General features: G+C 40.7%; 1 protein-coding gene across 3 annotated transcripts; it reads right to left on the bottom strand.

Annotated features, from left to right (window-relative positions):
* Positions 1 to 15,672: 15,672 nt before the first annotated feature.
* Positions 15,673 to 68,661, bottom strand: ssh1a (slingshot protein phosphatase 1a). 3 transcript variants are annotated; one of them, XM_061906549.1, is made up of 15 exons: positions 68,521 to 68,661; positions 64,677 to 64,714; positions 43,841 to 43,941; positions 30,293 to 30,357; positions 29,768 to 29,889; positions 29,511 to 29,579; positions 28,316 to 28,381; positions 27,612 to 27,806; positions 27,391 to 27,484; positions 26,556 to 26,684; positions 26,430 to 26,476; positions 26,167 to 26,313; positions 25,416 to 25,616; positions 24,633 to 25,332; positions 15,673 to 22,031 (listed from the first exon to the last, which is right to left on the bottom strand). In XM_061906549.1, exons 1-15 carry the CDS (start codon positions 68,599 to 68,601, stop codon positions 21,015 to 21,017), a joined length of 3,072 nt encoding a protein of 1,023 aa, XP_061762533.1. In that variant the 5' UTR covers positions 68,602 to 68,661; the 3' UTR covers positions 15,673 to 21,014. The 3 variants fall into 3 exon arrangements, with proteins under 3 accessions (XP_061762533.1, XP_061762534.1, XP_061762535.1); XM_061906550.1 differs by lacking the exons at positions 64,677 to 64,714; positions 68,521 to 68,661 and adding an exon at positions 49,018 to 49,466; XM_061906551.1 differs by lacking the exons at positions 29,768 to 29,889; positions 64,677 to 64,714; positions 68,521 to 68,661 and having other exon boundaries at positions 43,841 to 43,888.
* Positions 68,662 to 72,089: the final 3,428 nt, after the last annotated feature.

Below are 72,089 nucleotides of genomic sequence, written 5' to 3'. Positions count from 1 at the left end.
GAAATAATACTGGGGAATGCTGATTTTTTTTTTACAGTGCAATCAGGACAAGACGCTGCATGGAAAATTGACTTTTTTTCCTCGCATGAATAGTTTTGCCTTTATAGCAGATGTCCTTTCTGAGCCGGGAATCAAACCATGAAATGCAGAAGCATGCAGCGTCACACCAGCATATGACCACTGCAGCATCATCTGACCAACACATGGCCCAGGGAGCAACGCGATTAAAAGTCATTCGTGCGAAGACGTAAATGGACCCTTAAAAATGTTTCTTCCACCGTGGGCCTCGTGGGGTTAAAGTCGGCGCATCACCTTGAGGCGCTCCACGCCGCCCATCACAAGCGGCCCGTTATCCCGCCCTAAACCTAAACCCCTGAGGCGCCTCACTTGATCATCATGTTCTCTTTCCTTACAAAAATCCCAAGTTTTCAGCAGCTGCAAAGCGGATAATTTCACTAAATCCAACATGACCCCTGTTCCACGCCAGGCCGTAGGAGGCCAAGGGCGTGATAAGAACATGTCCCATCAAGTACAGGTCCAGGCGGACTCTTACCAGTTGGATGTAGCCGAGTTGATCCGTGCGTCTCTTCCTCCGACAGTGTGCTCTTTGTTGCTTGTTTGGAGACGGTCCGTCCTTACTGAAACTCACAAGCGATGGCCGCCTTATATCACGTCCATGTGATGTCACAGCTCATTTGGATAAACAACAAAACTTGTACGCTTCTTTTCCAGAAAGTCCCCGTCCGAGTGTTTTTGTTCGCGGGTATTCTGGCTGCTCGTTTCTTTTTATGATCGTGCCTCTGTGTTCTTGGCCGCATTTACTTAAGTCCAAATAAACGTCATCATATTGGATAATGATCTTTAGCTTTGTGCATCCTTTAAAGTGTGGTGGCTTTCATCCACTTTTTATGACACAATTCCATTATGCACACTACATTGTTGGCTATTTCTAAGTAAATAACGCAACAGTGTCAATACCATCTTGTGGTATACCCAGTGGTGTGCAAAGCCTTCTCTGGTGGCCTAACATAAATCATGATCATAAATTGATAAAACTTTTTAAATTTTTTTTATTTACTTTTCATAAATATAGAAAAGTATTCATCATATTCTCTTCATGTCATATAAGGCTCCAGTGTTGTTTCTTTTAGGTTAGAACTTTTTATCCAATCAAAAACTCAGCAAGCTAGTTGCCAGCGCTGTATGAATTTTGCCGGAGGCCTTCTGAACCAACATTAGTGGCGGCTGTGCAGTTTAGCGAACGGAGGACATTCAGTTAACAAACTGTTGCGATAAAGTATCCAAGTATCCAATCACAAGTTATGATTTACGAAAAGCAGAAAGCGGCACTGGACCCATACCCGGCCAGCGGAGAAATCAGCAGTACTATGGTACGGTATAGTTTGGTACGGTGAAACATGCTAACTAATAGAATTGTTTATGTTTGCTTGCTAGCTAACTTTTTGAGCTTATCTTGTAGCCGTTTACCCTAAAGCATGGGTGTCAAACTCTGGCCCGCGGGCCAAATTTGGCCTGCCGTGTAATTTCATTTGGCCCTTGAGGCAATATCAAATCAACATTAGAGTTGGCCCGCCGGTACTATACAGCGGTGGTGCCACTATAACACCGCATTCACCGCTAATACTCATACATGCCAACCCTCCCGATTTTCCCGGGAGACTCCCGAAGTTCAGTGCCCCTCCCGAAAATCTCCCGGGACAACCATTCTCCGGAATTCCTCCCGGTTTCCACTCGGACAACAATATTGGGGGCGTCACGTCCACGTTTTCTCCATACAAACAGCGTGCCGACCCAGTCACATAATGTAAGCGGCTCGTAAGCACACGTAAGTGAATGCAAGGAATACTTGGTCAACGGCCATACGGGTCACACTGAGGGTGGCGGTATAAACAACTTTAACACTGTTACAAATGTGCATCACACTGTGAACCCACACCAAACAAGAATGACAAACACATTTCGGGAGAACATCTGCACCGTAACACAACATAAACACAACAAAACAAATACACAGAACCCTTTGCAGCACTAACTCTTCCAGGACGCTACAATATACACCCCTGTTACCACCAACCCCGCCCACCTTATTGTTATTTAATTTTCAAATGTATTAGCCTGTGGAAAAAGTTAATGTTGATATTTACTTTAGAAGGCTGCACATATAAAAGAGGCATTATATTTTTATTAAAATGTTATTTAATATGCCATTGATGTTCTATTGTTTGTTTTTCGAAAGTTTATTTTGCACTATTAAGTTATATAAGCGTTGCTTGTTCCACATTCAGTGTTAAAGCAAATCAGTGTAGCAAACTGAGCAATAATTAACATTTTATTCATGCACTTTCTCTTGCTACTTCAAGGCTTGAATGTTTGATTCATTCATTATTGTTAATTTATTTTCAAATGTATTATTAGCCTGTGGAAAAAAGTTTATGTTCATATTTAACTCAGAAGAGTGCAAAATAGAAAAGAGGCATTCAATGGTTATTAAAATTTTACTTGATATGCCATTGATATTTTTTCATTATTATTTGAAACTCGATGATTTTGCACGTCAATATAAAGTTATATAAGCCTTGCTTGTTCAATATTCAATGCAAAACTTGTTTGGGTCCCTATTAAAAGGTTAACTTGTTCAACCTTGAACCGCGACTTTGTTTGAGTTTGACACCCCTGCCCTAGAGTCATATAACACTTGTTAACTGCTACCATGCTATTGTTAGCATGCTAGCATACTAACAATAACATGCTAACTTTTTACCTAACTTTAGGTTTCTTTGTCTAATTACACTGTCATACACCTGACAGTCAAATAACTTGGTATGTGACACATGCTAACTGGTAGCATACTAATGTCAAGTAAGCATGCTACCAGTTGAAAAACTTATTCGGGTGTTACTATTTTGTGTTCAATTGTACGGAATATGTACTGTACTGTGCAATCTACTAATAAAAGTTTCCATCAATCAACCAAAGTTTACTCCACTGTAATATAACTTGGCACGTGACACTTGTTATCATGCTAGCAAGCTAATATTAGCCCACTAACTTTTTGCTGATTATTTTTACTTTTTTCTCTCTACTTCCGCTGCCATACTCCTTACAGCCATATTACTTGATATGTGAGGCATGCTAACTGTTGGTATGCCATTGGGAGCAAACATGCTAAGTGTTAGCATTATAATGTGTGAATGCTATTTTTTTAGGCTAGCTCTGTAGCTCATTTTGTACAGTAACACATAAAAGTCACGGATTCAGACACTCTGCAACATCTTAAAAGTACGGCGGCTTCCGACGACACCCGGCCAGAGGTCCAGGGCACAGATAGCAGGCCCACCAAAATTTCCGCAGGAATTTTGTAGTTATATAATTATTAGTGCAATTCCCAGGGGTTAATACTTCCCCTGTGTTTAAAAACTAGTGACGCCTCTGTTTCTAACTTCAATGGAGGGTGTTTGAACACACTGTGAGACTTGCTGGGCATAGTGATGCCGGATTCGTTCTTCCAAGGATGCGATCTGGCAAGAACACAGCGTACGGTAAGAAATAAAGATTTATTAAACTAATAAACAGACAATAAACAGAAACACTGGCACAAGGGCACAAAAAGGCAAAACAAAAAGTTACTAGCATGAGAGCTAGGGATAAATACAGGCGAAACGCGAAAGCTAGCGAGTAAACACATATATACACACACATATATATACAGTGGGGCAAAAAAGTATTTAATCAGCCACCGACAGTGCAAGTTCTCCCACTTAAAATGATGACAGAGGTCTCTAATTTCCATCATAGGTACACTTCAACTGTGAGAGACAGAATGTGAAAAAAATCCAGGAATTCACATTGTAGGAATCGTAAAGAATTTATCTGTAAATTATGGTGGAAAATAAGTATTTGGTCAACCATTCAAAGCTCTCACTGATGGAAGGATGATGAGAAGGCTCAAAATCTCACGATACATGGCCCCTTTCATTCTTTCCTTAACACGGCTCAATCGTCCTGTCCCCTTAGCAGAAAAACACCCCCATAGCATGATGTTTCTACCCCCATGCTTCACAGTAGGTGTGGTGTTCTTGGGATGCAACTCAGTATTCTTCTTCCTCCAAACACGACGAGTTGAGTTTATACCAAAATGGATACATGGATGATACAGCAGACGATTGTCATGTGGTCAGATGAAACCAAAATAGAACTTTTTGGTATAAACTCAACTCGTCATGTTTGGAGGAAGAAGAATACTGAGTTGCATCCCAAGAACACCACACCTACTGTGAAGCAAATACTTATTTTCCACCATAATTTACAAATAAATTCTTTAAAATTCCTACAATGTGAATTCCTAGATTTTTCACATTCTGTCTCTCACAGTTGAAGTGTACCTATGATGAAAATTACAGACCTCTGTCATCATTTTAAGTGGGAGAACTTGCACAATCGGTGGCTGACTAAATACTTATTTGCCCCACTGTATACATACATATTCACACACATTCTACACACATATATATATTTATATATATCCACACACATTCTACATATATACATATATATATATATATATATATATATATATATATATACATATATATATATATATATATATATATATACATATATATATATATATATATATGTAGAATGTGTGTGGATATGTATACACACATTCTACATATATACATATACATATACATATATATATATATATATATATATATATATATATATATATATATGTAGAATGTGTGTGGATATATATATATATGTAGAATGTGTGTGGATATGTATACACACATTCTACATATATACACATACATATATATATATATATATATATATATATATATATATATATATATATATATATATATATATATATATATATATAGCATTCAAAAAAGCGGTTATTCATCCTCTTCTTAAAAGACCTAACCTCGATCCTGACCTCATGGTAAACTACCGACCGGTGTCTCACCTTCCCTTTATTTCAAAAATCCTCGAAAAAATTGTTGCGGAGCAGTTAAATGAACACTTAGCGTCTAACAATCTATGTGAAACCTTTCAATCCGGTTTCAGGGCAAATCACTCGACGGAGACAGCCCTCGCAAAAATGACTAATGATCTATTGCTAACGATGGATTCTGATGCGTCATCTATGTTGCTGCTCCTCGATCTTAGCGCTGCTTTCGATACCGTCGATCATAATATTTTATTAGAACGTATCAAAACACGAATTGGTATGTCAGACTTAGCCCTGTCTTGGTTTAACTCTTATCTTACTGATAGGATGCAGTGTGTCTCCCATAACAATGTGACCTCGGACTACGTTAAGGTAACGTGTGGAGTTCCCCAGGGTTCGGTCCTTGGCCCTGCACTCTTCAGCATCTACATGCTGCCGCTAGGTGACATCATACGCAAATACGGTGTTAGCTTTCACTGTTATGCTGATGACACCCAACTCTACATGCCCCTAAAGCTGACCAACACGCCGGATTGTAGTCAGCTGGAGGCGTGTCTTAATGAAATTAAACAATGGATGTCCGCTAACTTTTTGCAACTCAACGCCAAAAAAACGGAAATGCTGATTATCGGTCCTGCTAGACACCGAACTCTATTTAATAATACAACTCTAACATTTGACAACCAAACAATTAAACAAGGCGACACGGTAAAGAATCTGGGTATTATCTTCGACCCAACTCTCTCCTTTGAGGCACACATTAAAAGCGTTACTAAAACGGCCTTCTTTCATCTCCGTAATATCGCTAAAATTCGCTCCATTCTGTCCACTAAAGACGCTGAGATCATTATCCATGCGTTTGTTACGTCTCGCCTCGACTACTGTAACGTATTATTTTCGGGTCTCCCCATGTCTAGCATTAAAAGATTACAGTTGGTACAAAATGCGGCTGCTAGACATTTGACAAGAACAAGAAAGTTTGATCACATTACGCCTGTACTGGCTCACCTGCACTGGCTTCCTGTGCACTTAAGATGTGACTTTAAGGTTTTACTACTTACGTATAAAATACTACACGGTCTAGCTCCATCCTATCTTGCCGATTGTATTGTACCATATGTCCCGGCAAGAAATCTGCGTTCAAAGGACTCCGGCTTGTTAGTGATTCCCAAAGCCCAAAAAAAGTCTGCGGGCTATAGAGCGTTTTCCGTTCGGGCTCCAGTACTCTGGAATGCCCTCCCGGTAACAGTTCGAGATGCCACCTCAGTAGAAGCATTTAAGTCTCACCTTAAAACTCATTTGTATACTGTAGCCTTTAAATAGACTCCCTTTTTAGACCAGTTGATCTGCTGTTTCTTTTCTTTTTCTTCTATGTCCCACTCTCCCCTGTGGAGGGGGTCCAGTCCGATCCGGTGGCCATGTACTGCTTGCCTGTGTATCGGCTGGGGACATCTCTGCGCTGCTGATCCGCCTCCGCTTGGGATGGTTTCCTGCTGGCTCCGCTGTGAACGGGACTCTCGCTGCTGTGTTGGATCCGCTTTTGACTGGACTCTCGCGACTGTGTTGGATCCATTGTGTATTGAACTTTCACAGTATCATGTTAGACCCGCTCGACATCCATTGCTTTCCTCCTCTCTAAGGTTCTCATAGTCATTATTGTCACAGACGTCCCACTGGATCATTATTGTCACCGATGTCCCACTGGGTGTGAGTTTTCCTTGCCCTTATGTGGGCCTACCGAGGATGTCGTGGTGGTTTGTGCAGCCCTTTGAGACACTAGTGATTTAGGGCTATACAAGTAAACATTGATTGATTGATTGATATATATATAATATATATGTATATATGTAGAATGTGTGTATACATATCCACACACATTCTACATATATATATATATATATATATGTATATATATATATATATATATATATATGTATATATGTAGAATGTGTGTGGATATATATATATATATATATATGTATGTAGAATGTGTGTGAATATGTATGTATACAGTGGGGCATATATATATATGTGTCAAAGCGCTTTGAGTACCTTTAAGGTAGAAAGGCGCTATACAAGTACAACCCATATATATATATATATATATATATATATATATATATAGGAAGGAACAAAAGGGGCCAGCTTAAATAAGGCAGTAATCAAGAATAACAGGTGTGCGTCGAAAGCAAGGGCCAGGTGAAAACTAATGAGCAACCATGGTGACGGAACAAACACAGGAAATAAGGAAGTCAAACAACAGAATGTGATATAAAAAGGAACAAAGCTACAACATGGTATGATCCGGGCATCGGATCATAACACACACCACAATCATGGACGATGAAATACCAAAATAAATGTCATCTTCACCTTGTTGTTTCTGTGTGTGAATACTTGAAGGTGAGCTTTGATGATGTTATGACATCTGTGTCTATCCAGGTGGAGCCAACCAATTTTATATTTTTGATAGGTAATCTTTGACTTTTAAAATTTGTATTAAACTCGGACTACCTTTTATGACCTCGTTTTTTTATAACGCACATATTTATAAAAATAAGGATCTTCATCCCCCTGCCCCTGATGCTTGGGGCCCTGGTACAACAGCCCCACTAAGTAGGAGCTATGCCTGAGTTTATTCTGCCGTGTTTGCATACCAGAGTCATTCTAGCATGCTTCATGCTGCTTTTCCAAGAGTTTGGGAAAAGGTTTGTGTCTGGCACAGCAGATTGTAGTCGCTCTGGTTGGTCCAGGCGTGCGTGGGAAGTCGTTTGCAAAATAGCATCGACCCTTTTGTTTTTGTTCCTATGGTAACTTCCCAAACCGGACACACACTTGGATAGTAAAACTAAAGTGCTCGTTCGGAAGCCAGGAATTAGAGGATGATGGGAGCACACCCAGTTGCCAAGATACATGGGTCTTAAAGTCTGAGGCTGCACGAGTGCTACCGGGACTCGGGAATAGTTAAAGTTAGTGGTTCATCGAGGGAAACAGGAATATCAACATATACTGTAACATTCCAAAAGAGCATGATGTCATCCTTTGGGAAACTGCTAAGGAAGGTGATGGACTTAATAATGGTGAAATTCTATGGTTGCAGTGCTGATTTTATGTACGTTAAAATGCAACAAAGTGAAGCGAATTATATGTATGCAGCGCTTTCCTCTAGAGATTCAAAGCGCTTTACCGTCACGCCTGTGGATTACGTTTTATTTTTGTCATGTTTGGTCAAGTTATGTTTTGTTTTTTTGGACATTCAGTTCTTGCGTTTTGCACTTCCTGATTTGTTTTGTTTCCATAGTAACCCATTGATTTTCACCTTGCCCTCTAGTCACGCCCTTGTCCTCAGCCCTTACACCTGTTACTAATCATCATAGTCATTATTTAAGCCATTCTGTTGCTGTCCTCGTCCTGGCAACTTTTCCTACGATACCTACTATCCTATGTACCTTACCTTGCCGACCTTCATGCCTTGCCACGCTGTTTGTTGTTTTAACCACGCCACGTAAGTTTTTTTGTATTTATGCCTCAGTGCAAGTTTTTGGTTTGTTTTGTGCCAGTTAGTGTATATCTTCATTTGTATATAGTCATGCCATTGTGCTGCTTTTTTTGTTGTTGTATAGTCTAGTTTGTTATCCGCCCTTGTGCGCGCCTTTTACCCCCGTTTTTGTATAATAGTGTTTAAATAAATCAAAATGTACTCACACTCTCGCCTGGCTTTGCGTGGAAAAAGCAATACAAATCCAAGTCCATGTTTGACATTTACATAGTGAAGCCCATTATTTACACCTTTGAGCTACATTTAAACCAATGTGAGTGACACTGGGAGCAGGTGGGTAAAGTTTTCTTGCCCAAGGACACAACTGCAGTGACTAGGATGGCGGAAGCAGGGATCGAAACTGGAAACCCTCAAGTTGCTAGCATGGCCGCTCTACCAAACGAGCCATGCCGTCCAATAATAAAATCAATTGTAAACTAAACATGAGTAATAATAATAACAACACCTCTTTTATCGCCTATGCACACATGCACACTAAATGACGTCTAAGTGAGTGTATGGCACACTCACTAGCCGTATTGACACTATATTGATTCTGTTAGTGTTTTATAATCTACTGGACTTTAAAAAAAAGTCTACATTTGGCCTGCAAATATAATTTATAGTTTGCAAATATATACAGTATACACTTATTATACAAACCCCAAAACCAGTGAAGTTGGCACGTTGTGTAATTGGTAAATAAAAACAGAATACAATGATTTGCAAATCATTTTCAACTTATATTCAATTGAATAGACTGCAAAGACAAGATACTCAATGTTCGAACTGAGAAACTTATTTTTTTAATTTTTTTGCAAATAATCATTAACTTAGAATTAAATCGCAGCAACACGTTGCAAAAAAGTTGGCACGGGGGCATTTTTACCACTGTGTTATTTGGCCTTTCCTTTTAACAACACTCACTAAACATTTGGGAACTGAGGAAACCAATTTTTGAAACTTTTCAGGTGGAATTATTTCCCATTCATGCTTGATGTACAGCTTAAGATGTTCAACAGGTCCGGGGTCTCCGTTGTTGTATTTTAGGCTTCATATTGTGCCACAAATTAATGGGGGACAGGTCTGGACTACAGGCAGGCCAGTCTAGTACCCGCACTCTTTTGTTATGAAGCCACGCGTGGCTTGGCATATTCTTGCTAAAATAAGCAGCGGCGTCCCTGATAACGTTGCTTGGATGGCAACATATGTTGCTTCAAAACCTGTATGTACATTTCAGCATTAATGGTAACTTACACAGATGTGTAAGTTACCCATGCCTTGAGCACTAATAGACCTCCATACCATCACAGATGCTGGCTTTTGAACTTTGTGCCTAGAACAATCCGAATTGTTGTTTTCCTCAATGTTGGGGAGGACACGACGTCCAGTTACCAAAAATAATTTGAAATGTGGACTCGTCAGACCAAAGAACGCTTTTCCACTTTGCATCAGTCCAGCTTAAATGAGCTTGGGCCCAGCGAAGCCGCCAGTGTTTCTGGGTGTTGTTGATAAATGGCTTTCGCTTTGTATAGAAGAGTTTTAACTTGCACTTACAGATGTACTGACTAACTGTAGTTACTGACAGTAGTTTTCTGAAGTGTTCCTGAGCCCATGTGGTGATATCCTTTACACTTTTTGATGCAGTACAGCCTAAGGGATCGAAGGTCCGTAATATCATCGTTTACATGCAGTGATTTCTCCAGATTCTCTGAATCACTTAATGATGTTACGGACTGTAGATGGTGAAATCCCCAAATTCCTTGCAATAGCTCGTTGAGAAATGTTGTTCTTAAACTGTTCGACTACTTGCTCACGCATTTGTTCACAAAGTGGTGACCCTCGCCCCATCCTTGTTTGGGAATGACTGAGCATTTCACGGAAGCTGCTTTTATACCAAATCATGGCACCCACCTGTTCCCAATTAGCCTGTTCACCTGCGGGATATTCCAAATAAGTGTTTGATGAGCATTCCACAACTATTTCAGTCTTTTTTGCCACTTGTGCCAGCTTTTTTGAAACATGTTGCAGGCATCAAATTCCAAATGAGCTAATATTTGCAAAAAATAAATGTTTTCCAGTTCGAACATTAAGTATATTGTCTTTGCAGTCTATTCAATTGAATATCGGTTTAAAGGGATTTGCAAATAATTGTATTGTTTTTGTTGACGATTTACACAACGTGCCAACTTCACTGGTTTTGGGGTTTGTATATAGCTGCTCAAAAATGAGTATGAAATGTGTTACTTTGGCCAATGAGCCAAATAGTTAACAGGATGTGTTTAATACATTTTATTTGCCACTAGCTGGATACCGGTAGTGGTCACTCAGCCCGAAACAGACACAAAATTCCCCAGCAAAACAACTAATGGGTGAGTAAAATGTTAATTATCTAATAACAGAGTCTGACAAATATCTTTGAAATTGATTGCCTGGTCACTTGTGACTCGCTGCACCAGGAATGTGTGTTTTCACAGGTTTTAAAAAGTTTTGTAGTATTTTTCACTGGGGAGAAATGATATCACTGAAATCGTCTTTAAAAGGCCTGTGATGATACATGTAAATCATTTAGTCTTTGACATTTTACACACACACACCTAAAGGTAGTTTAGAAAGGCATCCATGCTTCAGTACACTTTGACCCATTACTAGTGTTGACTCATTTTCAATGGATAGTAAATCTATACTACTATTTCTACACACTGTACACCAGGGCTCACCAACCTTTTTTAAACCAAAAGCTACTTCTTGGGTACTGATTAATGCAAAGGGCTACCAGTTTGATACACACTTAAATAAATTGTCAGAAATAGCCAAATTGCTCAATTTACCTTTAATATATTATATATATATATATATATATATATATATATATATATATATATATATATATATATACATAAAAAATGGGTATTTCTGTCTTCATTCCGTCGTACATTTTTTTTCCTTTTAGGGAAGGTTTTTTGTAGAGAATAAATGATGAGAGAAACACTTAATTGAACGGTTTAAAAGAGGAGAAAACAGGAAAAAAAGGAAAATTACATTTTGAAACATAGTTTATCTTCAATTTCGACTCTTTAAAATTCAAAATTCAACCAAAAAAAGAAGAGAAAAACTAGCTAATTCGAATCTTTTTGAAAAAATTAAAAAAAGAATTTATGGAACATCATTAGTAATTTTTCCTGATGAAGATTAATTTTAGAATTTTGATGACATGTTTTAAATAGGTTAAAATCCAATCTGCATTTTGTTAGAAATTTTAAAAAATGATAGTAATTTTTCCTGATTAAGATTAATTTTAATGACATGTTTTAAATAGGTTAAAATCCAATCTGCATTTTGTTAGAATATATAACAAATTGGATCAAGCTATATTTCTAACAAAGACAAATCATTATTCCAAAGACTTTGAAATAAGATTTGCCAGAATAATGTTTTTGAATTTTACTCATAAGTTTGAAGATATGTTTCACAAATATTCTTCGTCGAAAAAACAGAAGCTAAAATGAAGAATTAAATTAAAATGTATTTATTATTCTTTACAATAAAAAAAATAAATTTACTTGAACATTGATTTTAATTGTCAGGAAAGAAGAGGAAATCATTTAAAAGGTTAAAAGGTATATGTGTTTAAAAATCCTAAAATAATTTTTAAGGTTGTATTTTTTTCTCTAAAATTGTCTTTCTGAAATTTATAAGAAGCAAAGTAAAAAAAAAAAAAATAATTTATTTAAACAAGTGAAGACCAAGTCTTTAAAATATTTTCTTGAATTTTGAAATTCTATTTGAATTTTGTCTCTTAGAATTAAAAATGTCGAGCAAAGCAAGACCAGCTTGCTAGTAAATAAATAAAATTTAAAAAAAATAGAGGCAGCTTACTGGTAAGTGCTGCTATTTGAGCTATTTTTAGAACAGGCCAGCGGGCGACTCATCTGGTCCTTACGGGCGACTCATCTGGTCCTTACGGGCTACCTGGGGCCCGCGGAAATCGCATTGGTGACCCCTGCTGTACACTGACTATACTCTCAATTATACTCTAACTTTTATAGGACTGTAGTCCCTTCAGAAAATATATAAACAGTTGATACTATGCAGGATACTATATTATCTCCCAAAGAGGCGAAATATTTTCTAATTTCGGTCATTTCAGTTTGGCGTTCAGCAGTATGTTGAATATTCCGATTCTATCAAAAGTGCAACAACTTCACATATTTTCGAAAATTTGCGATCATCAATCTTCACTATGACGTCCCTTTCGTCATTTACTTGACATTCGCGGCACCCGAGGATCTTGTGAGATGACGCTGGCTGCTGCGAGCTCAGTGTGAAGGGGAAAACGACCGTTAGGAAGGCGAGAGAAAAGTTTTTATTTTAACCGTACCTTCCGTCAAAAGCCCAAAGACTGACCGCACAGTTCCTGTCTTCACAATAAAAGCGCTGCTCCATCCTGCCTACGCAAAAAAAAAAAAACAAGAGTCTCCAAAAGCTAGCGCAAACAAGCTAGCAAGCTACGGAGTTTGCCGCCATTGTATTTCTTCTAAAGTGTATGAAAACGAGTACGGAAGCTGGACAAATAAGACGCCAAAAACCAACAAATTTCATGTGTTATTGGACTTTTTTTCTCCTCCATTTGAAAATGCGGATGTTATCAGCACTACTGTCTGATTCCAATCAATGGTAATACACCAACTTATATTCTTGTCTTCATGACAGAAATGAATCTATATGTGTTACACTTGCTTGTATTATTAAAAACCTTTAACTTGTTAACAAGAACGTCTCTTTCATAAACATAAATTATATATATGAATGAGGTAGATCCCCTCGACTTGGTCAATTGAAAAGTAGCTCACCTGCAGAAAAAGTGTGGGCACCCCAGGTGATCCGGAAAAATCAAAATGTGGCACGTTTACAAAACCACTCTGCAAAAAAATCAACAGTGGGTAAAAAAGTATAAGTTACACATGCACCTGAGAGTCTGCCTATTTTTTTTTAAATTGATGTATTCACACTTTGATTCTTCGGACCCGCCCACTTACTGTTCCTGGTCGCGGCAGCAATCTTGTTTACTCCAATTTCCCGTCACGAATTTGATGGATTGAAAATACACCTTAACTGTGAAACCTATTTTTCTGTTTCTTTGCTTGACGAGCTTTCCAATACCGACCTTTTAAAAATGTGGTTAATGATGTAGCGACTGGTTGTGCGGTGTTAGCCAATGACAATGGCTGGAGGGCGGGACTTCCGGGGAGAGACAGAGAAGTGACGTTGTTTTGAAGCGGTTGACATTTTCACCTGGTTAAAACATTCATAACTTTAATATTTATCACTGGAAACCTATACTTATATTCCTGAAATTGTTTTAACAAGACCTGTCTGATAGTAATGGTTTCATTTAAATGAATGAATTCTTGATTCAACCATGTAGGTATGTGTGTAAAATGTGAAGTCATGTCGGCTAATGCTAATGCAAACCAAATGTTTGGGGGCGGTGCTTAAAGGCCTACTGAAACCCACTACTACCCACCACGCAGTCTGATAGTTTATATATCAATGATGAAATATTAACATTGCAACACATGCCAATACGGCCTTTTTAGTTTACTAAATTGCAGTTTTAAAATTCCTGTGAGTTTCTTGTTGAAAACGTCGCGTAATGACGACGTGTACGCTTGACATCACGGGCTGTGAGGAAATATGAGCGCTGCGCACACACACAGCTAAAAGTCGTCTGCGTTAACCGCATAACTACACAGTATTTTGGAGATCTGTGTTGCTGAAACCTTTTCAATTTGTTCAATTAATATTGGAGAAGTCGAAGTAGAAAGATGGAGTTGGGAAGCTTTAGCCACACAAACACACGGTGATTCCTTGTTTAAAATTCATGGAGGTAAAACCTTACTATGGATCACAGCGAACATGGATCCCGACCGAATGTCAACCAGCAGGTTTCGTGAGAAAATTGTGGTAAAAAGTCGCTTCTTACCGGAGATCAGCTGAGCTTGTGCCGTCCATAAAGCTGCCGTCGACTTCCCTGAGACACTGCGTGTCAAGACACCCATGGACACACCCCTCCTACTATCAGGTACTATTAAACTCACTAAAACAATAGCAACATAATAGAAAGATAAGGGATTTCCCAGAAATATCCTAATAAATGTGTCTAAAAACATCTGAATCCGTCCCAATGCAATCGCGTTTTTTTTTAAACTTTTTTTTTTCTTTTCTTTTTTCTAGTCCGTCGCTATCAATATCCTCAAACACAAATCTTTCATCCTCGCTCAAATTAATGGGGAAATTGTCGTTTGCTTGTTCCGAATAGCTTTTTTTGTTGGAGGCTCCCATTAAAAACAATGTGAAGATCTGAGGAGCCATCAACATGTGACGGCATCGTCTGCGACTTCCGGTAGAGGCAGGGCTTTTCTGTTAGCAAGCAAAAGTTGCGAACTTTATCGCGGATGTTCTTTACTAAATCCATTCAGCAAAAATATGGCAATATCGCGAAATGATCAAGTATGACACATAAAATGGACCTGCTATCCCCGTTTAAATAAGAAAATCTCATTTCAGTAGGCCTTCAAGGTGTTTGCTACGCCAACCAATGGCGGGGATGCTTGTAACTCCATTTTTTGCTCGCAACTTGAAGCCTAAATATGAACCAAAAGACTGGGCTTATCTCAAAACACTCTGAAGTTGAAGTCCTACTGTATTATTGTTCTCAAATAGCATACATTTCCCTCACAAGAGTGTTCTGGAAACAATTTAGTATGCATACAAATATTTGATTCTGCGGTCACATTTTTGCCGCTTCCTTCCACGCCACACATCACATGGGCCTGTTAGACACGCACGGTCATAGGGGGCAGGAGCAGCAGGAGCGTGTAACTTAAGTCATTCATTGATGTCATGCAAACAGGGAGGGGAGGCTAAAAGTTACATAACCTGGCTGTTAGGAATAAAGCTCCCTTGCCAAAGCACACTGATGACAACACGATGATGTAACAAACGCACATCATCAAAGTTGACGCACTGGCCAGACATTTTGGTCATGTTTATGGTAAGTTTCGAAGGATTTTGACGCTAACAGCTCCCTCTTTCCTTCTTTCCCCGAAGGCTACGGTGCATGCTCAAAATCACTCAAATCCACAGTAGATCATGAAAAAGACACGTTTATTTCCATAATTAACACATACAGTACATGAACATAAAAAGTGCATTATGCATTTAAACTACAGTAATGTACAGTACAAAAATTACTGCATATGTAAAGTATTGAAAAAAAAAGCATGGTTACAAAAAATAAGACGTAACCTAATGTGATCGTAGTTTAAAAACTGGATATGAGCGTAAAAGCCGAACAGCAGTAAGCCCCAAAACTCCCTCGAGTTATTTTTTGTCTCTCCCAAAATGTGCAAAACGATGTGACAGCATTTAAATACAATGATTGACATGAAGACTCCAATGGTGCCTTGGTTTTTGTTAGCAATTCGTTCCAGAAGGTCTGGCGTAGACCGAATCAAACGGAACCCCAGCACCTTTCCTCATTCGCAGGTCTCTTATTTTTATTTTTTTTTTACTTTTAAGCATATTTGGCCCTAAATTAAGCATTTACAGGCCTAAAAATGTCTGGAAGAAAACTAAAAATATCAATACTACAATAGTATTTATTGGCCACTGGATTAGATCAAAACCAATCAGAGTGCGCTGTTTAGTATCATGGCCACTGATTGGCTCAGCCACACTCAGCTCTTCTATACTGGATATAACATGTTATTTTTTTTTGTCTAGAGAGCTCTCATAATGTTATACTTATCAAGAAGGTCATATACAGTTATAGCCATTAAAAAATATTTGATTTATAATTCTTAATTTGCAGAAATAATTTTATCACTGCCAATTAACAGCGATAAATGAGGGAATACTGTAATCCAAATCCAATTCTCCCACACCCAAAAATATATTATCACAAAAACTTTACATAAAAGATCATTTTAGTTGTACATGCAGTAAACTATGCACAATACAGGAAAATTAAATTGATTAATAATTTAACTCCTACCTTTATTGAAGACCCTTGATGGCAAAGAGCTTGAAGGTATGTATGAGAGGTTCAACATCAGAAAATTTTCCATTTGTTGAAAGAGTGAAAAACCTCTCTCCCATACTTTGAGTTCGTTCTTAAATTAAATTTTGTTTCTCACTTTCTTTATCCAATTGCTGGCACTTGCAACTTTCTTTGGCCCCATATTGGCACTAAATTAAAAAAAACATCAACACATTGGATTTTTTGGTGACTGCATGAAATGATACACGGTCAAACGGACTAGTTTGGGACGTGCAGCAATAAACAAGACATTGTAAATAATGCGGCATAAACTTTTGGCAAAAATGGAAACAAAGTGTGTGTGGGCGGCTACAAAAACCAAGGTACCACTGTATATTGTACAGTTTCAGTTTGATGAGACAGCCGTAGAGCTTTGGTCTTTCACATTTTTTAAACATGACTTTCATGTTGGAAATCCTCAAGGATGACTTATTTTTTGAGTTGTCAAAAAAAGACACATATACCGTATATATGACATGAAATCTTGTCGTGTGTTGCATTAGACAGCTGCTTTGTGATTTCAAGCGACACAGCTTGATTGCGCTCCCATGATCACAGAGGGGAATGATGAGGTCGATAACATTACTTAAATGTTATTTTGGAAGATAGCTTGTTGTGTACCAAGTCAAGTATACACAATCCCAAAAAAAAGCAGTGCAAAGGAACAACATAATCAGAATGTATTCTGATAATTGTTGAAAACAGTGAAAAGCCTCTTTCTCTCCACTTTCCATTCACACACTTATTGCTTGGATTTACGTCACGTACGGCTCATTGAATATGCATGGTGGTCAAGCCAGCGTCTGTTGTCATCGCGTTCTAAGCGGCATTTAGCCATTCAAAAGAAAAATGCTCTTGGCTTGCGTTGTTTTCGGCTGTACAAACCGTTCAAAACGCAAAAAGGATAAATGTTTCTTTAGAGTTCCCCGAGAAGTAATAAGGAGGGCAAAAGAGTGCAAGATTTTACGAGACGACGACAAAAAAGTAGCACGCACTCTCGTACAAGGGAGACGAGTCAAAGAAGTCATGAGTTTGCAGTGATCACTTTGTTAATGATTGCTTGATTTATAGTACAGGCCAAAAGTTTGGACACACCTTTGTCTCATTCTATGCGTTTTCTCTATTTTCATGACTAATTACATTGTAGATTGTCACTGAAGGCATCAAAACTATGAATAAACACATTTGGAGTTATGTACTTAACAAAACAAAGTGAATTAACTGAAAACATGTTTTATATTCTAGTTTTTCTCTCGATGAGCTTCAATCAGTGTGTGAATGGGTGAATGTGGAAATAGTGTCAAAGCGCTTTGTTTTCCTTAAAAAGGTAGAAAAGCGCTATACAAGTATAACCCATTTACCATTTATTTATTTCAAGAGGTTGTCACCTGAAATGGTTTTTACTTTACAGGTGTGCTTGAAGCCCATTAAGAGAATGCCAAGAGTGTGCAAAGCAGTAATCAGAACAAAGGGTGGTTATTTTGAAGAAACTACAAACTCCGTTTCCATATGAGTTGGGAAATTGTGTTAGAAGTAAATATAAACGGAATACAATGATTTTCAAATCATTTTCAACCCATATTCAGTTGAATATGCTACAAAGACAACATATTTGATGTTCAAACTGATATACTTTTTTTTTTGCAAATAATCATTAACTTTAGAATTTGATGCCAGCAACACGTGACAAAGAAGTTGGGAAAGGTGGCAATAAATACTGATAAAGTTGAGGAATGCTCATCAAACACTTATATGGAACATCCCACAGGTGTGCAGGCTAATTGGGAAAAGTTGGGTGCCATGATTGGGTATAAAAACAGCTTCCATGAAATGCTCAGTAATTCACAAACAAGGATGAGGGCGAGGGTCATCACTTTATAAGCAAATTGTCGAACAGTTTTAGAACAACATTTCTCAACGAGCTATTGCAAGGAATTTAGGGATTTTATCATTTACGGTCCGTAAAGTCATCAAAAGGTTCAGAGAATCTGGAGAAATCATTACACGTAAGCGATGATATTACGGACCTTTGACCCCTCAGGCAGTACTGCATCAAAAAGCAACATCACTGTGTAAAGGATATCACCACATGGGCTCTGGAACACTTCATAAAATCACTGTCAGTAACTACAGTTGGTCGCTACATCTGTAAGTGCAAGTTAAAACTCTACTATGCAAAGCCAAACCCATTTATCAACAACATCATGAAACGCCGCCGGCTTTGCTGGGCCCGAGCTCATCTAAGATGGACTGATGCAAAGTGGAAAAGTGTTCTGTGGTCTGACGAGTCCACATTCCAAATTGTTTTTGAAAACAGAGGACGTGGTGTCCTCCGGAACAAAGAGGAAAATAACCATTCATATGGTTATAGGCGCAAAGTTCAAAAGCCAGCATATGTGATGGTATGGGGTTGTATTAGTGCCCAAGGCATGGGTAACTTACACATCTGTTAAAGCACCATTAATGCTGAAAGGTACATACAGGTTTTGGAGCAACATATGTTGTCATCCAAGCAACGTTATCATGGACGCCGCTGCTTATTTCAGCAAGACAATTCCAAGCCACCTGTTACAACAGCGTGGCTTTGTAGTAAAAGAGTGCGGGTACTTTCCTGGCCCGCCTGCAGTCCAGACCTGTCTCCCATTGAAAATGTGTGGCGCATTATGAAGCGTAAAATACGACAGCGGAGACCCCGGACTGTTGAACGACTGAAGCTCTACATAAAACAAGAATGGGAAATAATTCCACTTTCAAAGCTTCAACAATTAGTTTCCTCAGTTCCCAAACGTTTATTGAGTGTTGTTAAAAGAAAAGGTGATGTAACAGTGGTAAACATGCCCTTTCCCAACTACTTTGGCATGTGTTGCAGCCATGAAATTCTAAGTTAATTGTTATTTGCAAAAAAAAAAGAAAGTTTATGAGTTTGAACATCAAATATCTTGTCTTTGTAGTTCATTCAATTGAATATGGGTTGAAAAGGATTTGCAAATCATTGTATTCCGTTTCTATTTACATCTAACACAATATCCCAACTCATATGGAAACGGGGTTTGTAGAATATAAAACATGTTTTCAATTATTTCACCTTTTTTTGGTAAGTACATAACTCCACGTGTTCATTCATAGTTTTGATGACTTCAGTGACAATCTATAATGTAAATAGTCATGGAAATAAAGAAAACGCATTGAATGAGAGGGTGTGTCCAAACCTTTGGCATGTACTATACTTTTAACGTTTAGTATTTCCCATTTAAGTATCATCTTGATAATATTTGCATTTCATCTTGTTTTGGAGTTCTTAAAACGCTTGTTTGCTGCAAGTGTTTTGTAAACTACCAACTCGGTGAGTGTGAGCAAAACTTAAGATTCAAGCTTTTACAAAAGGCATCAATCATAAAGGAAACTGTTGACATCTATAGTTAGATTTTGATCAAGACAGGGAAAAACACGCGTACTCGTAAACGGCATGTGCAACAGCAACATGGCAGTAGATGCAAAGTTGCATCATGAAATGCAACCTTACCCCAGCAAAAAAAATGCATATTTATTTGCGAGAATCTTGATAGCAATTTCTTTGATTCAAGGCTTCCATGCCTTTTCAAGTTTCTATCCGTTTTGTCGTGTAGAACGGCATCTGGAGCACCAGATAGTTGGACATGTCTGGGAACGCGACCGACGGATAATCCTTTATCACTCGACAAATCTTTAGTCAAGTATAGGGATGGATTCCATCGCATTGTTAGATTTTTTTGCTCCTGTCTGCCTTTTGCAGGAAGATCTAGACCCCCTGTGTACTCAGTCCGCACGTTGCTTGCTGCACAACAGCAATCTTGGCTTGGTTGACCACCAATTTTTTTCACTTCTGGGAAGAAGTCACGTGACCGAATACAAGCAATAGAGTCGCAGGTCAATTTCATCACTGTACGTATACTTCAATCTGAGAACTGGCCTATGGCATCTAAAACAAGATACAATATAGGTGATAACTCTACAATTATGAACACTTTCACAACTACGGGATAGATCAGCTTTATCGATGCACAATACTAATACTTTGTACCCGACTGGTAAAAAAATAAGTGCTGATGGATACCATACCATATTTCAGTACACACAAGGTACTTTTAGGGCTGTGGGTTAAAAGGCTGTTCTCTTATCCTTCTGCCCAAAACGTTGTGCCTCTGGTCTCAAACATAAGGCACTTGTTTATCCAACTGATGACGGCTTGACTTGTCAGACACAGCAATATGACTTTCAGTGTCAAAAGCAGATTGGCAAACAATGTGGCGAATAAGTGAACACTTTATATGACAGTTGTGTGTCATTTTTTTACTACCTCGCAACAGCTCTATGACGAGTTGGAGTACCACCACCAAGCCCTGCTGGACGTGTCAGCTGGACGGCCAGGCAGACGTGTGCGGGTCCTTCCGGGGTTGCGTGGGGGTGGCGGGGGGCTCCCACTTCTGGCCGTGGTCTGGCTCCGGGGACAGCGAGAGGAGTAGTAGTGTTCCCGCGTCTGAGGAGCAGGCGGAGCACAGGTCTTCGGAGGAAAGGTTGAGGCAGTCTAGCTTAGCCAGCGAGTTGGAACGTTTCAGCCGGGATGACACGGTGAGGCCAGCCAGGCGCATCCGGGTCTCGATCTCCTGCGCCCGCTGACGCACCAGGCCTGGCTTTCCTCTCACGCTGCGCAGGCTGTCGCTGCTGGAGCTGCGTGTTAGGGTGGAGCCGTGAGGTGAGGTGGGGGTGCGCACCCCCGACCCCATTGCCCCAAACAAGGCTTCATTGGCGAGTGGAACCATCAGGGGCTCTAACCGTACTTGGCACGGTGTAGATGACTTCATATAAGCCGTGCTGATGCCCAACTCTTCCTCCTCCTCTGTGTGTGAGGTCTTCGTCTGCGTTTGGCAACTGTGCACAGGCTTCAGGGAGGGCGGACTCTCCTGGGTCACACCTGAAAGTCTCTCGAGTCTTTCCGCCTGGCGGCGCACTAAACCAGACCGCCGCAGCTCCACAAGGGTCTCCTTTTGCTGGCAGCCAGCCACAGCAGGAGTATCTTTGTCTAACATGGTCACCAGCTCAGGGGGCGCTCCTACAGACATCCCCCTTTCGGCATCCATGTTTACATGAGACATATCGCCACAGTCCTTCATCCCCACAATAGGTCGAGAGTCTGCCAGCTGCTGCCGTACAACAGGGACAAGTGTAGAGCAGAGGGAAGCGAAGCTGGCACAGTCGGAGAGAGACAGGAGTCCAACCGAACACTGGAGGTCTTCAGGAGAGGCCTGGGACAGCAGAGATGGGGCACTTGGGGAATGAGCAGGACTGGGCCTAAGGCAAGGATTTGAAATTGAAGTTGGCGAAACATCCTTTAGTAAAGACACGTTGGCTTCAAGAGGTGTGGCTTTCCCCTAAAAAAAATGAAAAAAGTATGGAACATCAGTACACACAGACATATGACAATTAGGGATGTGCCGATCAATCGGCCACCGATCAGTAATAAAAGATTTTCTTTAAAAAGTCCATTAATACCCCACCTCTAATTAATGCCTTTCAATGCCCCCGTGGCTAATATTGTATTTATTTTAAGTACCGCGGCTGAAAAGCTGGCAATCAATTGTGTATCTTCATACAGTGTGGAGCCACTCTCCTACGTAGATAATAATCACTTTCATTATGGCAAACACTGCATTTTCTAATTTAAGTATCACTATCAAAGTAGAAGCATGCAAGCACAAATCAGCAAAAATTTAAATTCAAGACTACATTTCCTGCAAATTGGGTGCATTTCATTAATTTGACCTTAAGATTTATTCTCATCTACCAACCTCTTTTGGCTATCTTTTTGACACTTACATGTCCCATGTAATGTAGCACAGAATTTGTAGGGTTTTTTTAGTAGATAATTAAAACATTTTTTATAATTTCAAATGTAATGTTAAATTCTATAACAGGCATGCAAAGAACTCATAAAATGTTTCCTATTTGGCAACTCTATCCTATAGCTGCGCCCTCTCAGGTAATGTAGTTCCGGTGTTGTTACTCTGTTTACATACGTCACGTCAAAAATATACCTTCTCCCTTCTCTTTCTCACTTTTGTAAGTGTTCCGTGTTCGGATTGTGATCATCCAGTTAAGATGATCAGCAAAGTAGGCAGCCGTCAACGTTGTAACTCAGAGAGTGAACGCAGGCGACAAGTAAGCTAACAAGATGACGCTAACTATGCTAACTAACAAGCTTGTTTGGGTGACCCTGATCGTCTCTGTCCTGCAATTCAGTACGGTGTTTAGGCAACAGGAACAGCAAGTACCTGCAGCTGAGGCCAGCGTCCAACAAATTTTGTTTACAACCTACTTTTTTGAAATATTTCATTCTAAAACGTCGTCAAGAGGGGAGGAGTATATAGCTAGAATTCACAAAGTCAAGTATTTCATATATATACAGTACATATTTTTATATATATATATACATACTTGACTTTCAGTGAATTCTAGCTATATATACACACACACACACACAGGTATGTATTTATATTATATATATATATATATATATATATATATATATATATATATATATATATATATATATATATATATATAAGAGAAATATTTGAATTTCAGTGTTCATTTATTTACACATATACACACACACATAACACTCATCTACTCATTGTTGAGTTAAGGGTTGAATTGTCCATCCTTGTTCTATTCTCTGTCACTATTTTTCTAACAATGCTGATACATCTATTTTTATATTGCTATTTTTATCTTTGGTATGAAAACTATTATGTAGCATAAGTTATTTTTTTTTTTTGGTTCTTTGTTGTTGCTATTTTTGTACTATGACATTCTATTATTGGATCATGTTGTACTGTATTTTAATCTTTTGTTTGTGATTATGTGATGTTTTTTGCCTGGACCCCAGGAAGAATAGTCTCCACTGCGGTGTAGACTAATGGGGATCCTTACTAAACTAAACTAAACTAAACTAAACCATCTCTGATGATGCACTGCTGTGTGGCACGCACAAAAGTGCTTTCATCAAATGCACTAGAGTCTGGAATCTTCCATGTCTCCCTAGCATGGCCCAAAACCGGTCAATCTATGCTTCCTGAGGAAGATCTTCACTGCCAAGCAATTGGTAGTCCACTACTTCTTCCCGGAGGCTATCCAAGTCCAATCGCAGCTGCGGTTTGGAACTTACAAGCGTATTTCTTCATCTTACTCGTCGTCGGCGTTGCCATGGCTGTATCTTCGTCGTTCTTCTGCACTCTTTAAAAGCCGTAGATGTTATTGTCCCATATGCATGTACAGTAGATGGCAGTATTGTCCCGTTTAAGAGTGTCACAACATTGCATCGGCAGACAAACTGCTTTACGGTAGACGAAAACGTGACTGCCGTTGTTGTGTGTTGTTACTGCGCTGGGAGGACGTTAATGAAACTGCCTAACAATAAACCCACATAAGAACTCGCCCTCGATCATTCTACAGTTATAACGTCATCGGGCAGGCTTGCTATTTATATTGTGGGAAAGCGGACGTGAAAACAGGCTGTCGACACGTCACTCAGGTCCGCCTGAAATTCGGGAGAAAATTTGTCCCGGGAGGTTTTCGGGAGAGGCGCTGAATTTCGTGAGTCTCCCGGAAAATCCGGGAGGGTTGACAAGTATGTTCCAAAAACAAGTCGAGGGCAAAAAAAGACTTAATAGTAGTAGTAGTAGTAGTAGTATTTAGTTTTTTTAATTATTGTGTACAGTATTATTGACTTTGTTTTTCTCAAACAATTGTATGTACTATAAGAACATAAGGATTAGTTTAAATATTGAGTTGATATTGCTAAACTTTCAATAGCACTTCTTATAAATACATTTGAGCATTAACAGTTAATACTTGTGATCAGCATTGGTATTGGCCCATCTCACTCATTGATGATCTGTATCGGAATCGGGACCATAATTCCCTGATCGGAACATCCCTAATGACAACACATATGCTGAAAAAAAACTTACATTGAGGTTCCATTGTGAGGTCAATCGGTTGTTATTGTTGCAATTCTCATTCAGGGTTGCCAGGTCCATGCTGTTAACCTCACTATCTACTTCCACCTCCACATCTTGGCTTTCATCTGCTCCCCCACCTCCATTGCCGCCCCCTGCATCGTCTGGCTGCATTAGTACCTCCATTTCTGCCTCCTCCTTTTGCACATCCTCTTCATCCTCTTCCTCTACTGTGCTAAACTCCAGTCGCAATCTCAGCTCCTCCAGCTGCTCTGGGCCACGACTGCATGTCTGGGCAGCGGTGGCCTCCGAGGTGGACCCAAAAGGGGGAAGCGCCAGACTTTCGCGCCCATCGAATGCTTCGTCGTCCAGCAAAGCATCTCGCTCGACATCCTCGATTTCGATGAAGACCTTCTCCATGCCCAGGAGAGGGGGGCCACGCACAGGCGTTGAGGGCTCACTGTCTAGCGCAGAGTCAGAGAGCCGGCGGAAATAATAGTTGTTGTAGGCGGGGTCGATTTCCAGGGCCACTTTTCGGCAAGGGGAGGGGCCTGCTGCGCCTTTATCGGGCAGCGAGTCTTCACAGCAGGGAGACATCCCTGGTTCTGGGGTGACGTGGTCTTCCTCCCCACAGCACAGAGCCAAACCCTGCTGGCCTTCTGCCATGTCACAGTCTGCATCTGGATGCCACAGCTTGTTGTGCCTCTGTTTGCTGAATGTATAGATCAAATATAAATCTGACAAATAGGGATGAGTTTGGAAAACTACACGCACATGTCAAGAAATTCAGTGTACCTCGCATCAAGGATGCCCTCGTACTCTGCTAGCTGCCGCATGAAACTTGCGTTCGGTCGTGTGATGCTCCTCTTTTCCTTGACAAAGTTGTATGCCTTCTCTAGCGACCAGCCGAACTCTTTCATTGCATAAGCAATGACTGTGGAGGCGGATCGGCTGATGCCCATCTTACAGTGAACAAGACACTTGGAGTGGTTCTTTCTGTGGAGGACAAAGTTAAAGTTGCGTTGACTACACTTTGTCATCTGTGTGAAGTTGTTCCCTCCTCATCCTCCCTTGCCCAAATTTCCCCAAGTATGTCCCCATCATTTGTGCTGCAAAAGTGTTTGTTTGTGCTTTTATGGTTTTTAAGTTATTCTGCATTACATTTTTCTAACTTGTGATGTCATCCAACCGAACCTATTAGGCTCGTAAGTTGAGGTACTACTGTTTTTACATTTATCAGGCACTTAGAGCATGGTTTAATTAGTCATTCACATTGTAACAATGAATAAATCGACATGGTCAAGACAAAGCATGGCTATTGGACTAAATTTCAATTAATTGAACAAAACAGATAAAATGTTAAAAAATGAAGTCAAAGTTAAGAAATAATCACTCAAAAACCCAATGAACTTCTGGAAGTATTGACTCTGGCATGATTTTCTCCTTTTGCTCACAATAACTAAATACTGTGTAAAAAAAACATGTCTGAATCTACTGATTAAATATTGTAGATGGGCCTGGGGGTTTGTGTTCCACGAGAACTCACTTTGCTTTAACAATGAAGTTGTACGTATCATTCCAATGAGCCAGCAGGTCAGTGGCCTCTTCATCGTACACACGTATGTTGTGATAACTGAATGTGCCTGGAAAGAAGTTGTCTATCTCCCTGGTAACATTGAGGATATAGCCCACCCTGGAGGAAGAGAGATAAAAGTAATTCCCCAACATTCTTTCTTACTCAGATCACAAAGTGAATATGTTTTGCATGCGTGGGCTATCACAGCCCCCCGATAACATCAAATAAATCACCCTGTCTCTTGGAGCTCTTCCAGATTGGAGGCATTCCATTCAGAGCCCTACAGAGAATGAAGAAGCAAACCGTCGAGACTAAGCATATTATGGCGCTTTTTGACAGTTCAGATTCAGCTGTCCTACCAGATAGACGTGGTCAAAGATAAGTGTTGCCTTGTCCATCTGGCCCAAAATCAACAGCATCTCGTTGTCTATGAACTCTTTGAATCCCTTAAGGTTGCAGCTCATGTGCTGCTCCAACTCAGTGCGGATCTGACAAAGAAAATATTATCACAAACAACCCAGTTTGCACCTTTGATACAGTCCTATGGCAGGTTTTAATTACAACTGTGCTTTGTATTTTTACACAAAATACAAACATATTTGCGTATATTTGTTTGGAGCTGCTCCCCTAAAAAACAATGTTGTACTCTACGTTCAAAGTAAAAACTGTATAATGAACAATCACTTCATGACCAACCATAACAGGTCTGGCTTTATATATCATTTCCCAGTGTTTTGTGTTTAGTTGAAGGGTCAGCACTCCATCTGCGCTTCCCCTGTGAAGCACTGATGGACACACCTACTTCCCTCTGTGATTAGGACACACACCTATTGACTATCACCATCAGAGTGCTTTATATGCCAGTGTCACGTCTTAGACAGAGCTGATGCAAGAAGTTATTTTTTGCATCTTTTTGTTGCCGTTAAGATCATTAAATTAGCATTTTCACCTTCACGTTTTTTCCTGTCTCTACATCTTGGGATCACGCCTACCTCCGACATGCACGTTTGTGACAAATCATCTACGAACATGTCTAGTCTGCAGTACATGTCGCAGTTTTTGAGCAAATTTCAGGCATGATAAGATGATGTCCTAAATATTTCCTGCACAGCAAACAGTTAAGTAAGCACACAATCATTTTCAAAATAATTGAAATCCACAAATAAGTTTTAATCAAATGGGAGTCATTGTTACCTGTTTGCATGTGACATTCTCAAGATCCTGGCAAGTCATGATGCTGCGAAGTTTGGATTTAATAAGGCACTCTGTCCTTTCTCTCTCTGAAGGCCTATCAGGGATTACATTTGATTTTGGTTCGACAAGCAGGACACAATTAAAAAAATAACAGCACAGTCAAATTCTCAGTTAGTCAAAAAGTAACCAGAATAGCCTTTATCAATGTTATAATGACTCACTTGTCAACAAACATGGTGGGCGAATCGGGGCGTGTCGACTCCAAGTCCTTCATGGTGTTCCATTCATTGATGCAGCTCTGCTCTGAAGCAATGCAGCTTTCATAGTATCCCATCCAAGTGAGAGCCATCCCGCCAGGGAAGTAGTTGTATCTGCGAGACACCTCACATGCCTTATGAAGCACCTGGAGAGCGGACCTAGTTCGCAGCGGTCGGGAGAGTGAAAAGGTCATTAACGATTGAAGGCAAACCAAAAGTTCTCATCCATATCAGCCTAATTATCAGACAAATGTGTTATGCGTACAACCCTGCATGTACATCGAAGTGTCAGCCGGTGGCAGACTGTGTTAGTCCTCTCAACCAGCAGCCCTTTAGTGTTGCAGCATGCAATCAGGCAATTTAATAATAATAATATTAAATTGCACTAATAAGGCGCCTTTCTGGTTACTCAAGGACACCATACAAAATTAAAACTATAAAATCAAATTGGATAAAAACGAAACAACAACAAAGATGGATAAGATAAGATGATTACAGTAAATAAGCAGTCAGGAATAGGTGTGTTTTGAGTCTTTATTTGAAGAGGGATATTGAGTCTAAGTTACGAAGGTCTGGTGGTAGAGAGTTCCAAAGATGTGGGGCAATTTGTTGTTTCATTAAATGTACATTGCTGAAGACTGTCACCATGGTACCAGAAAAACACTCACCACATGGCCTGCACTGACACAGGTTTGAAGACATGAGTCCGACCAGCCGTGTTCACAGTAAAGCCCCTGAAGAGCAAACAAAACAGATGGTCACTCTCCAAGGTGAAGTGTCAAGCAGTGTGGAGGAACATGACCGGCAAGTCTAAAGGGGATCTATGATCAAATTTGGTCTTGTCTTACTTATACGGGAAATGTTACAATGTTGAAAACTCCTGTTGAACCATGCCAAAGCATCAAATCATATGGTCAATAAATTTAGTTTGCAAGTTTCTGCAGTCATGGGGCGGGGTTAATATTTTAATCTAATCGTGGAATGTTGCATAGTACCAAGGTGCGACCTGTAGTGACATTACCGCTGCTAAAAGCAGCTATTTTTTATGAACTCTCTGAATCAATCAGACAGTGTGCAGGTGTACCTAATGTTGTGCCCAAGTGAATCAACACAATGGTTATATTATTGGGGGGGGGAAATAGCCGTGACAACTTAAATATATATTTCTTAACAGTGTACATTTTTAAAAGAAAAATGATGAAGCTTCTGAAGAGGGAGGGTTTGGTTTCATTTGCAATCTGGGAATGCCTCCAAAATCAAACATCTTGCAGCCACACTAAAAACCGGGAAATAAAAGTGACTGACTTATGGAGCAAGATTTACGCTGAATTTACACCAAAGTGTATCCAATACATTATCTACACAAGGTTTGTCAAGGGTAAGGGTTTTATCCGGCCCACGAGATTTGTTTGCTAAGTATAAAAATAAGCGGACACTTTTGAATATCTGTTTGTTTTAGATGAAGCTGCATACTGTATGTACAAAATATTTGACGGATGGAGATTATCACATTTATTCAGAAAGTATAAATAATGACATGAAGATAGAATATTATTTACCACAACATTTAAGTGTAAAAGAAAACATGATTTGTACATTTTCAGAATGTGCTTGGTCAATTTTTAAACAAAGAAAAACAATCTTAAGTTTCTAAGTTGTCATGCCATGATTTTACTACTCCAGCCCACTTGATAATAGATTTTCCTCTATGTGGCCATTGAGACAAAATGAGTTTGACACCCCAGATGCATACCACAGGGAAGATTCATATGTACACTAAAACAGTGTAGGTCCCCTCTTAGGAATACATTATTTGTGTATATAATACGCCAACAACTGGGATCACAAAGAGAGGTAACTTACCCATCTCCATCCAGATGGATTTTAGTGTCACTCCACAGAGGCAGCACCATGCCAATCGAACAGCTTTTGCTGGCAGAACAACATGAACAACATTATTTGCTATTTGCTACATTAGCCAAATATATCATCAATAGAAAAGCACAATGTGACTGAGAATAACAATGACAGAACAGCTGTTGGAACCATGCTTAAAGTAAAAATCCTACACACACACATACAAGTGTTATTTATTATTGCACATTTTACAGTCATCTCACCAGTCTTTGTTAGTAAAGTCGATTCCCAGCAGGATGTTCTCCTCCGTGTCCTGCCGTCCGCTGGTGTATAAAACTACCATGTATCGCACACGATCTAACCACGCACTCTCCAGCCGCACCGCCTACTCCGGGACACACAATGTGCATTCATTTTAAAGCCATGTTATAGTTTAATTCATGTTGAGCTGCCAAACCAAATAGCATGCAATATCAGTACAAAAAATGCCAGTTATAGTTCAATGAGTAAAATTGGTCAAATGAATAATACAATAAATCACTTTCCTGACACACACGCACACACACACACACACACAAACACACACACACACACACACCAGAAAACGTGTGGGTCATGCTCTAGAGTGTGTTCAAAGTTGCTCTCACAACTAATAATTACAGTGAACAAGTAGAGGATATTTACCACATAATATATATAGCATTCTAAAGACCAGGCTGTGCCAGAGTAGTCACTGGAATGTATGTGTTTGTTTATATGCATTATGATACATCAATGTTGTTTCTCACCAGTTTGATCCGGTCCTCTGAACGAAGAATGTTTATCATCACCTGCAGGTGTTGAGGTAAGTCACCTGTTAAGAAAGATAGATGGATAAGCATTTATTCATCTGACAATAGGGGGAATTATATGGTTGTAGTGCAGGTTTTTACATATAGTAACAGAAGTAAAATGTAATAAAAAAACAAAAAATTAAACAAATACAAAAATAAGTTGCCCTCTTAACATGGACCTAGTACCACGAGCCAAGATAACCACAACAAGCAAAAGTCTTAATTCCATCCTTCCATGTTGGTGTCACAACCGGTGAACAAATCATGTTAGTCAAGACAGGTTTTAAATTAATACAGCGTGAAACAGAAAGTCCACGTCATTTCTAGCCTTAGGTCCCAACAGAATCAGGAAAAAAGCTTTACTGACAAAGACAAATAAACGTGGTATATCTATAGGTGTGCTGATTGATCGTTCACCACTAAGTATCGGCCGATTTTCGTAAAAAAGGTTTGTGATCGCCATTGCCAATTAATGCAATTTATTGTCGATCACAAATGCCCATCCTCTCTGGCTGACACTATATGAATTTTTCATCCCCCGGCTCAGAAGCAGATAGCAGCTATGTTTGTCCGTAAACAGTGCGGAGCCGTTCCTCTAAGCCAGGGGTCGGGAACCTTTTTTCCTGAGAGAGCCACGAAAGCCAAATATTTAAAAATGTGTTTTCGTGAGAGCCATATAATATTTTTTTTAACACTGAATACAACTAAATGCATGCATTTTTAAGTAATTAGAAGTATAATAAGTCTCTTATTCTTTTTAATAACATTATTATTCTAATGTTAACCAAATATTACATCATACTTCTTACCATTAATGCGACATCTTGGACAGGTGCAATAGAAAACGGATGGTTGGATTAAAATGCATGAGAATGTTTTATAATTTGAACTTTATTTTTAACACTGTGATTACCAGTGGAATTATTAATTACTTATCGTGTTAAGCAATGTCAGCTAAGATTTATCTGAGAGCCAGATGCAGTCATCAAAAGAGCCGCATCTGACTCTAGAGCCATAGGTTCCCTACCCCTGCTGTAAGCTAATAACAACAACCTCTATTACGGCAAATAAAAAGCATTTCTTTGTATTTTAAATATCATTCAAAGTCACGTTTCGCACGGACTGTTTAGGTATTGCACAGCCTGTTTACGTCAGATCATACATGTACGCCCCCTGGACTGCAAATCACCGCTCTATCATATACGCTTGAGTTTAGAAAACTTTTTCGCCGACATAACTCGCAATGGCAGACACCGCAGAAAGCAATAGATGAGAGAGCCATAGCAAAACCAGGGAATTAAGAAGCGACGAAAGTTGTTTTAAGTTTAGGGAACACTTCACACTAAAATCGAAGAAAAACGCAGTAGTATGCAAACGTTGCAAAGTGGAGCTTGCATACCACAATAGCTCAAGTTCAATGATGTAGCACCTGTCAAGAAAGCATCTGATTTGAGGGACGTCTGGAGGCGAAGTAAGTCATCTATGATCAAATTTAAGCGCAAAAGTTGTGTTATTAAAATGAATGTTATTCATTATGATAACCAGGATGTGTTCTCTCACTCCCGCGAAGTTATCAAATGCCGCCAAAACATGTTGAAAACTAACGATGCTATCTGAGCTGTCGTGTTCAATTAGCCTTTCATTAGTAACCCTGCAAAAGTAGTCGTGCAAAGTTATTTGGGTTATTCAAGTCATGCAACCACATGTTACTTGGATAGCTTGCACTTGCTCCCACTATAGTCTCTGTAGAATGTAAGAGTTCCAAGTCCTTGTTCACAGTGGTAGGACTTATGTGCCATGTTCCTGTCAGGCATATTGAATCTGAATATGAAGTTGCACATTTCAAATGCAGTATTAAAGTCACTACCTAATCCACTCTTAATCTTTGATATAATGAAAACTGTTCTTGTTTTATTTTTGATACTAATATTATATTTTTATTTGAACTTTCTCAGTATATATTAATTTCTAAGTAATTGTGTGTGTGTGTGTGTGTGTGTGTGTCTGTATACACACACATACATACATATATACATATATATATATATATTAGGGGTGTAACGGTCCACAAAAATTTCGGTTCGGTACGTACCTCGGTTCAGAGGTCACGGTTCGGTTCATTTTCGGTACAGTAAGAAAAAAACAAAATATAAATTTTTTGATTACTTATTTAACAAATTTGCTATATCTTCCACCAAAAATAATTTTCTTAGTGGAATATTTGATGTGAAGTAATCGGAAACTTGGATAGGTCAATAATTAATAACATTGATTTTGATTCAATATTATGTTTTAAACAATGACAGTTTGAAAGAAAAAAAAACAGCTTTGTTTTATTAGTAAACGTTGCAAGTTTTTCTAAATTACATTTAGCCTTTAAGATTTTTTATTTCACTTTTGTTTATGTTTTTGTTTATTTTAATAGTATTTTTAGAATGTGCCTTGGGCCTTTAAAACATTAGCTGTGTGCCGCAAATGGCCTCCGGGGCACACTTTTGAAACGCCTGCTATAGATAATAAAAAATTAAATCTGATTAATCAAAGGATAAAAAGCAGAGCCTGGCTAAGCATGCGCGTTTATCACAACTCTCTCGCTCTCTCTGTCTCTGCCCCGCCCTCACGAATGTTAACGCTGTGTGCACCACTTTTTTTTTTTTTTTTTCAACCCCTTCTTAATCCTGAACGTGCATTGAAAATACACACAACCATAACTTAAAATGCCGGACATTCGAGGCATTTAAGAAACTCCACCTGGACAGCTCTGCAAAGAGGACATATCCCGTGAAAAGAGGAGGTGTGGTCAATCTATCATAGCCCAGTCGTTGCTAGCATGCCATGCCGTGTGTTGTTGTTTTTTTGATTGATTGAAACTTTTATTAGTAGATTGCACAGTACATATTCCGTACAATTGACCACAAAATGGTAACACCCCAATAAGTTTTTCAACTTTTTTAAGTCGGGGTCCACGTAAATTAATTCATGGTGCCTCGGTGTGCATTGTTTACACAACGTGCGGTGCGCTACTTATATGTCCGTGTCGTTCGGTTCACCTGCGAACCGAACCGAAACCCCCGTACCGAAACAGTTCAATACAAATACACGTACCGTTACACCCCTAATATATATATATATATGTATGTGTGTGTGTGTTTTCATCTCAAACATGTTATGATGGCAAAATGAACATTGATTACTATTTCAAAAATCCTCGAAAAAATTGTTGCGGAGCAGTTAAATGAACACTTAGCGTCTAACAATCTATGTGAAACCTTTCAATCCGGTTTCAGGGCAAATCACTCCACGGAGACAGCCCTCGCAAAAATGACTAATGATCTATTGCTAACGATGGATTCTGATGCGTCATCTATGTTGCTGCTCCTCGATCTTAGCGCTGCTTTCGATACCGTCGATCATAACATTTTATTAGAACGTATCAAAACACGAATTGGTATGTCAGACTTAGCCCTGTCTTGGTTTAACTCTTATCTTACTGATAGGATGCAGTGTGTCTCCCATAACAATGTGACCTCGGACTACGTTAAGGTAACGTGTGGAGTTCCCCAGGGTTCGGTCCTTGGCCCTACACTCTTCAGCATCTACATGCTGCCGCTAGGTGACATCATACGCAAATACGGTATTAGCTTTCACTGTTATGCTGATGACACCCAACTCTACATGCCCCTAAAGCTGACCAACACGCCGGATTGTAGTCAGCTGGAGGCATGTCTTAATGAAATTAAACAATGGATGTCCGCTAACTTTTTGCAACTCAACGCCAAAAAAACGGAAATGCTGATTATCGGTCCTGCCAGACACCGAACTCTATTTAATAATACAACTCTAACATTTGACAACCAAACAATTAAACAAGGCGACACGGTAAAGAATCTGGGTGTTATCTTCGACCCAACTCTCTCCTTTGAGGCACACATTAAAAGCGTTACTAAAACGGCCTTCTTTCATCTCCGTAATATCGCTAAAATTCGCTCCATTCTGTCCACTAAAGACGCTGAGATCATTATCCATGCGTTTGTTACGTCTCGCCTCGACTACTGTAACGTATTATTTTCGGGTCTCCCCATGTCTAGCATTAAAAGATTACAGTTGGTACAAAATGCGGCTGCTAGACTTTTGACAAGAACAAGAAAGTTTGATCACATTACGCCTGTACTGGCTCACCTGCACTGGCTTCCTGTGCACTTAAGATGTGACTTTAAGGTTTTACTACTTACGTATAAAATACTACACGGTCTAGCTCCATCTTATCTTGCCGATTGTATTGTACCATATGTCCCGGCAAGAAATCTGCGTTCAAAGGACTCCGGCTTATTAGTGATTCCCAAAGCCCAAAAAAAGTCTGCGGGCTATAGAGCATTTTCCGTTCGGGCTCCAGTACTCTGGAATGCCCTCCCGGTAACAGTTCGCGATGCCACCTCAGTAGAAGCATTTAAGTCCCACCTTAAAACTCATTTGTATACTCTAGCCTTTAAATAGACTCCCTTTTTAGACCAGTTGATCTGCCGTTTCTTTTCTTTTTCTTCTATGTCCCACTCTCCCATGTGGAGGGGGTCCGGTCCGATCCGGTGGCCATGTACTGCTCGCCTGTGTATCGGCTGGGGACATCTCTGCGCTGCTGGTCCGCCTACGCTTGGGATGGTTTCCTGCTGGCTCCGCTGTGAACGGGACTCTCGCTGCTGTGTCTTGGATCCTCTTTGGACTGGACTCTCGCGACTGTGTTGTATCCATTGTGGATTGAACTTTCAGTATCATGTTAGATCCGCTCGACATCCATTGCTTTCCTCCTCTCTAAGGTTCTCATAGTCATCATTGTCACCGACGTCCCACTGGGTCATTATTGTCACCAATGTCCCACTGGGTGTGAGTTTTCCTACCGAGGATGTCGTGGTGGTTTGTGCAGCCCTTTGAGACACTAGTGATTTAGGGCTATATAAGTAAACATTGATTGATTGATTGATACTATTTTGCATGCAATAAAAGCAGTGAACTGTATTGCATTGTTAAAATTTTACACTGTTGTCATTATGAAGTGTTTTGTCTTTTACTATTGTTTATGTATTGTTGGCAGGTCAAAAACAGCTTAGCTGATTTGCGTGGAGAAACCACCTTTTAAACGGCACCATATAATAATAATCAAAAAAGCACAAGAGACAAGAACTTTGCTTATGCAGTCACACCACACATCACAAAGGGCTGTGAGCGCACCTGTTATTATTAGCACACACAAATTGGCACATTCAACCACGGACGCATTTTACCTGTGCATGTCAGCCTTCAATAATGAAAACGGGCATTTAGGAAATAAAAGACAAAGCCAAATGCAATAATTGACGGCACATTTTAACAAGTATGATTAAATCTTAATTAAGCAAAAACATAATTTATTCGATTACTTGATCGGTATATTCGATAGAGTACTCGCATACTAAAATATTCGATAGCTGCAGCTCTAGTGTTAATATTTTTAAACTGTTAATATCACTCACGATAAATGAATAGAAACATTTACAGTTAATAGATGTGATTGGTATTGGTGAAGGCCAATCTCACTCATGAATGATTGGTATCATAGTCAGCATAAAATCCCGATCAGAACATCCCTAGTTGTATCAATTGAGTTATCATGGAGCATGTTAAAGGGGAACTGCACTTTTTGTTTTAACTTTGCCTACTGTTCAAAATCAATAAGAGAGACAAGAACACACGTCTTTTTTGACAGGTCCTGACTGTTGTTTGTGCTTACGCACCACACAGCAGTTCAGAATACCCACCCTTTTTGGGTACACTCGAGGGAGTACTGGAGAGTGCTCCCCCGGGTGATTCCCTTGTCCTACTGGGGGACTTCAACGCTCATGTTGGCAACGACAGTGAAACCTGGAGAGGCGTGATTGGGAAGAATGGTCGCCCGGATCTAAACCCGAGTGGTGTTTTGTTATTGGACTTTTGTGCTCGTCACGGATTGTCCATAACGAACACCATGTTCAAACATAAGGGTGTCCATATGTGCACTTGGCACCAGGACACCCTAGGCCGCAGTTCCATGATCGACTTTGTAGTTGTGTCATCGGATTTGAGGCCTTATGTTTTGGACACTCGGGTGAAGAGAGGGGCGGAGCTTTCTACCGATCACCACCTGGTGGTGAGTTGGCTGCGATGGTGGGGGAGGATGCCGGACAGACCTGGCAGGCCCAAACGCATTGTGAGGGTCTGCTGGGAACATCTGGCAGAGTCTCCTGTCAGAGGGAGTTTCAATTCACACCTCCGGGAGAACTTTGAACATGTCACGAGGGAGGTGCTGGACATTGAGTCCGAGTGGACCATGTTCTGAACCTCTATTGTCGAGGCGGCTGATTGGAGCTGTGGCCGCAAGGTTGTTGGTGCATGTCGTGGCGGTAATCCCAGAACCCGTTGGTGGACACCAGCAGTGAGGGATGCCGTCAAGCTGAAGAAGGAGTCCTATCGGGTTCTTTTGGCTCATAGGACTCCGGAGGCAGTGGACGGGTACCGACGGGCCAAGCGGTGTGCAGCTTTAGCGGTCGCGGAGGCAAAAACTCGGACATGGGAAGAGTTCAGGGAAGCCATGGAAAAACGACTTCCGGACGGTCTCGAAGCGATTCTGGACCACCATACGCCGCCTCAGGAAGGGGAAGCAGTGCACTATCAACACCGTGTATGGTGCGGATGGTGTTCTGCTGACTTCGACTGCGGATGTTGTGGATCAGTGGAGGGAATACTTCGAAGACCTCCTCAATCCCACCAACACGTCTTCCTTTGAGGAAGCGGTGCCTGGGGAATCTGTGGTGGACTCTCCTATTTCTAGGGCTGAGGTCGCTGAGGTAGTTAAAAAGCTCCTCCGCGGAAAGGCCCCGGGGGTGGATGAGATCCGCCCGGAGTGCCTTAAGGCTCTGGATGCTGTGGGGCTGTCTTGGTTGACAAGACTCTGCAGCATCGCGTGGACATCGGGGGCGGTACCTCTGGATTGGCAGACCGGGGTGGTGGTCCCTCTCTTTAAGAAGGGGGACCGGAGGGTGTGTTCCAACTATCGTGGGATCACACTCCTCAGCCTTCCCGGTAAGGTTTATTCAGGTGTACTGGAGAGGAGGCTTCGCCGGATAGTCGAACCTCGGATTCAGGAGGAACAGTGTGGTTTTCGTCCTGGTCGTGGAACTGTGGACCAGCTCTATACTCTCGGCAGGGTTCTTGAAGGTGCATGGGAGTTTGCCCAACCAGTCTACATGTGCTTTGTGGACTTGGAGAAGGCATTCGACCGTGTCCCTCGGGAAGTCCTGTGGGGAGTGCTCAGAGAGTATGGGATACCGGACTGTCTTATTGTGGCAGTCCGCTCCCTGTATGATCAGTGTCAGAGCTTGGTCCGCATTGCTGGCAGTAAGTCGGACACGTTTCCAGTGAGGGTTGGACTCCGCCAAGGCTGTCCTTTGTCACCGATTCTGTTCATAACTTTTATGGACAGAATTTCTAGGCGCAGCCAAGGCGTTGAGGGGATCCGGTTTGGTGGTCACGGGATTAGGTCTCTGCTTTTTGCAGATGATGTAGTCCTGATGGATTCATCTGGCCGGGATCTTCAGCTCTCACTGGATCGGTTCGCAGCCGAGTGTGAAGCGACCGGAATGAGAATCAGCACCTCCAAGTCCGAGTCCATGGTTCTCGCCCGGAAAAGGGTGGAGTGCCATCTCCGGGTTGGGGAGGAGACCCTGCCCCAAGTGGAGGAGTTCAAGTACCTAGGAGTCTTGTTCATGAGTGGGGGAAGAGTGGATCGTGAGAACGACAGGCGGATCGGTGCGGCGTCTTCAGTAATACGGACGTTGTATCGATCCGTTGTGGTGAAGAAGGAGCTGAGCCGGAAGGCAAAGCTCTCAATTTACCGGTCGATCTACATTCCCATCCTCACCTATGGTCATGAGCTTTGGGTCATGACCGAAAGGATAAGATCACGGGTACAAGCGGCCGAAATGAGTTTCCTCCGCCGGGTGGCGGGGCTCTCCCTTAGAGATAGGGTGAGAAGCTCTGCCATCCGGGAGGAGCTCAACGTAAAGCCGCTGCTCCTCCACATCGAGAGGAGCCAGATGAGGTGGTTCGGGCATCTGGTCAGGATGCCACCCGAACGCCTCCCTAGGGAGGTGTTTAGGGCACGTCCAGCTGGTAGGAGGCCACGGGGAAGACCCAGTACACGTTGGGAAGACTATGTCTCCCGGCTGGCCTGGGAACGCCTCGGGATCCCCCGGGAAGAGCTAGACGAAGTGGCTGGAGAGAGGGAAGTCTGGGTTTCCCTGCTTAGGCTGCTGCCCCCGCGACCCGACCTCGGATAAGCGGAAGATGATGGATGGATGGATGGACGTTGATAACAATATGTAATATGTTCTATATTTACTGTATTTTGGTCATTTTATCATTGCTGGAACTAGTTCTTCGGCGCATTTATATCCGTTGCCATAGCAGTGCACTTCCAACTTCTGGCAACGTGTGTCCGACTTCCATAAACGAGGCGTGTATGTCTTCTAATCATGGCAGACACAGAAACAAAGACAACTATTTTTGGACAAAAATTATGATTCACAACCGTATCTTTTTGAAGCTAAGAGGATGAACTACCGCTTCTAGAAGCAAGCACAAAGGAAGAGTGAGACGTTGGACGGAAGCTAAGAGAGTGAGGTGAAAGTGAATTGAAGCTGCAAAATGTGGAACTTGAAGCCAAGCTATTTCGACAAAATTACATTACTCACCCAGAATCAACAGGAAACATCCCAGATGAACGGAACCAAGCACACAACCGTCAATCGAGTGAGTCACACTTTATATTGATCATGATACCCGCAGCAAACCATGCATGTTATTACAACTACAGTACATGCGCTGTCTGGCTAGCTGTGTACAAACAAAACATTAGATGTGGGCTAATACTTAACAGATATTGTAAAATCGTTAATGTTTTTCAGTCGGTACAGATTGGTATTCTATTACAGTGTTGTGCATTATAAACTCAAACGCATTTCATGCTGACGTAGAAGTTAGCTTATAGCTTGCCGTTGTTAGCTTTTACAGCTTATACAGTAGCACACCAATGTGTTTGTATGCTACAAAAAGAGTTCTTCAGTGTTCGCTCTTACAATAACAATGTTGCCACAGATTACAGAACGTAAAATAAGTATTGTTGATAGTTTTTCAATGCACTTCTAAAGTGATTTAGAGGTATAATTGACTGTTCCTTTTAGCTGCATTGCTAGCCACCAAGAACGAAAAAAAATTTATGTTTAGAGTGCAAAAAAAAAACAAAAAAACTTTTGTCTTGTCCCACAAAATGATTGTAAAAGAGGCACAATTCTCCAAAATAAGTGCAGTTCCATTTTAAGTATGGTAAAAGGGTGAATGTGATATGTAAACATAGATTTGTCATGATCTTGAGGTTCCATAGTGTACTACGTGACGACATTGATAAAATATGAAAAACATACAAATACAACTAAGCATACAATATGTTTTTGATAAATGTGATCTGGTGTAGATATTTGAAGTGTGTTTTGTATGAATTCCAAGTGGATCAGACAGTTATGCGTGAAAGGGAATTCATGGCCTTTGTTCACATGGGTCTAAGGCAGCCAAGTTGGCATGGGGCCTGGACAATAACAACTTTGACCAGTCGGAGTCCGACACAAGCAGAAAAATCAAAATAACTATGTATCATGTGTCCGATGTGTTTATGTTAACAGTTCAGACAAGCTGAATGAGCACCTTAAGAGAGAATTTGAACTTTCAAGCAACCCAAAAAGTAAGAAGTGCGTTAAGGAGTCATTAGAAAGAATTCCCCTTAAGGTAATTGACCCTTCTAATTTAGCGGACATGTGCAACGTTGTATTTCCCTGTAGGCCATTTTTGCTGACAAGTCCTGCATGTTTCCAATGCCAAAGGTTTTAGATACAGGATGTCTGTCATCTCAGTAGTAAGTGAGCATAATTTTGGTATTCAACACTTATAAATTAGCCGTCAAGTAATATAATCCGGTCAGTGTTGAGTTTAAAACAAAAAGTATATGCTTTTAATAATGGAATTAAAAGATAACCTCTAGAGACTATAAATCCATCCATCCATTTTCTACCGCTTGTCCCTCTCTGGGATATCCTTCAATTAACTTTTTACTTCATTCCTAATGCCTCGTTGGATTAAATATACACAAGCTTTGTACTCCGTAGCTCTGACTAATCATTAATAATGCTATGCCAGGGGTCTGCAACCCATGGCTCTGGAGCCGCATGCGGCTCTTTCATGCCTCCAGCCTGGCTCCCTTTGGCTTTGAAAAAAATGAAATAAATAATATTTAATTTTAATTTATTTTATTTTATTTAGTTAGTCTATTTCAATGTAGCCGTTTTTATTTTAGAGTTTGTGATCTTGCAATATTTTGTCTATCGAAATGTGCGTAACACCCCCGATGCGTCACCTTTTGCTGCCAAGCAATTGCACTGTTTTTAGTGGTTAACCCCCAGTAAATTAGCAATGGACAAATCAAAAAGAGAAACATTTCTGATGAAAATAAAAATTTAATGCTACATTTGCAGTTTCATTTGCGTTTATTATTGACGAGGTTGCTTCACCTGTGTGCTTCATATGTGGGGAGAAAATAGCATAAGAACAAAAAAATCAATAATTTCCAGAACAAACATACAGTATTTGCGGAAAAATACTACCAAGCGGGAGATGACCGAAAAAGAGCAATTTCGGAACTGCTGCGGAAAGCTGATCAAACCAAAAATACTTGCTATGTCATATTCTGACTAGTGTTTGATTTCATAAATATTATAGCTTAAATGTAATGAAACTAAAATTAGTGTTATTGTCATTTTAGGGCTCAAACAGAGTTCGCGGCTCTAGGTGGGTTAACTTTGGTGGGAAATGGGCTCAAATGGCTCTTTGTATGCTGAAGGTTGCCGACTCCTGTGCTAGGCTATTAATACCGTGCTTGGGCACACTCTTAAATCTGGATCGTTTGACTAATGTTGACGCTCAATAACGAAACACTTCCCTGTATTGTTGGAAGAGGTGGACCTAGGCTCAAACAGAAAGCATATGCACAGATGACACACTAGGATGTATAATAAGTGTGATCAACTTCATGCTATTTTGGCAAAATAGAACTCCCACCCCACAATCATCCATAGGAGATTAGGGTGAATGATTACATTTAACATCTCAAAAATATAGTAAAATTCTAGTCCTGGGTGAATGATATATCGTCCCACAAATCATTGCCGATATAAATTATTATTGTCAGAGTTATTTAAAACCAAATGAAGCACTAATATAACTAAGACCGAGGTGTCCGCATACTGAAAAATGTAACACTACAAATGGTACATTTTGTACTTAAAAGAGGCTGGTATGAGTATATGCTAAACTATTTGAAAGATATCATTATATTGTAGCTTTTGTATTATAGGTGAGAAAGCAAATGATTGTTAGTGTTATATCTGATATACCTCAATAATAATAAATACATTTATAGTCAGAACATGTCAAGGGCCAATAAAAAAAATTGCTGCGAGCCGAAAATGGTCTGTGGGCCGCACATTGAACACCACTGCCCTAACACATAATAATGCAAGCAATCCTTTTAAAAGCAATAAACTTATTTTTTGCCATCGTAATTGGAAGGTCAACTTTTAACTATCCCAAATAAGTAAACCATACAAATAAGGCTTGGCAATATATCGATATACTCGCTATATCGTGGGGGTGTCTCTGTGCGATATAGAAAATGACTTTATCGTGATATTGGAGTATACGTTCTCACGCAGTTGCTTTTAGCTGCAGGCATTACACTACAGGCTTTTCCCACTCTGTTGTCTCTCCTTCTCACAGACAGACAAGCGCACATTTTTACACACGTCACATACTGTCACGTCATACGTCACATATGTATACGCCCTCGCGGACGGAGCAGAAAGGTAGCGGCAGGGGTTACGTTAGCTGTGATGCTAGCGGTAATACGAGAGAAAGAAGGTTCGAAACTGGTAACAATTGAATGAAGAATTAATTCCCAAGAAAAACAGCAGGGGGTCCATCGTATGGCGGTGGTTTGGCTTCAAGTGGGAATGTGTCAAACAGACAACCGTAATTTGTCAAGTGTGGTGCTAAAGCATTGCTACAAAAAGTAGCATTACTGCTAATATGTAGCATCATTTGAAAAGTCACCTGCTAGAGAATGAAAAGTGTTTACTCCGAATGTCAACATTTCCATTCAGTGCAACACGCCCACAAACTCATGCACTAAAGTGCACTTTATTAGTTTTAAACTATTGTAGTTGCAATCTGTACAAAAAGTACACTTTAATTTAGTGTTGTTTTGATATGTCATCTTAGTGACATCTTGCACAAAAGTGTACTCATAGCTTGTTTTAAAATGTCTCTGACAATCTTGCACTTTCTGTTTTTGTTTGTGCCACTGCTCAATAACTGTTTAATAAATACAGTTTTGGTCAATTGACTTAGTTGTGATTTCCTTCACTGCATGAAAGTTTAAAATGAGCATTTATTAATGCAGTATGAACAAGAATGTTATAATGTAGACACATAGAATCATCATACTGGTGTGATTATATGAATCAAGTGTTAATTCAAGGCTAAGGCAAAATATCGAGATATATATTGTGTATCTCGATATAGCCTACAAATATTGAGATATTAAAAAAAGGCCATATCGCCCAGCCCTATATACAAATAACATTAACAATGTTGGGAAAAAATAGAAAAACTGAGTTGTGTGGTATGTTTTGTTGTCTTTTTTGTTGCAATCACTTTCCAACAAATTTGACATACTTTTCCCACACTGGGACATCTGGCATTGTACTAATGTTTTTTCCTCCTCTTTTTTTATGTTCTCTTGTTGTGCTTCTCACGAGCCACTAACGAGGCTTTGTCGCTGCTCCCTATGTGCGTAAGCTTGCGGTCCCACCTTTCCCATCAGAGAAAGAATTTGGATGAATGACAAGAGGGTTAACTTCTTTCATTTGATTGTGCTATTGAAAAACAAGCGCAGAGTGATGCGCAGAGTGAAACTTCTTGCACCCTGTTTGAAAGCAACACACACACACACACACACACACACACTCACACACGACAATCCAATCAAAAATTATTGAGTTCATTTTCATTTATCGTTCGATTAATTGAATATCCGTCTTGCATAAGAAATTTATAGACAAACTGGCAATAAAACCCTCAATTAATCTTCAACACAAAACACAGTGCTACTATTCTGGCTAAGCTCAACACGAAAACAAGTTTATCAGCGAGCCTCCATTCCTGTCTCCTCAACTACAAAACATCTGCTGCTATGTTGGGGAGTTAATACTCCACTTCCTCATTAAGCAAAACAGAACAGCATGATCAAGTCTTACAAACTGATGGCTGAGATGAAAACCACTGTTTAGAAAGACAGATAGAGATGCATACAAGAGTTATTGTGGTTCTCACCTGCATGTTTGTGGTGAGGATGCACTTTTTGGCCCTGCTGAGAGCTCCCTTGCTGTAGGAAGAGTGCAGCACCTTTCACCATGAAGAAGCTCTCACTCAAGCTGTAAAGTAAAATCACTTATGATCATCAGATGTTACAGATCAACCTTGCAGGTCTTTCTAGATATGATTCTCTATATCAGCCTTTTGCAGACATAGACTTCGGCTGCCTAATAATGTCATAGTATGCTGTACATATGCTATTCTCAAGCTAGCACAAATTGCTTTGCTGTGTTCTTTATATACCAATTTTCAATCAAAACATTATATTTTTTTTAAAGTTTGGGAAATTATCTAATTTTACTTGGTATATATGGAAAAGATTGTTTATTTACTTGAAATGTGGTCATCTATCTATGCCAGCAATACATTGTAACATCCAGAACAAGAAAACCCTTTCACTGGTTGGCAGAAGGTACGTATATCCCTTGGGTGCCGTTCATTCAACATTTTTATTTGGTGTTGTGCCGTGGCCCAACACATTTTTCTGATGTGCCTTGAAGTGAAGTGATTTATATTCATATTGCGCTTTTTTCTCGCAACTCAAAGCTCTTTACATAGTAAAACCCATTATCTACATATTTAAAGCTACATTTAAAACAGTGTGGGTGGCACTGGGAGCAGGTGGTCAAGTGTTTTGCCCAAGGAGTGACCTGAACCTTCAATTTGCTGGCACAGCCGCTTTACCAATCGAACCACACCACCCTTGCTTGACTCAACAAAGGTTGAGAAACACAACAACATAGACAACAAAAATGTCTAAGTCAGTTACAGAAAAAAATGGATCAGACAAATAAAATTCAATAAATTTTTGTATTTTAAACCAAAATAAGTTTTTTTTAATGAGAGCATTCTTTTCTGGGTTAATTAAAACATTCCCGAAAACTTTTAACATTTTAAATGAATAAAAACAAACCTGAAAACTAAAACTTTCAGAGCTTCAAGCACAATTCAATGAATAAGGCCCATTTAGATTCAGAAGTAGGGCATGAGGTAGGCTGATGACATAAAAATCATTTTGAGCATAAATCAAAATTCTGTGTTACTGGTGAAATATCACACAGGCAGAGAAAAAATGCCTAAAGATAACTACAGTCTTTCATGGCGTTTCATTGTCCTCTCTCAGCACATCAATAGTAACCGAGTAAGTGAGCAGGAGCAAATAACAGTTCACACCTACCAGTATAAAAACTCAAGGCCTTTTTAGGTTTGGCTTAAGAGTTGTCTACTGCAATAAAAGTGAAGTAGTAGTTAGTGAAGTATTTCCCCCAGACTGACTTCAGTCTTTGCATTTGTTTGAAAATCAATGGCAGAAAGATGGTATCCACCCACTGTGCAGGCAAACCATGACATCATTAGGAAAGTGCAGAACTGCTGAAAGACAGGTTCACACAGTAATGCAGGAATTACGAATGACTGGTGTATAAACACAGTTGAAAGATGTTGTCATTCAACTCAGAGACTGTTAATATTCAAACTTAACAGTCATAAAAACAACTGCCTGCCTACTGTACTCTTGGTCATTGAGACACTGTGGCCTGCAGAGTTGTACAGAGTTGACAAAACTGACAAATATGGTGCAATGCACTTTTCTCTAGTAAAGACAATGTGGCGGTAATTTTAGTCTATTACAACACCATCACAATTAAAAGGCAATTAAAAAGTATATGCACTTAATTATTGAGACAACTGCCCACTACAAAAATGGAAAATTAAAATATGGAAACATTGTTCTGTTGACCTCATTATCCCTTTTCAACCTGCCAGCCATTTTTGCATGTTCATATATAAAGGGCATCCATACAGAATGGTGGGATGAAGTCAACCTAGCAATTTCTGTCTTTGGAAGAAGTAGTAGATCTGTAAAGGGTGGAAAGGTGATGAAAATTCTAAGGGCCCTCTGGCCACTAGGACACACACTGCCACACATACAAAAGCAATAAATGGGGTAGAGGGGCCCCACACCGATATTGTTTCAGGGGGCCTTGAATTCCTAGCAACTACCCTGCCCATGTGTCAAGTAATTCAGCAATGCAGGGACAGATGTGGGTGTGAAGTTTAACCCGGGCTCGCATTTCTCCCACCATGTTGTGTTGAACGCATTTGTCCCTATCTGACAAATGCGTCAGTCATTGGCACAGGACAGTGGTTCTCAACCTTTTTTCGGTGATGTACCCCCTGTAATCATTTTTTTTAATTCAAGTACCCCCTAATCAGAGCAAAGCATTTTCGGTTAAAAAACAGAGATGAAAAAGTAAAAAACAGCACTATGTCATCAGTTTCTGATTTATTAAATTGTATACCACTGCAAAACATTGCTCATTTGTAGTGTTCTTTCTTGAATTATTTGGAAAAAAGATATTAAAAAAAAACTAAAAACTTGTTGAAAAATAAACAAGTCATTCAATTATAAATAAAGATTTCTACACATAGAAGTAATCAACTTAAAGCGCACTCTTTGGGGATTGTAATAGACAGCCATCTGGATTCATGAACATAATTCTAAACATTTCTTCACAAAAAAAGAAATCTTTAACATCAATATTTATAGAACATGTCCACAAAAAATCTACATGTCAACATTGAATATTGCGTTGTTGTATTTTTTTCCCAGTTTATGAACTTACATTCATATTTTGTTAAATCATTATTCAACAAATATATCTATAAAGGATTTTTGAATTGTTGCTATTTTTATAATATTTTAAAAAAAAAATCTCATATACCCCTTGACGTACCTTCAAGTAGCCCCAGGGGTACTCTCTAACAAGAAAAGCAGACCTTTAATCGTAAAGAATTATTTAAAAAAAAAAAAATCTTAAATACACGTTTTTTGTTTCTGCAAGTGGAGGCATAAGCGCAAAGGGAAACTGAGCTTCGTAACATAAATTAAAGTTAACGTAGTGGAAATAATCCGATTCACACACAAAATATCACTTGATCCTCATCCCATTTCTGACAGTTCCTTGAAAGTTTTATCAAAATCGGACCATAACTTCTGTAGTTATGTAGCTCGCTTGCTAGCCAAACTAACTGACTGACTGACAAACTATAATATCTCCTGGCAGAGGTGATTGCTCTCATTAAAAAATGTTTAGTTGCTGTGTGGACATAAAAAGCAATATTCAGCAATACTCTGTTTTGCGTGGTTCTGTGAAAGGCAAATGTGAATAAATGCTGAATATTTTGTCCCTACTCTGTTGTAGCAGTTTTGCAGGATCTCTGTGTAAAAGAGGCAATAAGAGCTATTTATGATTTGTTGGTCTAATTTATTTGGTTTGCTTTGGATTTAATTTGGTGCTGGTGTTTATGTTTGGTGGTTTGGTCATTTTACTACTGGGAGTGGTAATGAGGGGATTTATATATGCGCATAGGTGACTGGGCATTGGGCTTGGGTGACTGGAGGTCACACGTTTTTTCCATTAGCCTCAACCATACCTCCACACTCACCATCCATCAACCTACCGCCCTAATGAAAAGGGATTTATGCATAAATTTTCTGCGATAAATCGAAACATACCCCAAGGGGTTCTTCTGGCTGAATGTTCTTTTTACGAGCATTATGACCTAGATGCTCCGCACCCAGAACATGAACAATTGGATCCATATTTTGTGGCGGTGTCTCTTAAATGATCATGTCAGGAAACAGCAGCACAAGCAGCATGCAATATACTCCGGAAAGTAAAACACAATGTGTACTTAACACGTCTGCAGTAAGTAAGTGAATATTTTTGTTTAAAATACTACGGCAATGTGAGTGATACTAATGGCTCTACTGTGTCAGATAAAATAAAACTATTGTAAATGTTTGTTTAAAATACAATGTTAACAAATAAATAGTAATTCATAGTGAAATGCTCAGCATTTCCCTTAATCAGTTCAATTTCATTTAACTTCCAAATACACTTAAGAACAGGCTAGTGCCAATTTACAAAAACAATGGATATTATTTTGTTAGTATCACAATAAATTCACTCAGAACCAGAGAGAAATACAGTTCCACAGAAATAAAGAATGTGGATGGACACGTTTCAGACAATCACTTTTGTCCTACTGTGCAGATTTAGTTTTAGTCTGTTTGATGTGTCTGATTCATAATCATCCACATTGACGTCCTACTGGGTTGTGAGTTCTTCATTGCCCTTTTGTGGACTCTGAACCGAGGAAGTCATTGTGGCTTGTGCAGCCCTTTGAGCCACTTGTGATTTAGGGCTATATAAATAAACATTGATTGATTGATTGATTAGTATTGCTCTGTTTGATGTGTATAATTTATGCATATATATTTCTATATAATGTGGGCATTGTATATGTAGGGTATTTTATGTGATGAGTCTTAGGAAGGCTGTCAGGATACACATGGCTGAAGCAGCACGAGCTAGAGTAGAATGGGCTCTGTAGTGTGGACACATTCCTGCTGCTTATTCTTCCTACGTCAACACAAAGGTGATGACCAGGAGGGAAACATTTATTCTCACAAAGATAATAATAATAATAATAAAATACACAAACAAGATAATCTTCATATTACAGGCGCATCTTAACTACAGTGCATGCTGCTATCGCCTCACTCAAAAACACACAGAGGCATTATCAGGTAGCCAAATGGACAGACAGCAAAAACTAAAATCATCAATGGCGACATTAGCTCAGTCTTGAGTCATCCTTCCTCACAATCTACTATAAGTCTTTGTGATGGTTCCATTGCACCTATTTGCTTTAACAGTATACCAAGTTGCGAAACACAGCAATTTTCCTTCCTACCCAATTACTAAAACCTCAGCTATTGTTACCTTGTCAAGTCTTGCCAATACTTGTTTTTCATATTTAAGTTTTACATAATAACCAGCCCACAAAAAAGCCAAAAAAAAACAAAAAACATAGCAAATCTGTGTTGTTAGGCTTAGTTAGTGACAGAAGTGTTAAGTTAGTTTATAAATTATTTACTTTTGAGTCTGGACACTACAGCATAACTAATGTTAAACTATTTTAAATATCATATTAAAACTTGAGACAGAAACAGAAATGTTGATTTTAAACTCAAGTCATTATGACTGAGCCTTGCTTGCATGTTTGTCAGTGTGACAAATAAGTAAGTGATGTTAGGTGCCAGTTTAAAGAGCATTAACTTCACTCACATGCACTGTATCTCACTCTGGGTCAACACAGCATTCTCCACAAAATATGGTAGCATCTTCATCACAACCTCCTGAATGGGTTTTTACAACCAGATGCATCCTCTTCGATCCACATGTCACTTCCTCTTCATCAGGCTTTAGGAAAAATGTCCGTTGGGTCTAGGTTTGGACCGGGTCTATTGAATGACAGACAGTTTGGACTTATCTGTGCCGCTCAGAGCTGAACTCCTAAGACTCCACCGCCTCTGCTGCCCCCTCCCTCCCTCTGAGCATGTGTGTGTGTGTGTGTGTATGTGTGTGTGTGTCTCCAACTGGATGAAAAAGCTGCAGTTTCCAACCGCCGTGTGAAGCCAACACTACAGTGCTTGTTTAACCTGCCTGTCCGTGACAACATCTGACAACTAATAAATGAGGTTTTCATTCAAAGATAGCAAACATACATTGGTTTAGAAAAAACAGACAGGTTTTCATTATTGAAGATATTTTATAAACACATTAACATATATTCCCTTTACTTTTGAGTCTCTTTGCGCATGCCAATTGTTTTTCAAAAAATGTAGCTAATTAATCCACAGCATCCCTGTGCTTAATCAGATTATATAGTTTAGTTTTTCACAACACGTGTATGAACACAAAAAGAAGAATGCCATCTTTATCCGTCAACAGTGATGGTGCCAGCTAAGTATGCTTCATTCCGGACAAATTAAAATCTGAAAGGACGCAGGAAAAGTGCTATTTATTCATAAATTTTCCCATGAAAAATATAAGGGGGACAATTTGCGTTTAAAATCACAGTAACTAGCAAAAGAAACCTTGTTGTCAGCAGGCTGTTAAAGAGCCGATTTAACTTGTGCTTTAATGTGCGTTTCTACACTTGTTTGGCGACCTGTTATTCTATTTCATGATGGATCGACCCCGAAAGGGACAAGCTGTACAAAATGGATGGATGAAAAGATTGTAAGATGTTCTTATTGGTTACATTCACCTTGTCTATATTGCTATTTCAATAATTGTTTTGGTTTACATCATAACAAAACAGATGAATGAGTTTCATGCTACAATTGAAGAAAAATAGAAAAACTTTTTATTTTTTAAATTGGGGACCCATGGAATTTCCTGGGGTCAAACTCTACACACCACCAGGGACACACTACAATGAAAACATATCAACATCACTGCCTGTTAACAATTGCATTTCAAAATAAGGGAAATTTCTTGGGTAAAAGGGGAGAATTAGGAAAACACAAATCCTCTGGCAGAAAACGAGATGATTGACAGGTATGCATCTCATGAGTCGACAAGATTGGACAGTAGTGTTTCCTCAAATCTTAAAGCTTGGCCAAAGTGTGGAAGGCAAGAGCGGTGAGAACTGGCAATCACCCAAAACTCTCAAATCTCATTATACAATGGCTTATAAGGATGGGATTATCTGTTGTCTCCACTGGCCACCTCTAACTCACAGGTACTCAAAAAAGTTTCATAGAGCAACAAAAATCATCCTTGAACATATGCAAACACAGCTAAAAATTATATTCAATGATCCTTTATTGTGACTACAGTAACTCAACACAAGCACACATTTTCTTCCATTGTTGGTCTGTAATAATAGAACTGCTTATTTCACTGCCACTGATAGCTGCAACATGTTTAGGTTGGCCTACCAATGTCATTATTATCAAAGTCAGGCCCAAACAACAAGCTAAATAGTCCTCCTAAGCAGTGATTTAGCTGTCCCTCAACAAACTGCTATCCAAGCACTGTCCAAGATCAGAACAATCAGATCTTAAAAATAAATACTTCTGACAAATACAAGCCACACTTCTTAACATGCATGTACTAGTGGTTTAATTGCATGACTTAGCACAAGAGTATTTGTGCAATGGTTGCAATCTTGAGGCAAGACAGGACTTGCATCCTGTATAGACTACTGCCTGTGTGTTGCTCTGGGTCAATGCAGAGACAGTTGCAAACCTTACTGCACAACAATGACACATTCATCTTGAGGCAATGATTGTTCTAGGTATTCAAAATTAGTTAATAAAGTTTACAAACCTTACAAAAATGTAACTACGAATGAATAGTATCAGGAACATTTGAACTGAAGACCATTTAATTGTCAACTATTTCTTTTGAGTTATTGCAAGTCAACAAATCCCTTAAATGTACAACCTCTATGCCTTTGTCTAACATTAATCTCCTTTTAAAACTGCCCTATGTAGGATTAGGATTGTATATTTATTTTTACCCCAATGAATCACTTTGTCACAACTTGTAGGAACAAATCTCTTTTTCAAATCGAAGAAAGTGCCTGAAGGCTACAATTGCTGTCAGAATAAATGCAACAAGTCTTGCTAATAGTATGATAAAACATACAGTATGTAAATTTTAGTCCTGAAAATAGAAAAAGTCAAACATAAAAGACAATTGAGTACTTGTCAAAATATTGGACTTGGGCGTTCTTTAAAAAGGTGACTTATTTGTCTTGCATCATCAGGCTGGCACTCCAAATAATGTGTTTTAAGATGAGTACCCGGTGAATACAGCTTTAAACTGAGTATAACTCTGCATTATCCAAATTGATTTGGAAGACAAATTATCAAGTCAATACAGTGTCCTTTCAAGGTTGCGTCAATTGCGTCAAATCGGCCGATACTAATCGGCCGATTTCCATGACAAGTTATGTGATCAACTACTGCAGATTAATGCCTTTCAATGCCGATCACAGAAGCCAATCCCCTCTAGCTCATACTCCCTTTTTTTGGTTACCCGACTGACAGAACCAGATAGCAGCTTGTTGTGATGAAATTAGTAAAATAACAAAAACATTAATAAAAGCAAAAGCACGTTGACTAAAACAATGACGAAATTAATTGACAATTTAGTCAACGAATAGAAACCAGACGAAAAAAATGACATACAAAATCTAATCATATTTCATTTCGTCTGTGGGTGGGTTGGAGAAAATAGCCAATCACAGTTGCATGTGGGAGAGAGTCAGGTGGAAAAGCACAAAGGGTTCCAATCAGAGTTAACGCATTTAAAAATTTCCACTTTTTTGATTTTTCACCCGGAAAACAAGAGGCGATACAAGACATCAATACAATATGGAAAGAAACAGAAGAAGACATATGGCCGCACTTCCCCTTTTGCCGCGGTAGACAACAAAACCACTTGTAAACCCTCTGGCTCCATTTTCTGTGGTAAAAATACAACCGAAAATGAAGCGCCATCTGCAGACTAACCATCAGGACATTTTCGCAACAGTAAGTAGGCCGAAGATAATATTTCGAAATAACTCATAATGTACTGAATTACTGTTCCTATTAAAGACGGTATAGCAGGAGTCCGAAAAATGATGCCGCGATTTTACCCACCAATTCAATAAGATACCTTCCATTCATCCATCCATCCATCATCTTCCGCTTATCCGAGGTCGGGTCGCGGGGGCAACAGCCTAAGCAGGGAAACCCAGACTTCCCTCTCCCCAGCCACTTCGTCTAACTCTTCCCGGGGGATCCCGAGGCGTTCCCAGGCCAGCCGAGAGACATAGTCTTCCCAACGTGTCCTGGGTCTTCCCCGTGGCCTCCTACCGGTTGGACGTGCCCTAAACACCTCCCTAGGGAGGCGTTCGGGTGGCATCCTGACCAGATGCCCGAACCACCTCATCTGGCTCCTCTCGATGTGAAGGAGCAGCGGCTTTACTTTGAGTTCCTCCCGGATGGCAGAGCTTCTCACCCTATCTCTAAGGGAGAGCCCTGCCAAACGGCGGAGGAAACTCATTTCGGCCGCTTGTACCCGTGATCTTATCCTTTCGGTCATGACCCAAAGCTCATGACCATAGGTGAGGATGGGAACGTAGATCGACCGGTAAATTGAGAGCTTTGCCTTCCGGCTCAGCTCCTTCTTCACCACAACGGATCGGTACAACGTCCGCATTACTGAAGACGCCACACCGATCCGCCTGTCGATCTCACGATCCACTCTTCCCTCACTCGTGAACAAGACTCCTAGGTATTTGAACTCCTCCACTTGGGGCAGGGTCTCCTCCCCAACCCGGATATGGCATTCCACCCTTTTCCGGGCGAGAACCATGGACTCTGACTTGGAGGTGCTGATTCTCATTCCGGTCGCTTCACACTCGGCTGCGAACCGATCCAGCGAGAGCTGAAGATCCCGGTCAGATGAAGCCATCAGGACCACATCATCTGCAAAAAGCAGAGACCTAATCCTGCGGTTACCAAACCGGAACCCCTCAACACCTTGACTGCGCCTAGAAATTCTGTCCATAAAAGTTATGAACAGAATCGGTGACAAAGGACAGCCTTGGCGGAGTCCAACCCTCACTGGAAATGTGTTCGACTTACTGCCGGCAATGCGGACCAAGCTCTGGCACTGATCGTACAGGGAGCGGACCCCCACAATAAGACAGTCCGTTACCCCATACTCTCTGAGCACTCCCCACAGGACTTCCCGAGGGACACGGTCGAATGCCTTCTACAAGTCCACAAAGCACATGTAGACTGGTTGGGCAAACTCCCATGCACCCTCAAGAACCCTGCCGGGAGTATAGAGCTGGTCCACAGTTCCACGACCAGGACGAAAACCACACTGTTCCTCCTGAATCCGAGGTTCGACTATCCGACGTAGCCTCCTCTCCAGTACACCTGAATAAACCTTACCTGAGGAGTGTGATCCCACGATAGTTGAAACACACCCTCCGGTCCACCTTCTTAAAGAGAGGAACCACCACCACGGTCTGCCAATCCAGAGGCACCGCCCCCGATGTCCACGCGATGCTGCAAAGTCTTGTCAACCAAGACAGCCCCACAGCATCCAGAGCCTTAAGGTACTCCGGGCGGATCTCGTCCACCCCTGGGGCCTTGCCACCGAGGAGCTTTTTAACTACCTCAGCGACCTCAGCCCCAGAAATAGGAGAGTCCACCACAGATTCCCCAGGCACTGCTTGCTCATAGTGTTGGTGGGATTGAGGAGGTCTTCGAAGTATTCCTTCCACCTATCCACAACATCCGCAGTTGAGGTCAGCAGAACACCATCCGCACCATACACGGTGTTGATAGTGCACTGCTTCCCCTTCCTGAGGCGGCGTATGGTGGTCCAGAATCGCTTCAAAGCCGTCCGGAAGTCGTTTTCCATGGCTTCCCCGAACTCCTCCCATGTCCGAGTTTTTGCCTCCGCGACCGCTGAAGCTGCACACCGCTTGGCCTGTCGGTACCTGTCCACTGCCTCCGGAGTCCTATGAGCCAAAAGGACCCGATAGGACTCCTTCAGCTTGACGGCATCCCTCACCGCTGGTGTCCACCAAGGGGTTTTAGGATTGCCGCCCCGACAGGCACCAACTACCTTGCGGCCACAGCTCCGATCTGCCGCCTCGACAATAGAGGTGCGGAACATGGTCCACTCGGACTCAATGTCCAGCACCTCCCTCGTGACATGTTCAAAGTTCTTCCGGAGGTGGGAATTGAAACTTTGTCTGACAGGAGACTCTGCCAGACGTTCCCAGCAGACCCTCACAATGCGTTTGGGCCTCCCAGGTCTGTCCGGCATCCTCCCCCACCATCGCAGCCAACTCACCACCAGGTGGTGATCGGTAGAAAGCTCCGCCCCTCTCTTCACCCGAGTGTCCAAAACATGAGGCCGCAAATCCGATGACACAACTACAAAGTCGATCATGGAACTGCGGCCTAGGGTGTCCTGGTGCCAAGTGCACATATGGACACCCTTATGTTTGAACATGGTATTTGTTATGGACAAACTGTGACGAGCACAGAAGTCCAATAACAAAACACCACTTGGGTTCAGATCCGGGCGGCCATTCTTCCCAATCACGCCTCTCCAGGTTTCACTGTCGTTGCCAACGTGAGCGTTGAAATCTCCCAGTAGGACAAGGGAATCACCCGGGGGAGCACTTTCCAGTACTCCCTCGAGTGTACCCAAAAAGGGTTGGTACTCTGAACTGCTGTTTGGTGCGTAAGCACAAACAACAGTCAGGACCCGTCCCCCCACCCGAAGGCGGAGGGAGGCTACCCTTTCGTCCACCGGGTTGAACTCCAATAATAAGATACCTGTACAGTGCAATTTATGATTCTCTCGCCACTCTGTTCAGCTATTAATTGCACAACTTGACAACACAAAAGAGAATGTCTGTCATTTTTCGAGCTTACACAAAGAAAGACAGCCATGTGAGACATATATACATTAGTTTATAACTTGCTGTATTTACACGACAGTGGCCAAGAAGACGTCCATTATCATGGACTCAGTGTAGTTATACACAATATAGAATAAAACTAGGGGTGTAACGGTACGTGTATTTGTAGCGAACCGTTTCTGTACGGGGGTTTCGGTTCGGCACGCGGGCGTACCGAAAGAGTTCGGAAGCAGAAGTCTTCACATGCTGCTCTGCTTTCTGCCTCTGTCTCTGCCTCATTGTCCCGCCCACACAACCATCTGATTGGTTACATACAAAGCCAATCAGCAGTGCGTATTCAGAGCGATGTAACAGCCAATCAGCAGTGCGTATCCAGACTTCAGAGCTATGTAGTCAATCCTTCAGCATCGAGCAGAGATATTCGTTTAGCAGGGGAGGAGCGGACTCTACCCAAATTATACTAAACACTTCCCAGTCACAACTATTACAAACATCACTATGAGCCCGTTGACTTTTAGAAACTGCAGCTCAGCTCGCTCACAGTATAGGCTTGAGATGAAGGCTAATTAGCTTTTAGCGTAACGTTAGCTCATTTTGCTGTGTGTGTGTGTGTGTGTTAGGGGCAGCAAAGTCCTGTCTGTCTGTTATTTCATTGAATTCCATTGTGTTTAAGGATGAATAGTCTATCCTATTGCAATTGTACTATTTTTCAGCTATAGTTACATGAATCATTAGTAATGTAGCAGCCTAGTTTTGAATAGCAGGTTCCCTGCTATCACATGTTGATAAAAATACAACATTTACATAATAAAAGTTAACTACAGGCTTCCCAAATGCTGTAATAAATTAAGCATGATGAGTTGACATTAAACAGTTTCAGTGGAAACTGTTTAATGTTGCACTTTTTATTTGTAGAAGAAAGGTTTTGTCATTTTATTTAATCAAAGCAACAACTTGAGGCAGTTTAATGTGGATTAACATGGGCAGAATTATTATAGTGTTCCCAATGTTAAAAGGATAAAGCCATTGTTTACAAATTTGGTACATAAATAACCAAAAAATTTATATTTTGTTCTTTTCTTACTGTACCGAAAATGAACCTAACCGTGACCTCTAAACCGAGGTACGTACCGAACCGAAATGTTTGTGTTACACCCCTACTTCATACGACTATAGACATAAACACATATTTTCATGCACTGTACATGTACAGTTCTTTTTTCTTTTTTTTAGCAAACTCTAGATCAGTGCTATTTAGTTGTCATAATTTTCTAAATACATGGTAGACCTTCATGATAAAATTTACACATTACATTTTATTGAAGGAACAGCCAATAGTTACAATTTTATTGAACATAATATCTAATGCTGCAAGCAGCGATGGAAGGGACCGCTTTGGCTGCTGCCCCCGCGACCCAAGCCCAGATAAGCGGTAGAAGATGGATGGACGGATTATTACTCAGAGAAAAAGTTGTATACATATGTATTATACATCAGTCAAATTTGGTGATTTTTTAAGCATATTACGGTTACAATTAGTTGTAAAATGTTTGACGGTTGTTTTTACGATATGCAGGCAAACGACAACTTTAAAACATACCGGCTTAGCTACGGCACCTAATACAAGTGTACACACTGCACATAATTTTGTTTTACACTCTGCTCAGAGCAAGTGAATACCTTGTACCCTGCACAACCTCAGCTTGTTTACTTAATAAAATGGCGGACGATCTGCTCAACAATTTTCGTTACACACTCTCTTGAATACACGTTCAGAAATAAACTGAAAAAAAATATGAGGCTTTAATTAGTCTCTTAGTCTGAATTGATTCTGAAATAATGTGATACACCATAGTCAGATTCAGGGAAATGTATCTGTATATGCTAAATTATGCAGAGTTGATTCATTACGTTGTACAGTAATTTTAATAACCTTAACATAGGTGGTATCAAGACGACTTAAGATACGTTATTCTTTGTACTTTATATTTTAGTCAACAAAATCTACTGTCATTTTAGTCGACTAAAACTAAATCAATTAAGATGACTGAAATATGACTAAAACTAAAATACATTTTCGAAAAAAGACTGACTAAAATTAAATTAATAACTGCTGCCAAAATTAATACTGATGATTAATAAATTGTATTTCCTTCTTTACTTTGGTTATTGTGTAGTACTGAGTCTGTTTTGCTCAAACAATTGTGTGGAGGTTGATTAGTGTCTATTCTTACGAAAGCATTATGGAACATAATTTTTTGTGTTTGAATTTTGTAAACTGAATTTGTTTACAAATTATGCTGTAAATTTAATTGAAAATAAATTCAGTTTTTTTTAAATTCAGTGTAAAACAATTAGCTGCTCAAAATGCAAGACTCCATCCATCCATCATCTTCCGCTTATCCGAGGTCGGGTCGCGGGGGCAACAGCCTAAGCAGGGAAACCCAGACTTCCCTCTCCCCAGCCACTTCGTCTAGCTCTTCCCGGGGGACCCCGAGGCGTTCCCAGGCCAGCCGGGAGACATAGTCTTCCCAACGTGTCCTGGGTCTTCCCCGTGGCCTCCTACCGGTTGGACGTGCCCTAAACACCTCCCTAGGGAGGCGTTCGGGTGGCATCCTGACCAGATGCCCGAAACACCTCATCTGGCTCCTCTCGATGTGAAGGAGCAGCGGCTTTACTTTGAGTTCCTCCCGGATGGCAGAGCTTCTCACCCTATCTCTAAGGGAGAGCCCCGCCACACGGCGGAGGAAACTCATTTCGGCCGCTTGTACCCGTGATCTTATCCTTTCGGTCATGACCCAAAGCTCATGACCATAGGTGAGGATGGGAACGCAGATCGACCGGTAAATTGAGAGCTTTGCCTTCCGGCTCAGCTCCTTCTTCACCACAACGGATCGGTACAACGTCCGCATTACTGAAGACGCCGCACCGATCCGCCTGTCGATCTCACGATCCACTCTTCCCTCACTCGTGAACAAGACTCCTAGGTACTTGAACTCCTCCACTTGGGGCAGGGTCTCCTCCCCAACCCGGATATGGCATTCCACCCTTTTCCGGGCGAGAACCATGGACTCGGACTTGGAGGTGCTGATTCTCATTCCGGTCGCTTCACACTCGGCTGCGAACCGATCCAGCGAGAGCTGAAGATCCCGGTCAGATGAAGCCATCAGGACCACATCATCTGCAAAAAGCAGAGACCTAATCCTGCGGTTACCAAACCGGAACCCCTCAACGCCTTGACTGCGCCTAGAAATTCTGTCCATAAAAGTTATGAACAGAATCGGTGACAAAGGACAGCCTTGGCGGAGTCCAACCCTCACTGGAAATGTGTTCGACTTACTGCCGGCAATGCGGACCAAGCTCTGGCACTGATCGTACAGGGAGCGGACCCCCACAATAAGACAGTCCGTTACCCCATACTCTCTGAGCACTCCCCACAGGACTTCCCGAGGGACACGGTCGAATGCCTTCTCCAAGTCCACAAAGCACATGTAGACTGGTTGGCCAAACTCCCATGCACCCTCAAGAACCCTGCCGAGAGTATAGAGCTGGTCCACAGTTCCACGACCAGGACGAAAACCGCACTGTTCCTCCTGAATCCGAGGTTCGACTATCCGACGTAGCCTCCTCTCCAGTACACCTGAATAAACCTTACCGGGAAGGCTGAGGAGTGTGATCCCACGATAGTTGGAACACACCCTCCGGTCCCCCTTCTTAAAGAGAGGAACCACCACCCCGGTCTGCCAATCCAGAGGTACCGCCCCCGATGTCCATGCGATGCTGCAAAGTCTTGTCAACCAAGACAGCCCCACAGCATCCAGAGCCTTAAGGAACTCCGGGCGGATCTCGTCCACCCCTGGGGCCTTGCCACCGAGGAGCTTTTTAACTACCTCAGCCCCAGAAATAGGAGAGTCCACCACAGATTCCCCAGGCACTGCTTCCTCATAGGAAGACGTGTTGGTGGGATTGAGGAGGTCCTCGAAGTGTTCCTTCCACCTATCCACAACATCCGCAGTCGAGGTCAGCAGAACACCATCCGCACCATACACGGTGTTGATAGTGCGCTGCTGCCCCTTCCTGAGGCGGCGGACGGTGGTCCAGAATCGCTTTGAAGCCGTCCGGAAGTCGTTTTCCATGGCTTCCCCGAACTCCTCCCATGTCCGAGTTTTTGCCTTCGCGACCGCTGAAGCTGCACACCGCTTGGCCTGTCGGTACCTGTCCACTACCTCCGGAGTCCTATGAGCCAAAAGGACCCGATAGGACTCCTTCTTCAGCTTGACGGCATCCCTCACCGCTGGTGTCCACCAAGGGGTTTTAGGATTGCCGCCCCGACAGGCACCAACTACCTTGTGGCCACAGCTCCGATCTGCCGCCTCGACAATAGAGGTGCGGAACATGGTCCACTCGGACTCAATGTCCAGCACCTCCCTCGTGACATGTTCAAAGCATTATGGAACATAATTTTTTGTGTTTGAATTTTGTAAACTGAATTTCTTTACAAATTATGCTGAAAATTTAATTGAAAATACATTTTTTTTAATTCAGTGTAAAACAATTAGCTGCTTCAAAGACTCACTTCCCGTAAATTAAGACAGAAGCAATCGATCCTGTCTTAAAACCAGCCAATGAGATGTGAGGTTGGAAGTTACATGACATAGGTCTTGCAAAACAGCATAAAAAGGCAATTAACTGGGCTATCTTGGCATAATAAAAAAAAAAAAAAACAGTGAAGTTGGCACGTTGTGTAAATCGTAAATAAAAACAGAATACAATTATTTGCAAATCCTTTTCAATCTATATTCAATTGAATACACTGCAAAGAAAAGATACTTAATGTTTGAACTGGTAAACCTTGTTATTTTTTGCAAATATTAGCTCATTTGGAATTTGATGCCTGCAAAATGTTTCAAAAAGCTGGCACAAGTGGCAAAAAAAAGACTGGAAAGTTGAGTAATACTCATCAAACACTTATTTGGAACATCTCACAGGTAAACAGGCTAATTGGGCATAGGTGGGTGCTATGATTTGGTATAAAAGCAGCTTCCATGAAATGCTCAGTCATTCACAAAAAAGGATGGGGCGAGGGTCACCACTTTGTGAAGAAATGCGTGAGCAAATTGTCCAACAGTTTAAGAACAACATTTCTCAATGAGCTATTGCAAGGAATGTATGGATTTAACCATTTACTGTCCATAATATCAAAAGGTTCAGAGAATCTGGAGAAATCACTGCATGTAAACAGCAATGCCCTTGACCTTCGATCTCTCAGGCAGTATTTCACCAAAAAGCGACATCAGTGTGTAAAGGTTATCACCACATGGGCTCAGGAACACTTCAGAAAACTACTGTCAGTTACTACAGTTCGTTGCTACATCTGTAAGTGCAAGTTAAAACTCTCCTACACAAAGTGAAAGCCATTTATCAACAACACACAGAAACGCCGCCGGCTTCGCTAGGCCCGAGCTCATCTAAGATGGACTGGTGCAAAGTGGAAAAGCGTTCTGTTGTCTGACAAGTCCACATTTCAAATTGTTTTTGGAAACTGTGGACATCGTGTCCTCCGGAACAAAAAGGAAAAGAGCCATGCAGACTGTTATAGCGCAAAGTTCAAAAGTCAGCATCAGGGATAGTACGGGGGTGTATTAGTGCCCAAGGCATGGGAAACTTACACATCTGTGAAGGCACCATTAATGCTAAAAGGTGCATACAGGTTTTGGAGCAACATACTTTTCATGGACGCCCCTGCTTATTTCAGCAAGACAATGCCAAGTATGTCTGGGCGATATGGCCTTGTATTAATATCTCGATATTTTTAGGCCATGTCACGATACACGATATATATCTCGATATTTTGCCTTAGCCTTGAATGAATACTTGATGCATATAATCACACCAGTAGGATGATTCTATGTGTCTATATTAAAGTATTGTTGTTCATACTGCATTAATATGCTCATTTTAAACTTTCATGCAGAGAGGGAAATGACAACTAAGTCAATTTACCAAAACTGTATTTATTAATCAGTTATTATGCAGTGGCACAAACAATGTCATTTCCAAAACAGAAAGTGCAAGATTGTCAGAGACATTTTAAAACAAGCTATTGGTGCACTTTTGTGCACGATGTCACCAAGATGATATATCAATCAATGTTTATTTATATAGCCCTAAATCACTAGTGTCTCAAAGGGCTGCACAAACCACAACACAAACCACAACGACATCCTCGGTAGAGCCCACATAAGGGCAAGGAAAAGTCACCCCAGTGGGACGTCGGTGACAGTTACAATGATGAGTATGAGAAACCTTGGAGAGGACCGCATATGTGGGCAACACCCCCCCCTCAAATATTTCCAAAGGTAATGTTAGAAAACAACATTGTCCATCCATACATCCATTTTCTACCGCTTGTCCCTTGGTCGCGGGGACGTCGCCACCTCATCACAGGGCCAACACAGATACAGACAACATTCACACTCACTTTTTGATGATATTACGGACCGCAGATGGTGAAATCAATAAATTCCTTGCAATAGCTCATTGAGAAATGTTGTTCTTAAACTGTTTGACAATTAGTTCACGCAATTGTTCACAAATTGGTGACCCTCTCCCCATCCTTTTTTGTGAATGACTGAACATTTCATGGAAGCTGCTTTTATACCCAATCAATTAAATTGTCCTCAGTCCATATGTCAAAACAACACTAAATTAAAGTACACGTTTTGAACAGAACGCCACTAAAATAGTTTAAAACAAACAAAGTGCACTTTTGTGCATGATGCCACACAATATATTTCAATAACTTTCAAATAAAAATGAGCTGCATGATAGGAAATCAAATAGTGTATGTCCTTCACTATGTGGTAGGTTCCTGCGGACGTTATCTCCTTCTGTTGTTGATTTTTTTTTTATACGGTGTTGATGTGGAAATAATGGCTTCGGCATTTTGTTGGTGTGTTACCGAACGGAGATGTTGACATGCAGTTTCAAGCACTCTTCATTCTCTAGCAGATGACTTTTCAAATGATGCTACATTAGTAGAGCTGCTACTTTTTGTACGCTTTTGCCACATACTTGACATATTACGGTTGTATGTTCGACATATTCCCGCTTAAAGCCAAACCCCAGCGAGATGATGGACCCCGTGCGGTTTCTTTTGATAATTAATTCTTCCTTCATTTGTACCCAGATTTGCACCTTCTTTCTCTCGTATTACCACTTACACCGCTCCGTTAGCACCGCAGCTAATGTTACCATGCCGCTACCTCTCTACTCCGCGAGGGCGTATACGTATGTGACGTATGTAAGAAGGTGCGCTTGTTTTACGTCTCTGTGAGAAGGACAGACAAGAAAGAGTGGGAAGAGCCTGCAGTGTAAAGCCCGCAGCTAAAAGCAACCGCATGAGAACATATACTCGAATATCACGATATCGTCATTTTCTGTATCGCACAGAGACAAAACCGCAGTATATCGCTATATCTATCGCCCAGCCATAATGCCAAGCCACATTCTGCACGTGTTAAAACAGCGTAGCTTCATAATAAAAGAGTGCGAGTACTAGACTGGCCTGCTTGTAGTCCAGACATGTCTCTCATTGAAAATGTCTGGCGAAATTATGAAGTGTAAAATACGACAATGGAGCCCCCAGACTGTTGAACAACGTAAGCTGTACATTAAACAAGAATGGGAAAGAATTCCATCTGAAAAGCTTAAAAAATTGGTCTTCTCAGTTCCCAAACATTTACTGAGTGTTGTTAAAAGGAAAGGCCATGTACCACAGTGGTAAAAAATACCCTTGTGCAGAATTTTTTACAATGTGTTGTTGCCATTAAATTCGAAGTTAATGATTATTTGCAAAAAAAATTACGTTTGTCAGTTCGAACATTAAATATCTTGTCTTTGCAGTGTATTCAATTGAACATAAGTTGAAAAGGATTTGCAAATCATTGTTTTCTGTTTTTGTTTACACTCCAGAAACAGGGTAGACATTCAGCACTGAAAACTATATTTTACCATCATTTTAGCAGGTTAATGATTAGATTTCTTACAATTTATCAAGGAAGTAATAAAAAGGCAAACACCTTTCAAAATATAAATGATCTAACAATTACAGTGGAAGTCTTTCAGCCCTAATTAATTTTTATAAATCGATCGGAAATTCAGACATTTAATTAAATGTGTTGTTTCTTCTTTTTTGACTCTTGTGCTGACATTAGGGTTCACTAAATTGTTCAAATGCTCAAAGGCAGATCTTCCCAATCAACACTGCAATCAAGTATCAGGCGAGAGAAGGGCAACAGTTGACCTATCTTAGGCTTTGTTCACACTCCAGCGTATGACGCTCAATTCGTATTGAGTTTATTTTGATAATTTTATGAAAAATATGTGACTTCTATGCGTGTTTAATGTAAATGGAATGCGCATAAAGCATGACATCATACACGGAGCCCTGTCTTTAGGCTGATTTGAGTCGTGTTCGTACTGGTGCATTTGTGGCAATTTTAAGGAGTTTGTGCGACCGGAATCAACATTTATTGTTTCACGTGGGAGACAAAGGAAGAAAAGGGTAAGAATTTTGACTATTGCCATTTGTTGGGCACTTTTTGTGACGTCTTTAGTATCTAACAAGGTTGTAGATGAGGAGTCATAACAAGCCAAAGTAAACAATTATTAATATAAAATTAATAACTAGGTTAATGAGTCTAGAGAGAGGAAAATACAACAGAAAGTGATGGTGCGTCAGCCTTGTCGCAGCCAGCACACACGGGAGAAGACAATCGGATCGATACATAAATCCGCGGTGTCAATACCAATGGTAGTGTCTGTAAATAGAGTGATTAATAAACAAATGATAAATTGGTTGTACTTGTATGGCGCTTTTCTACCTTCAAGGTTCCTTAAAGCGCTTTGACACTACTTCCACATTTACCCATTCACACACACATTCACACAATGATGGAGGGAGCTGCCATGCAAGGCACTAACCAGCACCCATCAGGAGCAAGAGTGAAGTGTCTTGCTCAAGGACACAATGGACGTGATGAGGTTTGTACTAGGTGGGGGATAGAACCAGGGACCCTCGGATTGCGCACGGCCACTCTTCCACTGCGCCATTTGTTCAATATTTTTATTTTATACCATAAAATCTTATTTTTGGTTAATGTTTACAAACTCAGGTAATAATTCCATGGAGGCAAGAGGACTGTGAGAGCAAAAACCAAATGATTTAAATGTGTAGTCTTTGCTTTTGTATAATCAGTTTACTAGTGATTTAGTAAAACAAATACATGACAATAAGGAACTAGTTTAGATTTTGCCTTGATACTTTGAAACTGACAACAGCATTCACCACAAATAAAGTGAAAAATGTACAGTTAATACACGTGATCGGTATTGGCCGATCACATTCATGGATGATCGCTATCAGAATCGGCAGTATGAAACCCACCAATTGACATGCTGTGTGACTGTAGCCTTAGACTAATCTTACCTTTGATTCATCCGTCGTTCATCTTCACTCCCAAAATCCTGCAATACAGCAAATATTTATATTCTAGAAACCCACAGCTAAAACACAAATCTTCATTATTAAATGTCGTCATGACCATGTATGTTATCATCTTATAACGTGAATGATTCAACATGGCTCAGAGCGTCGCAGATATTTATGGTGAATTACACATGTACAGCAGAAAAAAATACACCCATTAGGTACATCTGCACAGACCGGGCTGATGTACTACAAGAACTGCATCAAAGATTATTTGACAAAGACGCTAATGCCCATCTTTTAATATACGAATAGTGTATACCGGTGTCCTTAATGGAGTTGCTGGTGAGTGGATATGCAGATGGAAAGAGTTGTTTATTTATAATCATCCTTCCTTAAGTACAACATATGTCATCCTATGCTATTAAACTATGAGGTGAAACAAAATTATAGAAGGAGTATTCTACATTTGCATCAGTTGCATTTCTTGTTTACGCTCTCCTTTTTCCTGCAGTAGTACTCAACCACTGCACCCAGCCCTCATGAGTAGATGACATCATGGCTGCAGCAGCTTTAACTATTCCATGTCCCTGGACATCTGTGGCCTGCTCCAACCTCTCCAGCGTGACAGACACCTGATTAAATAGTATATCTAAATAAAGCAGGGGCTGCCTGCTAAAATGCAAACTACTACTGTGTAATAGCCGTATGTTTAATACCAGTGTATTCATGTAACAGCTATCTCCCAATCAAAGAGGACTGGGTTCAAATCCCAGTCAGGTTGATCGGTAACTAGGAAAGATCCAATGGGAGCAGTTAAAATTTCATATCATAGTTTACTGAGATAGGTTTTCAATTAAACATGTCATTGGGGTCAAAAATCTCTAAACAACAAGACGTAGGACAACTGAATAGTAAAACAGCTAACTCCCAATCAAAGGGGACCGGGTTCAAATCCCAGTCAGATCGATCGGTAACTAGGAAAGCGTCAGCTGGAGGAGCCAGTCTTTGATATCATAGTTTACTGAGTTTACTGAGACAGGTTCTCAATTAAATATCTCATTGTGACCCGAAATCTCCACTTAAGAGGGCCAAGGTGAGCTGAGTGGTTAAAGCAGCTATCTCCCAATCAAGGAGAACTGGGTTCAAATCCCAGTCAGGTCAATTGGTAAAAAGGAAAGATCCAGTGGGAGGACTTAAAGGTTTATATCATAGTTTATCGAGACAGGTTCTTAAATATATATGCCATTGAGGAAAGAAATCTCACCTGAAGAATAACAAGGACAGCTGAATGGTAAAGCAGCTACCTCCCAGTCAAAGGGTACTGGGTTCAAATCCCAGTCAGATCGCTTGTTAACTAGGAAGGCCTCAGCTGGTGGAGTTAACCTTTTATATCATAGTTTACTGAGACAGGTTTTATCAGATAAAATATGTAATTGGGGCCAGAAATTTCCCTTAAAGAAGACCAGCTTAATATAGGCATGGCCCTTTGAGAAGACCAGTTTAAAGGCCTTCTGAAACCCACTACTACCCACCACGCAGTCTGATAGTTTATATATCAATGATGAAATATTAACATTGCAACACATGCCAATACGGCCGGTTTAGTTTACTAAATTGCAATTTTAAATTTCCCGGGAGTTTTGTCTTGAAAACGTCGTGTAATGATGACGTGTACGCAAGACGTCACAGGTTTTTAGGAAGTATGAGCGCTGCGCACACAAACAGCTAAAAGTTGTCTGCTTTAACGGCATAATTACACAGTATTTTGGAGATCTGTGTTGCTGAATCTTTTACAATGTGTTCAATTAATATTGGAGAAGTCAAAGTAGAAAGATGTAGGTGGGAAGCTTTAGCCTTTAGCCACACAAACACACGGTGATTCCTTGTTTAAAATTCCTGGAGGTGAAACTTTACTATGGATCAGAGTGCGGTCAAGCGAACATGGATCCCGACTACATGTCAACCAGCAGGTTTTGGCGAGAAAATTGTGGTTAAAAAGTCGCTTCTTACCGGAGAAAAGCTGAGCTTGTGCCGTCCATAGGTGCTGTCGACTCCCCAGAGACATTGGCGTCAAGACACCCGTGGACACACCCCTCCGACTATCAGGTACTATTAAACTCACTAAAACACTAGCAACACAATAGAAAGATAAGAGATTTCCGAGAATTATCCTAGTAAATGTGTCTAAAAACATCGGAATCCGTCCCAATGCAATCACGTTTTTTTTCATTTGTGATTTGGGGCTATATAAATAAACATTGATTGATTGATTGATTTTTACTTTTTTTTTCTTTTCTAGTCCGTTGCTATCAATATCCTCAAACACAAATCTTTCATCCTCGCTCAAATTGATGGGGAAATTGTCGTTTTCTCGGTCCAAATAGCACTGTTTGTTGGAGGCTCCCATTAAAATCAATGTAAATATGTGAGGAGCTTCCACACTTGTGGCATCATTGTCTACGACTTCCGATAGAGGCAGGGCTTTTCTCTTAACACCGAAAGTTGCAAACTTTATCGTGGATGTTCTCTACTAAATCCTTTCTGCAAAAATATGGCAATATCGCAAAATGATCAAGTATGACACATAGAATGGACCTGCTATCCCCGTTTAAATAAGAAAATCTCATTTCAATAGGCCTTTAATATAGGCATGGCCCTAAAATTTAAAAAGCTGATATTGATCTGAAAAGATGTGTTAATGTTGAGCAGTTTGAGGTGATCTCATGTATGCTCACCATCATATTGACTGCCCTGAGATCAGTAAGTCGTGAGTTCAAATCCTGGCCGAGTCATACCAAAGACTATAAAAATTGGACCCATTACCTCCTTGCTCGGCACTCAGCATTAAGGGTTGGAATTGGGGGTTAAATCACCATAAATGATTCCCGGGCGCAGCACCGCTGCTGCCCACTGCTCCCCTCACCTCCCAGGGGGTGATCAAGGGTGATGGGTCAAATGCAGAGAATAATTTCGCCACATATAGTATGTGTGTGACAATCATTGGTACTTTAACAATTTACTAAGATCCAATACTAAAACAGTCTGAACAAGTCTGACAGAATGTTATCGACAGGTTGTTGTTTGTATCGTACCAATAGCAGCTGCTAGTATTACATCTCTCAGTAGCTAAATCAGGGGAAAATATAAGAACCGCCTTCATGGTGCAGTGTTGTAAACTAGAGTGTTTAGCACAGTACTGGTGTTTGTTAAACTTGGTAGTTGGCGCCCCCACTCGGCAGTGAAGATGAGGCTATCAACTGTGTTTTCAAATAGAAAGGGGAAGTTACTGTCATTCTGAGATTTACGTAACTGACAAGTTCACCAGACATGCCCATAAATGACACAAAAAGCCATTATGAGACACTTAGAGAAGACTTCTGCATGGAATGGTCTATTTATTTCCCCACACGAAGTTAACTGTCTAAAATTCAACACTGTATCGCCAATCAATGGAATGAAACCAGGACTAGTTTCTAAGATAGAATGTGAAACAGTGGATAAATAGCATTTAAATTAAATTAAAGTGTCACGTTCACTGTTAGCCAGTCACGTCACCAAATAGCTTAGCTACATCGCTCTACACTATACACATTCTTTTAATTACACCCGAACCACATATATAAACAATTAAATAATAATGGCTTCAAAATGTTTATATAAAAAAAGGTATTTAAAAGCAGTGTTGGCTAGAATTCCATGCTAACGAACATCTAACGGTAGCTCGAGTTAGCTCAAAGCAAAGCGGCCTTCTGTCTCCGGCAAACCTCCTCAGTATTGCCCCGCAAACACGTCGACACACCCCGGAGTTATTATGGATTTGTCCGCCTGGGACCGAACTGACCTCGCCCGCCGTGGTCGTCGCTGTGCTGGCGGAAGACGCGGCGCTGGGGGTCGGGGACCGCTGCAGAGTGACCAACGCCATGGCTGGAAGCTGAGGATGCACCGGCGGCCCCTGTGGCCTAGTGAGCTGCTAGCTGCCCGGCTAACCATCCACTGATGGATGGAGGGAAGGGGGGGAGGGAGGAAGCCATAGGAAGTGATGCGTTCATGGACCACGCCATGCACTTACCCATTGATTGGTAAAAATTACGTTTCGAGCAACGTTGTTTTCTCATACGACCTTTGGAAATATTTGAATTGAATGTTATAGATATTGATCAAAATCATAATTAGCTTCTATACCCTTCAAATTCACCTCGTTAAATCAGGGGTCTCAAACTCAATTTACCTGGGGGCCACTGGATGCAGAAACTGGGTGAGGCTGGGCCGCAAGAAAAGATTTCTTTAAAAAAATCCAACATGCATTTTTTAATGAATTCACCTTCTTTGAATGGCTTTCCCACCCAAGCAACATACTTGCCAACTCTCACGATCTTTACGGAAAACACCCGAATATTAGTGCCCCTCCGGACAATCTCCCGGGGTAATCATTCTATCGGTTTTCACCTGGACAACAATATTAAGGGCGTGCCGTGATGGCACTGCCTTTAGCGTCCTCTACAACCTGCCGTCTCGTTCGCTTTTCCACCATACAAACAGTGTGCCGGCCCAGTCACATATTGTATGAGGCTTCTGCAGACCCACGGAAGTGACTGCAAGACATACTTGATCAACAGCCATAAAGGTCACACTGAGGGTGGCCGTATAAAGAACTTTATCACTGTTACAAACATGCGCCACACTGTGAACCCACACCATACAAGAATGAGAAACACATTTTGGGAGAACATCCGCACCGTAACACAACATAAACACAACAGAACAAATACCCAGAATCCCATGCAGCCCTAACTATTCCACAATATACACCCCCGCCGCCCCCCAACCACGCCCCCTATTGTAGCCCGGAAGAGTTAGTGCTGCATGGGATTCTGGGTATTTGTTCTGTTGTGTTCATGTTGTGTTACGGTGCGGGTGTTCTCCCAAAATGTCGTTCTTGTTTGGTGTGGGTTCACAGTGTGGAAAATATTTGTAACAGTGTTAAAGTTGTTTATACGGCCACCCTCAGGTGTGGCCTGTATGGCTGTTGATCAACTATGTCTTGCAGTCCCTTACTGCGTCTACAGAAGCCAAATACAACATGTGGCTGGGCTGGCATGCTGTTTGTACAGGATGTAGAGGACACTAAAGGCAGTGCCTCCAAGGTGCCCCCTTAAAATTGTTGTCTGAGTGAAATTCGGGAGAATGTTTACCCCTGGAGTTGCACTGAAAATTGGGAGTCTCCCGTAAAATTCGAGGGTATACAAGTATGACGCTGTAAAGCGCCATTCATATAAAACTCGCGGGCCGCGCCAACATTAAAATTCCATATTAAGGTGCGGGCCGCATTATAATGTCTCGCGGGCCGCATGTTTGAGACCCCTGATCTAAATTATTTTAGTAAACTTAAAAACAAGTATTTAACTGCTTATATTATAAATGGGGCAGCACGGTGGTACAGGGGTTAGTGCATGTGCCTCACAATACCGAAAGGTCCTGAGTTGTGTTGGGTTCAATCCTGGGCTCGGGATCTTTCTGTGTGGAGTTTGCATGTTCTCCCCGTGACTGCGTGGGTTCCCTCCGAGTACTGCGGCTTCCTCCCACCGCCAAAGACATGCACCTGGGGATAAGTGGATTGGCAACACTAAATTGGCCCTAGTGTGTGAATGTTGTCTGTCTATCTGTGTTGGCCCTGCGATGAGGTGGCAACTTGTCCAGGGTGTACACCGCCTTCCGCCCAAATGCAGCTGAGATTTGAATTAAATATTATAGATATTGTTAAAAATAATAATTTGCTTCTATACCCTTCAAACTCACCTCGATCTAAATTATTTGAGTAAACTTGTAAACAAGTACCGTATTTCCTTGGATTGCCGCCGGGGCGCTAATTAATTTAAAACCTCTTCTCACTCTTGCGCTTACCAAAGCCATGCGGTAAAAGTAAGCATGCGCTAATTATTTTAAAACCTCTACTCACTCCGGCACTTACCAAAGGTACGCAGTAAAAATTTGAGTGTGATGTAAGCTTGGACCTTAAATCCTACTGAATAGCTCTTAGTATTCTTCCCGTTATGCGATTTCAAATTACCAGTATTGAAATCAGCCTCTTCCATTTTGAAAATGATGACAGGGGAAGTGTCACTCGTGATGTCACGAGTTTGACCAGGCGGTAATACTAAGTTTGCGCTAATTATTTTGGGAAGCCAGTTTGACCCGGCAGTAATTCAAGGCAGGCGCATACCTATGACCCACACCTATGACTAAGGTGTGGGTCCTGGTAGACTTTGGTGTAGGACTATCTAAAGGGCTAAATCTATTTTGCGTGTCAACCGGTTCACCGTGGCTTGTAGGCCGCTTAGGGCTGATACAAGCTGGGCTAGCCAGCTCGCTACAGCTAATACTAGCAAACTTGTCCGCGGCGTCTAAAGTTACGAAATTACTCTGCTCTGACTGGCGGACACGGTCCTCTCGTACAGTGGTTTCTCAACCTTTTTTCAGTGATGTACCCCCTCTGAACATTTTTTTAATTCAAGTACCCCCTAATCAGAGCAAAGCATTTTTGGTTGAAAAAAAGAGATAAAGAAGAAAAATACAGCACTATGTTATCAGTTTCTGATCTATTAAATTGTGTAAAAGTGCAAGATATTGCTCATTTGTAGTTGTCTTTCTTGAACTATTTGGAAAAAATATATAAAAATAACTAAAAACTTGTTGAAAAATAAAATATGGGGATTGTAATAGAGATCCATCTGGATTCATGAACTTAATTCTAAACATTTCTTCACAAAAAAAAAAAATCTTTGACATCAATATTTATGGAACATGTCCACAAAAAATCTAGCTGTCAACACTGAATATTGCATTGTTGTATTTATTTTCACAGTTTATGAACTTACATTTATATTTTGTTGAAGTATTATTCAATAAATATTAGGGCTGCGAATTTTTGGGTGTCCCACGATTCGATTCAATATCAATTCTTGGGGTCACGATTCGATAATTTATCGATTTTTTTCGATTCAACGCGATTCTCGATTCAAAAATTATATTTTTCCAATTCAAAACGATTCTGTATTCATTCAATACATAGGATTTCAGCAGGATCTACCCCAGTCTGTTGACACGCCAGCAGAGTAGTAGATTTAAAAAAAAAAGCTTTTATAATTATAAAGGACAATGTTTTATCAACTGATTGCAATAATGTAAATTTGTTTTAACTATTAAACGAACCAAAAATATGACTTATTTTATCTTTGTGAAAACATTGGACACAGTGTGTTGTCAAGCTTATGAGATGTGATGCAAGTGTAAGCCACTGTGACATTATTGTTCTTTTTTTGATATCTTATAAATGTCTAATGATGTAAATGAGGGATTTTTAATCACTGCTATACTGAAATCATAACTAATATTGATACTGTTGTTGATAAT

This window comes from Nerophis ophidion, linkage group LG07 (assembly GCF_033978795.1).
Source record: "Nerophis ophidion isolate RoL-2023_Sa linkage group LG07, RoL_Noph_v1.0, whole genome shotgun sequence".
Classification (NCBI taxonomy): Eukaryota; Metazoa; Chordata; class Actinopteri; order Syngnathiformes; family Syngnathidae; genus Nerophis; species Nerophis ophidion.
This window is presented reverse-complemented; position numbering and strand designations above follow the sequence as displayed.

Bases quoted from the DNA above. Each gene is read 5' to 3' on its own strand.
- ssh1a (XM_061906549.1), bottom strand. From the start codon at position 68,601: ATGGCGTTGGTCACTCTGCAGCGGTCCCCGACCCCCAGCGCCGCGTCT. The intron at 29,890-30,292 runs GTGAGAAACAAC...GTCCCGGAGTAG, and splicing joins CAGAGGACCGGATCAAACTG to GCGGTGCGGCTGGAGAGTGC. The intron at 29,580-29,767 runs GTGAGATGACTG...TTGTTCTGCCAG, and splicing joins GACTTTACTAACAAAGACTG to CAAAAGCTGTTCGATTGGCA.